The sequence below is a fragment of the Cornus florida genome, unplaced genomic scaffold (genome assembly GCF_030987335.1).
Source record: "Cornus florida cultivar Cherokee Brave unplaced genomic scaffold, ASM3098733v1 CherokeeBrave_3.0.0_Hap2_Chr07, whole genome shotgun sequence".
Classification (NCBI taxonomy): Eukaryota; Viridiplantae; Streptophyta; class Magnoliopsida; order Cornales; family Cornaceae; genus Cornus; species Cornus florida.
This window is the reverse complement of record NW_026775577.1, coordinates 20,258,581-20,330,669: the sequence shown is the minus strand read 5'-3', so window position 1 is coordinate 20,330,669 and position 72,089 is coordinate 20,258,581. Positions and strand designations below refer to the sequence as shown.

General features: G+C 33.9%; 5 protein-coding genes and 1 pseudogene across 5 annotated transcripts in view; all 6 read left to right on the top strand.

Moving 5' to 3' along the window:
* Positions 1–143, top strand: part of LOC132266736 (small ribosomal subunit protein mL103 (rPPR7)-like) — a 2,381-nt gene extending 2,238 nt beyond the window's left edge. Inside the window, exon 1 of the mRNA XM_059767725.1 lies at positions 1–143. This exon is cut by the window's left edge and continues 2,238 nt beyond it. The gene's annotated coding sequence lies outside the window, so the exon portion shown is untranslated.
* Positions 144–17,082: 16,939 nt separating this feature from the next.
* LOC132266735 (small ribosomal subunit protein mL103 (rPPR7)-like) lies at positions 17,083–19,773 on the top strand. The gene has a single exon (XM_059767724.1). The coding sequence runs from the start codon at positions 17,533–17,535 to the stop codon at positions 18,832–18,834; it is 1,302 nt and encodes a 433-aa protein (XP_059623707.1). The 5' UTR covers positions 17,083–17,532; the 3' UTR covers positions 18,835–19,773.
* Positions 19,774–28,505: 8,732 nt separating this feature from the next.
* Positions 28,506–31,035, top strand: LOC132266734 (small ribosomal subunit protein mL103 (rPPR7)-like). Its single transcript, XM_059767723.1, has one exon. The coding sequence runs from the start codon at positions 29,280–29,282 to the stop codon at positions 30,621–30,623; it is 1,344 nt and encodes a 447-aa protein (XP_059623706.1). The 5' UTR covers positions 28,506–29,279; the 3' UTR covers positions 30,624–31,035.
* Positions 31,036–34,331: 3,296 nt separating this feature from the next.
* Positions 34,332–40,916, top strand: LOC132316372 (small ribosomal subunit protein mL103 (rPPR7)-like; annotated as a pseudogene).
* Positions 40,917–65,948: 25,032 nt separating this feature from the next.
* On the top strand, positions 65,949–68,181 carry LOC132266733 (small ribosomal subunit protein mL103 (rPPR7)-like). The gene has a single exon (XM_059767722.1). The coding sequence runs from the start codon at positions 66,582–66,584 to the stop codon at positions 67,866–67,868; it is 1,287 nt and encodes a 428-aa protein (XP_059623705.1). The 5' UTR covers positions 65,949–66,581; the 3' UTR covers positions 67,869–68,181.
* Positions 68,182–69,601: 1,420 nt separating this feature from the next.
* The window catches only part of LOC132266732 (uncharacterized), a 9,971-nt gene continuing 7,483 nt past the window's right edge, over positions 69,602–72,089 (top strand). Inside the window, exon 1 of the mRNA XM_059767721.1 lies at positions 69,602–69,840. Coding sequence (XP_059623704.1) covers positions 69,736–69,840 — 105 coding nt within the window. The 5' untranslated portion in view covers positions 69,602–69,735. The remainder of the gene's footprint in view (positions 69,841–72,089) is intronic.

Here is a 72,089-nt window from a genome sequence, read left to right as displayed (position 1 = left end):
GCTTCCATTGGAGGGTACTTAATGCTTTGAAAGAGGGACAAGACAACTTCTTTGATTTGTTTTCATGTTAGTGTTAGTATTTGACTTTGTTGCATGTAAATTTTGGATTCCCTTTGTGCTTCTTTATCCTTCTTTCTTAGCCATCCTTTGAGTCAAGATTTGTCATGCCAATGCTATTGCTGATATGAATGTTAACAATATCATCCTATACATATAATCTGGCTCAAAAAGACGCCACTGCCTACGTGGGCAATCTTGATCCTCAGGTTTTTCTTCCTTCTTCTTATTCCCTCTTTAACTTCTTTCACAAATCAGAGCTTTTCTCTCAAATGTAATTCTAGGGTTTATGTGCTTGTCTCTGATTCTCAAACTGATGTATTGAGTGGCTTTAGTCGTTGCCAACTTCATGTTTCGTATTTTATGGTTTTCATTACTCATATAAAATGCTTCAAATTATTGAACTTTGGGGATGTTATTATTCATTAAGATTTACTTTCAAAAGTTTGCGTAGGTTGATTTTTGCTTGAACTTTCCAACGGCTTCAATATAGCTCTGACTTAGGCATTTTTACTTTTCTGTAGAAATAAAAATATCAAATTTGTCACTTCGCGTGTTGGCTTCTATTGGGTAGGGCTGTCACTTGTATTGGATATATGAAATGTTCTTCAAAGTACGATGAGGATCTCTTTTGTACTTTTACCTTTCTAACTTTGATACTTGATTCATGACTCAATATACTTTTGTAAAAAAATATTTCTAGGCCGAGAATGAACCAACTTGTATGTATGGATTCCGATTTGTACGTTTGTAAGTTCAGTTTAGACTTAATTCAAGATCATGACGAGGTCAAAAAGTTAAATTTGAGTTGACTAATTATTTTTAAAAATAACAACTCAACTTGCCTCAACTCATTTGACAAAAAAAGCCAACCTCAATTTTATTATCTTGTTCGAATCTAGTTTGAATTCATGTTCAATAACCTTAACTCATATAAGTAAAAATCTGTATTCATGAATGCATATCACTTTACTAAATTTAGTGTTTATAAGTTGAGTTTAACCATGTTCAAACAAAAAAAAAAAAAATCCAATTTGTTTTCTATAAGAACTTAAGTAAAATTAAATTATGTACGGGCACATAATTTGTTTACTAATTGTGTGGGACTGGTCAAATTAAATTCACTAAAATAACTCACAGATTGAAAGGGAGGCGACAATTCTTCCACATCCACAGTCCCACACAAGCACTGCCGGTGCCTGCAAATACGTCGCCACACAGCCGCCGCCGCCACCATAAATAGCAAAAATACCCCTATATAATATTATGACAAAACTCATACATCCAAATCAATCTCCGTTTCTCACCCTCCTCTCTCTATATCTATTCAGACAAAAAATGAAGATAAATGGATCAATTAGTACGTGTCAAAGACAAAACTCATACATCCAAATAATCTCTGTTTCTCACCCTCCTCTCTCTATATCTATTCAGACAAAAAATGAAGATAAATGGATCAATTAGTACGTGTCAAAGTCTAAAAACAAAACATTAAGATTTAACATATTTTAAGTGGGTCTCAATGTAATTTGTCTGAGTCAAATCAGAATTGACGGATAAGTTGATTAATGTAAACTAGTGCATTTAAACCCTAATACATTTTCTACACGTGAAGTGCAAAAAAAACTCATCTGTTTTTTAAAATGTGCAAATAACACTCATGATGTTTAAAAACTATCCCTGTAATTTCAAAATTAAAAATTGTGCAAATAACTCCCACAATGGATATTTGCAAGTCATGTGACAAAAAATGGGTCTTTTATACCAACAATGCCTTTTTGGAGTACCCAAACTACCATTTACTCATTTTCCCCCCATTTCTATATATATAATATATATATATATAATAATTTTATTTAATTAATTTTCTTTCTATAAATTCTCTCCATATAATACACATATTTTCTATGTATAATACTCATTATATTCATATTTCTATCTCCTATTTCTATTATATCCCCTATTTCTATATATAATAATCATATTTCTATATTTTATTTATTTTTCTCTGTCTTCTTTGTATTTGTATATTTTATTTATTTTCTTCACTCTCGACGAATGGTTAAGCGAGAGAATGCAGCTGATACCGAGATTTTGGTTCAATGGAAAGGCACACCATCAGAAGATGCTACATGGGAGCCGTACTACAAATTCATTCAGTGATATCCTGATTTTCCCCTTGCGGACAAGGCGAAACAGAGGAGGGAGGAATGATATGGGTTATTAATTTGTTAATTACATAAGTATTTTGGTTGATTGTTTGTATATATGTTAGTTGTCAGTTGTGGTGTTGGAATTAGTAGGTCAGTTGTAGTTATGGTGAGTAAAAGTAGGAGGTAGTGGGAGAGTGGGCATGAATAACCTGCTTTGTAAATATATATATATATATATATCTATCAGTTTGCTACTTTAATAAGATTATTCAGAATTCTACAAACCTAGTTTCAGGAGGAGATTCTATGATACCCCCGGATCTCCGGATGCGGGTTAGCCAGGCCCACGCCCGATTATCCGAGGATATCAAACTAATTAGCAATAATCGAACACAGAATACAATTAAAACCAAAAGAGATAAATAAAATTTGTTGAAATGAAAACTAAAATGACAATCCAATAATTGAAACCTCTGAAAAAATATTTCCATTGATAAATAAAACTATTCTGTTACAACTGATCCTCCACGAATACAAATCGTTCTCCAAATTATACAACTCGGGAATCCATTAATGGACCCCTAAAATATCCCACTGAACTCAAATGACTGGAAATAAAACCAAAGCCTAAAACATGAAACAAAATCCTACGGCATTGGTGAAGTGAATGACTGTATCTGCTCAGCACGATCCAGCTCTAAGACTGGAACTAACGAACACCTGTAAAAATAAGAGTGGGTCAAGCCCACATACAAATTCTTCTCTAACTGCAATCCAAACAGTAACCCGATACGCAGATACACCCTAAATATCTCAACAATAGCTATCTAGTCCATACATATATATATATATCCACACTAAGGGACATTCACTGGACTACCATAGGGGTCTCAACCTGAATAGAAGGTAACATGCGAAAACGCACCCAAATGTGGGCATGAGTACCTAGACCTAACAGGGTACACCTCAACATACTATAGCCAGTTACGCATCCACTGCATATACGCACCTTAACCAACTAGTCCGAGACTCAAGCTAATCTCGTGGTACCATAAAAATATATTTAAAATCCATTCATATCCATCCATAGGAAATCCATTAAATCGTTCAGCTTATTCAACCGCACAGACTTATATAAGAGATCCAATAAGTCGTTCACCTTATTTAACTGCACAGACTTAAATATAAGGAGAATTATGTTTTTATAATTCGTACCCTTATTCCAAAATAGGTAGGACTGAGTATTTTGAATCAGTCTGTCCCTAGTATGTCACTGTCCCATACCGGTGCGTACAATCCACAAAATCCATATAATTGATAGAACAGGTAAAGTTGTTCACCAATTAAAATCCATAAGGTAGGAATTAGTGTTTTGAGCTAAACCATACCTAGTATGTCACCGTCCCATACCGGTGCGTACAATCCTCCATATCCATATAAATTACAACATATAAATAATAAGCAAATAATTTACAGTCCAAAACCAAATATCTATATTATTGCAGAAAAGTGATTAAAGTTTCAGCAATTTAAATCTAAGATCTAAACCATGTAATTGCAAGAAATGGTTTAATAGTTCAACAACCAGCATCCAGAGCATGCATAGATCAGTTTTAATAAATTAACAACTCTATCATGCATTTAAATAAGTTTTATAATCATGTTATAGTCCAAACAATTGCTAAATTAATTTAAGCAATTTAGTTCTTTCCATCCGGTAACAGCGTACTAAGTTCTATACTCATATTCTGTTTTATCCTTTAACACGGAGCCATACACTATGCCCCAAGTCCAATTTGTTAATTAAAAGACTTTACCATGTGTTTAAAACTTAATTTGGAATCATGATATTGCACCTTAAATTGTCAAATTAAAACTAAACAATAAATCTCCTTCCAGCCGTTAACCGTACGCACAGTTGTTAAAATAGCGTACTGTTAATTCCATTCACTTAGAGGTCAACCTTACTCAGTATAAACATTTAATAACCTCCAAAACCAATCTTCTAATCCTTCTGTGAAACCCCATAATCAACAGAAGTAATCCCATGCTCCAAAGTACCAATAATTCGTAAAAAAAAAATTTCAAAACAAGTGTACTATTGAAGAGAGCCTGCTCTAACATTTAAAGAGCATGCTATTTTGAGTCTGGAGCCGGCTCTAAGAGTCTTAGAGCCGGCTCTTCAAGTGTGGGAGCCGGCTCCCACATCTATGGAGCCAGCTCTCACCTCTTTTGAGAGCCTTCGTCCCCGTTTTGCTCCGTTTCAGCTTCTCTGCTCCTTCACCGGCTTATTCCTATCACTCTGTTGGTTTTTAAAACTGATCTTAGGAGTCTAATTTACAACCAATAGCATCCCATCAGATTGTTAAAACAGTAGGAATTTAATACGACAACAAAACAACTATTGACTTAACATGTTTTTATGCTCAAAAACTGAATACAATCTTGCAACTACAGTTCCATTCCAAACCCCTTTGCTCCTCATCAATATTGAACCTAAGGTCTTGTATCATCCTATTAACATCCCCATGGTTCGTTTATAGAAGATGAAAGCAAGTACAGTAACAAAAATCACAAAAGAAATTAACACGCTTTAAGGAACAAAACTGGAAGCAGACATGCACAAATTGTAAGCAGATTTGATTTTAATACAAACAGATTATCAATATAGCATATACTAAACATGTAAGTTTCAGTTACTGATTTATTAAATTCTAGAGACTACCTAGGTGCACAGAACACGAGCCAAAGAGAAGGAGAAAGAAGAGAACTTACCTCTGTGGTTTTTGAATAAAAACCCTGTCGCCTTCTTCCTAGGTTTTCTGATGACGTCCGTTCTCTGTCAACTCTACCTCCTACTGCTCAACCTTCCTCCTCCTAGGGCCGACCTTCAAGCCACGGCGAAAACCCTCTCTGAAGTTGCTCTATTTTTTCCTCACAACCTCTCTCTGTTTTTATTCTAAAACTTTCTATATTTTCACTATTTGTGAATAGGGTTTATGCTTACAACCCTAAGCAGACTTATAACAGTGTATATATAGGCATATAAAAACCTACGTCTACTTATATTTAGAGATGGAAACCCAACTAAACCCTAGTGGGCCAAATACACGATCCATAAACCTGAGATCCTAATTTAACATTAAAATTAAATACCTTAATAATTTAACCTAATGAACTCATTCAATAATCAAAACTAATTTAATTAAATAAAAACAAAAATCCAATTAATACAAATAAGCAGACCAAACAAAAATAATCAGGTAATACAATCCACATAAAGAAAAACAATTAATCAATTAAACATAAACGCATATCCACATAATCACATAAAATACTTAAAATAAATAATAAAATCCCAATTATATCATTTTTAATTTTAGGGGTATTACAAATTCCCCTTGAAGTGGATCAACTGTCTCTTTTCTCTCTAAATTTCCAATACAGTTTGCTAGAAAAATTGTGAACATAACAATATTCATCGCCAATGTGCTGGCGAGAAGCAACGGAGGAAGCGGTAGAGGAAAGACCCATGTTTTTTGCTTGTGTATAATGTGTAGGAAGTAGGTTGAGATTACATCGATCGTATATGTGTGTTGGTTGTGTGTTTGGGAAGTAGGGGTTCTATTTGTGCTTAATTACCCAATATGATGCCATTTGGAGTTGTTTTGTTTTTTGTTTTTTTTGTTTTTTTTTTTTTTTTTTGGGTAATTTCTGTTGGACATAATAAATACTTTAACAATAATTAGCCCATTATGATTCAACTTTGATGCATAAAAACACCATGAGTTATATAATTTAGAAGTGGTACATATCTTACCTTGATCCATTATGAGTAAGAGATTTTGAACCTTAGTTATTGATGTTGACTAAACTTTAAACTGAGCCAAAAGTTAGGTTCCGTCTATTCTGAATAACCAATGTAAAATTATAAGATCTTCAAACCACTTCTCTCTCTATAGTTAATGGGTACTAATTGTGGTGTTTCATTTCACAAATCACGTCATAAGAGAGTATGGTTTGGGACCTTTATATATAACATTAGTCTTAGTCTTCCCATCAAAGACTTTAAAATTTACATAAAAAAACCCAAGAGTTACAAGGGATTTCATTAACTGTTCATTAATTGTTCATTAAGTGAGAACAATAATTTCAAGAGTTACTAAAGTATCACTAAACTCTTCATTAAGTGACCACTAACTCCAATTCCATTAGTGAAGTATTAATCACTTAGTTTATTAAAGAGTATATATGTAACTCAAATAATGTTAGAAGTATATCCATCTTTACACTTTTGGTTTTTTATATAGGTGCACTTAATATTGGATCACCTTCCAATTAATATCTGAAAACCCTCTTTATGGAAGTATCTAATATATCGTATGTATAATAATGTAAATGCCAGATTAAAGAGATAAATTTCTAATAATCTCCCACTTGGCCTACATAATTATACCATTTACTAGATTATTCACATAATATGGCCATCACACCTTTCCAAAGAAGAGGTTGCACCATCTTCATTAGATTCTGTTCAATGAAACTACTAATGCCAAAGTATTGTAGTTATTGAATCACTCATCGATTCAATACCATTCAATAGTTATAGCATTAATACCTTTATCAACATGAATCGGTGAGATTTAAGTAATACTGATGATATTAGCAAGGTAATGGTGATTAGTGTCAATTCATCATTAACGGTCCACTATTGCTTTTATATTTAAACGTGCACGAAAGTTGAAAGCAATACAACATAATCATGATAATGTCATAAATATAATGTGATCACACTAAAAACGTCAAGACACTTTTAACCCAAACAAAAAAGACTTTTCACCTAGCCCATGTGCGCAACATGATCCTTAAAGAGCTTAGGTGAGAGACCTTTTGTCAATGGGTCTGCTAACATGAGTGTAGTACTGATATATTTAATTAAGACAATTTGATTCAAAACCCTTTATTTCACAGCAAGATACTTGATATCAATATGTTTCGATCCTCCAGTAGTTTTGTTATTCTTAGAGAATCGAATAGCAGCAACATTATCACAGTAAATTTTTAAGGGTTTTGTAATCGAATCAACAATACTATAATACAGATCTTACTCCCACTGATCTTAAGGTATATACATGAATCCACTAGATTCTCCTTAAAACCAAAGTTGGTTAAAACTTCATGGAACTTAAGATACCATTGTCGAGAAGCCTGTTTTAGACCATAGATGGACTTTTTAAGCCTACACACCTTGTGGGTCTTGCCTTTATCCTGAAAACCTTCAGGTCGGTCCTTATAGACCACTTCATGAAAGTCACCATTTAAGAAGGTTGTTTTGACATCCATCTGATGTAGCTCTAGATTATAATGTGCTACTAATGCCATGACTATTCGAAGGGAGTCTTTATTGGAAATAGGAGAAAATGTTTCCTTATAATCAATCCCTTCTTTTTGAGTGTATCCTTTAGCAACTAATCTGGCCTTGTATCTTTCAATATTGCCTTTGGAAACACGTTTGGTTCTGAAAATCCATTTGCAACCAACAATTTTGGATCCTTCAGGTAATTCTACAAGATCCCAGACTTCATTATCCTTCATGGATTTCAACTCTTCATTTATGGCATTAAGCCATAGAGTTGATTTATCGTTACTTATGGCGTGAGCATAAGAAATGGGATCATTTTCCAAACCAATATCATAAATATCACACTCATTTAAATAAATTTCATAGTCATTCGATATAATAGGCCTTCTTTCTCTTTGGGATCTGCGTAAAGGTACTTCTATAATTGGAGTAGATTCCTTAATGTGGGAAGTTTATTTAACACCACAATTTTTCATAAATCTAACTAAAATCATAAGTAGTTAGATATAAAATCAATAGATTTACCATATCATCATAAGAAACCAATAATGCAATTGTAATTCTTTCGTTGGGCAGAACTAAAATATATTATTAGTATATTTTCAAAAAAAAAAATCAAATGTAATATATTAAAATCATTATTACATTTGTCACCATAACTGAGGTTGACAAAGATGTAATGCATATCATATTCTTAATAGAATTATATCACCTTTGGGCAGAAAAACTTGAATATGCTTTACATTATTCATAACATTCATTTAACCATAGTGATCCACCGTTGGGCTGATCATAACTATATATGGTTTAATTATTTCACAATGTCCAACTATTCATAGTATTGAACCTCCGTTGGGCTTATCAATACTACTTCAAAATTGAACACTTCATAATGTGAACCAAAAAATAATTTCATAATATATGATCATCAATATTGAGTATTGTAACAACCCACTCTACTACATGGTATGATATTGTCCGCTTTGGGCCTAAGCCCTCACGGTTTTGCTCTTGGGCTTTACCCCAAAAGGCCTCATACCAATTAGAGGTGACACACTTACATATAAGTACTTCACCTTTCCTCTACCCAGGCGATGTGGGACTGTGCACCCGTAGCTCGCCAGTGTGGTAGCCTGACAGTGTCTCTCGCACCTGCCCACGGCACACCCGCCCACAGGGTCATCACAATCCACCCCCCTTGGAGGCCCGACGTCCCCAGCTGGAAGTGTGGCCAACGAGGACGTTGGGCCCCAAAGGGGGGGTGATTGTGATGACCCTGTGGGCGGGTGTGCCGTGGGCGGGTGCGAGAGACACTGTCAGGCTACCACACTGGCGAGCTACGGGTGCACAGTCCCACATCGCCTGGGTAGAGGAAAGGTGAAGTACTTATATGTAAGTGTGTCACCTCCAATTGGTATGAGGCCTTTTGGGGTGAAGCCCAAGAGCAAAACCGTGAGGGCTTAGGCCCAAAGCGGACAATATCATACCATGTGGTAGAGTGGGTTGTTACAAATGGTATCAGAGCACTCCAGGTTCAAGTGTCCTTAGGAGTATCTTTCGTTATGTGATTTCCGCGTTGCGTTTCTTAAAACTTAGAGCCCGTATTTGGATTCGTTGTACTCTATTTACGGTTTGTTAGGAGAAACTGATGTCAATTGTATTTTGTAGTCATAGAATGGTTGGCACTAGGAAAAGGATGGGTTCAAGGCGAAAGCGATAAAGACCCAAAGGAGTAAAGGAGTACGTTATCGATTTCGTTGCCAGAAGGCAGAGTTAGGGATCGATGGTTTAGGTTCGTTTGGCGTTACTTTAAAAGTATAAGCCAAGGAATGATTTAGGTGTACGTGATAGGTCATCGCATATCGGGGCTAACACGACTTCAGTTGATCTCAAAAAGGAGACAAGCGAGGAGTAGGAGCCGAAGATGATCCTAATGGAGGAGATTTATGTGCATTCAGTAGAGAGGGTACTAAATCTTGAAGATGGATGATCGCGCGAGGTGATCTGAATTGCTAAGTAGTATAGCGAATGTTATTAGTAGAATTAGGGTTGATCAATCTACAAATAATTAAGCTTTCTTATCATCTCTAAAAGAGGTATATAAGAAGTATTGTTCAGGAGTTTGGGGATCGGATGTGTTCTTATCAGAACGAAATACATTATTTTTAAATCACATACAAAAAGGCATATGGATTATGTTGTGACGTTCTAATTCACTTTATAAAGCCAAGTTAGATAGTTTACATTCCGTGTATAATGAGGATGAGGGTTAAGCCCTTAGTATTTGCTTAGACTAACAAATGTTGCTTTTAAGCTATGTTTTAAAGGATATGTTTCGAGGTTGAATGATTATTTACAAAACTATAAAAGGAAATTTTGAAACAATCTAGTAAGGTTGATTTCAAAGGAGACTTTCTTTTCTAGAAAGAACGATGTCCTAAGTAGGAGTATATTTTGTTCTGTTGTGTTTATCATACGTGCTTTATGTTATTTTTTTTTTTATTTTTTATTTTTATTTTTATTTTTTTGTTAATTACTCGGGATTTGGTATGTGGTTTAGTTGGGGACATAAGTGTGTGATCAATCAATTATTGTTTTAATAACATGGAGTCATAGCGCTATTTACGCTAAATTTGTGAGCATACGGTCATAGGATTTGGTAGATACACATAAATCTAACCAATCTATTGGACCTGGACATGTGTCATTATGGTGTGTTTTAGGATGGGATAATTAAACCATCACTATGAGTCAAACAATCTAGAACAATTAATTTGATATACTTTACGTTAGGTGTGGATTCGTATCATATTACAACGCCATGATATTGGTGATTGTTAATGTTTCGGTATGCGTGAGGTAGTGGTAAATAAAGATCACTAAAACGCCATGATGATATATCAGAGGTGCTGGATTTACTGAACATCTTCTTGAAAATTTTAGAAGTTGTTACCAAGTCGGAAGGAGGATTTAGTACTGGATTAAGTACTTATTGGAATGACACCGAGTGAGGATAGGAGACTGAATAAATATTCAGCACTAAATTCTTAATCAAGAATTTATTCAAGAGGGTGTGTCATTAGGAGGAATTTACCGGTGTTGCACATGGAAGAGGAAGCTAAGTATTTTTATTTCCATAAATAATATGGAATTATTTTTTTAGTCACAATTTGCAACAAATAGTTGTTGCAAGGAAATTGATGACTTATGTGGAGGATGGAAAGATTTCATATTCTTTTGAAGTTAGACAAAGAAGTTGGATTGACACTAACTTGTCTTAAAGAAGCAGGGTGTGTCAAAGATAAGATGGTAAGACCAAACACCTATATAAAGATGAGATGCATGGTATATATGGAAAGGTCGTAGTTTGTTGACTTTTGTTGAGTTAAAGTCATAGTTGACTATTGATAAATGGAATTACCGATTGACTTTCAATATCGGTAAGTTTATCACAGATCAGTAGTGGATAGATTTAGTTGTAGAATTCGCTTTTGAAGATGCTCCAATTTAAATAATGGGTACAGACGAAAACTGGTGGTACTGGATTAACAGTACTTTCTGCAGACAAATTGGATGGAGGATGCAAAGACTGAGTTTCACAACTCTTAGTTCTTTATTCACCCTAGTAGAAACATGATGCTTTACAGTATGAAGCAGATGTTTGGAGGACAGGCAGGAAGAGGAATATAGTGTTTTTTCTCTAAGTCTAATATTTATTAAATAGTAGAGATGGACCATCAGAGATCACTGGATTCTTGCAGCTATTTTCTATACTGAAGTGGAAATGACAGAGCATTTTCACGGATTTAGTTGAGGGATTGCTGATTTGATGCAAGGGTCAGGATTCTAGATGGGATATTGGTTGACTGATAAAATTAAATCAGTTTCATTTTATCTATTTTGATCGAGCTGGTAAGATATCAGTTCATACGAATATAACGGATCACGAGACGGTTTAGATAGATAGAAGTGGTAATTCACACTTTATATCAAGTTCCGTCTGGTGGAAGCAATTATGGAAGTGGATGCTCTTAACAAATGATAGAATATTTAAATCTTTCGATTAGTTGTTGAGTTATTAGATGCATTTATAGCAGGTGTAATAATAACACTTGTTATTACTACGGTAGTTGAAGAGTTCAATTTTGAATATCGGAGCTAACCCTCGAGAAGGTGTTACCTTACTCAGATGGAGTTTAAGGTACTGGAGGAGGAGTTAGTAGTTGCTATAAATAGTGATATGACGGTCGAGCGACTGAGATGGAAATTTATAATTTTTTTTTGGTACACCCAGACGGTTAGAAGGTACATCACGACATCAAATATCGGTTTTGGTGAACAGGTACGGATAGGGACGTGTCTATAATTGCCCTAAGTGTAAAACCTGCTACAAAGGTGGAAAGTTGATCATTAGATATCATAGGAATCTTTAGCCACTTCCTATACCAAATATGGAAGTTGAACTAAACAGGAGTGATAGTCGGTGGGAATGATCGACATTGATTTGGAATTTCAATTTTCCATATGGAATCCGAGTGGTGGATTGAGAAAGATTGCTTGAGGACATAAATTTGAGTGATGCTTATTTTAGAACTTCATAGTAGTTTTATAGTTCAGTGATAGTGGTGTTATAGCATGTGGATGTCCATATTAGTGGATGCAAAGTGCTATTTCGAAGGAGCTTTATGAAGATTTTAGAGTAGCAGCTCTACTTCATAAATATAGACGGGGGAATTAATCGAGAGATTAAATTAGACCATAAAGGATATGTTTGAGGCGTATATCCTAGATTTTCATGGACTGTTGGAAGAATTTACTTCACTTGTCGGAATTTTATCTGTGATATTGTTGGCACAAGGAGGTTAGTGTGACAACTTTGGAGGTTTTGTATCTTTCACAATGCATACCTCTCATTTGTTGGTTGGAAATGGAAGTAAGGGTTGTACAATTAGACCTTGACTTCATTTAAAAATATGTCGGAAATAGATACTTCCCTTTATATTGAACTGCGCGCGGTTGGGAAGCAACAGTAGGATGTTGTAAATAGTTGAACTCGTATACTAGAGTTTTTCTATCAGGGAGTAGTTTGCTCGTTCTGTTTTCTATGTAGGAAGAAAGACGATTTTTGGAGAAATGTCAATTTTACTTATTACATTGACTTTTACACGATTGTGTTTCGCAATTGAGGCAGTCACCTCTGAATTAGCGTTACCAAATTATTAGTGCTGGGTGCATAGGAGTTTGTGCGTATATTCTATGGCACTTGGAGGTATGTAGATCATTCCCTTGTCGACATAGGAGGATTACGTTGTTATTTGATACGACCTACACATTGTATGATTATTGTGTTTCTTAAAATATAGGAACTCTGTATACCACTTAGTATATTAGAGTTAAGTGGAGCCCTTATAGTGAGGTTGTGTCTATTTGGGAATATGATGATGTTTTTCGCTCACAGTTTCCAAGCATAATAGAAGAAAGTAAGGGCGAATTCCGAGGACGGAATTCCTTTTATTAGGGGGGAAGAATGTAATACCCCTAATTTTAAAAGGATAGTCTCGGTATTTATTTATTTATTTTTATTATATTTTTTTTATTTGTTTAATTGATTATTTGACTAATTGTTTATGTGTTTAATTGAATTAAGTGTTACTTGATTAATTGGCTACTTATCTATGTGTTATTTGTATTTTGTCTAGGTGTTATTTGTATTATTTGTTTAATTAGATTGTGTGCTTAAATGATGTATTTGATTAATGTTAATTAATTGTAAATTAAATGTTTTCATTTCTTTTATTATTTTATTTTATTTTTCTTTTATGGTTATGGTTAGTGGTAATTGGCCAACCAATTGGATCCCATGGACTGCTTGGATAGGAGGTTGGATGGGTATGGATAATTATCCATGGATAGTTGTATATGTATATATATAGATATATATGTATATACATATATATAAAAAGGAAAGTAATTTATTAATATTATAGTAACTTTAGTATTAATAAATAATCTGATGTATATATTTTATATATTTATATAATAAGGATATACATATATTTTATACGTAACATGTTTTAAGTTACCTTTTTAATATTATGGTAACTTTAGTATAAATAAATAATCTGATGTATATATTTTATTTATTTAATGAGAATACAGATAGATTATATACTTAACATGTTTTAAGTTACCTTTTAATATTATGGTAACTTTAGTATTACTAAATAATCTAATGTATATATTTTATTTAATTAATAAGGATATACATAGATTATATACGTAACATATTTTAAGTTACCTTTTTAATATTTTCATTTTTATTTTTTTTTTATTAAGTTGACTTGGATTGGGAAAAGGAATAGGGTTATTATTTAGCCTATAAATACACAACTATAGGTTGAAAAAGGAGTGAAAATATATCACGTAATATATTCTAGAGAGAGAGTTAGAGAGAGAAGGAGAAAGAGGGAGGAAGGAGGAGAAAACCCTTTAGAGAGAAGATCAAGGAAGAAGAAGTTTAACTTTTAATCCGAAAGTTTAAGGCAAGTTCTTCTTCTATCTCTTTCCCTTTGATTCGTGTTTCTGTACATGCCTAGGAAATTCCAGGATTTACTAAACACATAAAATTAAATAATTATGCATGTTTAATTGGATTAAAGTATAGGTTTTTGTGAAATTGGGTCATATCTGTTCTTGTGTTATAAATTAAAAAAATGCATGATTTTGATTTGATTTCTGGTGTGAATTTTTATATGTTTGAATTATGTATTTTTCATATATGTGGAATGATGGAACGTAGAAACATGCCTAGGATTCCTGAACATTAAATAGGGACTAGGTTTGGGTTTAAATAAATTTAAATACACTCAATCATAACGATGCTTGCTATTTAAATGTTTACACAAACGAATGGATTTAATCTTTTAAAATGCTTTAGCAATTGAGAATAAATGTGTAGGATGAATTGGATATGGAGAATGCTTATTTGACGATATAATAAAATATCATCATGTATAAGATTCAGTTTGTGTAGGACATATGATATATGAGCTTAAATAAATAATAAGTCATTCATATTCTGTGATAACTTGATATCATGTTATCATAGTTATTTCTGGAATGTTTGATGTATTTCTTTAATTATTACATCAATTGTTGGATTGTGTGGTTTAATGCACCGGTATGGGACGGTGGCATTCTAGGGACGGATTAACTTATCAGTTAAGTCCTACCTATTTTATATAAGGGAATGGATTAACTAAAATGTTAAGTCCTACTTATATTCAAGTCAGGTCAGCTGAACAAGTTGAATGACTTATAGAGGATTAATTTATTATATAAGGGAATTGATTAACTAAAATATTAAGTCCTACTTATATTCAAGTCAGGTCAGCTGAACAAGTTGAATGACTTATGGAGGATTAATTTATACTGGATAGGATGGTCACTAGATTTTATATATATAAGTATGGTGCCATGATATGAGCTTGAGTCTCAGGATCAGTGGTTAGGGTGCGTATATCGCCAGGGATGTGTAGCTAGATATAGTGTAGTTGTGTACCCTGGTAGGTCTAGGTACTCATGCCCACTATATGTGCGTTTTGCATGTTGCCTACTATTCAGGTTGAGACAACCCTATAGTCTAGTGAGGTTCCTTTAGTGTGTATATATATATATACGGACTACTAGTTACTGTTGGATTGACTAGGATGTATACGTGTACCGGATCTCTGCTTGGACTGTAGTAGAGTAGAACTTGTTTGTGGGCCTGACCCACCATTGTTTTTCAGGTGTTCGTCACGAGTAGAGGTTGTTCGTGCTGAGCGGGGATCAATCTACTTCATTCTTCCGATGCTACATAGGAGTTCCTTTATGATTCAGTTTCTTGTTTTAGAATATTGTCATTTGTTTAGTTTGGATTTTCTAGGGGTCCATACAGTATGGATTCTCGAGTTGTATTTTGGAGGATCAGTTTTATCAGAAGAGTTTATTAATTAATGGAAATATATTATGAGGTTTATTATTAGATTATCATTTTAGTTTCTTGTCAGCATTTTATTTATTCTTCTTTATTCTTTTGTACTCTGTGTTCGTTTATTATCAATTTGTTTTGATATCCTCGGGTATTCGGGCGTGGGCCTGGCCAACCCACATTCGGAAATTCGGGGGTATCACAAGTATTAATTGGGTTATACATAATCAAGCATCAAAATAATCTGTAAAGATACTTAAGAAATTCATATAAGTTTCATGCATCAAAATTGAGAACCATGTCTCTGATACCACTTGTTAGACATAATAAATACTTTAACAATAATTAGCCCATTAGGATCCAACTTTAATGCACAAAAACACCATGAGTTATAAAATTTAGAAGTGGTACATATCTTACTTTGATCCATTATGAGTAAGAGATTTTGAACTTTAGTTATTGATGTTGACTAAACTTTAAACTGAGCAAAAAGTTAGGTTCCGTCTATTCTGAATAACCAATGTAAAATTATAAGATCTTCAAACCACTTCTCTCTCTATAGTTAATGGGTACTAATTGTGGTGTTTCATTTCACAAACCACGTCATAAGAGAGTATGGTTTGGGACCTTTATATATAACATTAGTTTTAGTCTTCCCATCAAAGACTTTAAAGTTTACATAAGAAAATCAAGAGTTACAAGAGACTTCATTAACTCTTTATTAACTTTAACTCTTCATTACTTATTCATTAAGTGAGAACAATAACTTCAAGAGTTACTAAATTATCACTTAACTCTTCATTAAGTGACTACTAACTCCAATTCCATTAGTGAAGTATTAATCACTTAGTTTATCAAAGAGGATATATGTAACTCAAATCACGTTAGAAGTGTATCTATCTTTACACTTTTGGTTTTTCATATAGGTGCACTTAATATTGGATCACCTTCCAATTAATATCTTAAAACCCTCTTCATGGAAGTATCTAATATATCATATGTATAATAATGTAAAGGCCACATTAAATAGATAAATTTCTAACAATTTCAACTTCTAGCAAATTTTTAATGAGATCATTCGGAATATCTGGCTAGACGAATGGTTAAGCGAGGGAATGCAGCTGATACCAAGAAAAATTGTGAACATAACAATATTCACCACCAACGTGCTGGCGAGAAGTAACGGAGGAAGCGGTAGAGGAAAGACCCATGTGTTTATGCAGGTGTATAATGTGTACGAAGTAGGTTGAGAGATTGCTTCAATCGTATGTGTGTGTTGGTTGTGTGTTTGGGAAATAGGGGTTCTATTTGTGCTTAATTACCCAATATGATGCCATTTGGAGTTGTTTTGTTTTGTTTTGTTTTTTTTTTTTTTTTTTTTTTTTTTTTTTTTTTGGGTAATTTCAACTTCTAGCAAATTTTTAATGAGATTATTCGGAATTTCTGGCTAGACGAATGGTTAAGCGAAGGAATGCAGTTGATATCGAGAAAAGTTATGAACATAACAATATTCACCGTCAACGTGTTGGCAAGAAGCAACGGAGGAAGCGGTAGAGGAAAGACCCATGTGATTGTGCAGGTGTATAATGTGTACGAAGAAGGTTGAGAGATTACTTCAATGGTATGTGTGTTGGTTGTGTTTGGGAAGTAGGGGTTCTATTTGTGCTTAATTATCTAATATGATGCGGTATGGAGTTGTTTTGTTTTGTTTTTTCTTTTTTTTTTTTTGTTTTTGGGTAATTTCAACTTCTAGCAAATTTTTAATATAAATATTTGGTGGCATTTTAGTATATTTTATCCATCATTTAACAAGAATTTTTACTTGGACAATTTTAAAATTACGAGTTTTTGAAATTAGAGATTTTTTTTTTTTTTTTTTTTTTTTTTTTTTCACCCATTATTCTACCCACCGACACAGCTGTTTTCATTTCACTTTCATCCCAAAAAACCTGAAAACCAGTCCAAACCTAAAACCCAAAACCCTATAAATGTCTTCTTCGCTCGCTATTCGCCACGTCCGCCACCTCTCAACAACTGCGGCCGCTGCCACTGACGCAGCCACTGCAACTGACGCCGCCGCAATCTCCATCTCCAAGGCCATAGCAAAACTCAAAACCGAATTCGACCCAGACAAAGCCCTCGAGATCTATTCCTCTGTCTCCCGCCACTACACCTCTCCTCTCTCCACTCGCTTCATTCAGGAATTCACCGTTAAGCGCCTTGCAAAGTCTCACCGATTCTCCGACATCGAAACCCTAATCGAGTCCCACAAAAATGACCCCAAAATCACCCAAGAACCCTACCTCTCCACCCTCATTCGATCGTACGGCATTGCCGGCATGTTCGATCACTCCCTCAAAACATACAACCAAATGGAGGAACTGGGCACACCCAGAACTACGACCTCATTCAATGCTCTTCTTGCGGCGTGTAACCAATCGAAGCTATTCGATCAAGTACCCCAACTGTTCGAGGAAATGCCTCAAAAGTTCGGATTTTCACCTGATAAAGTCTCTTATGGTATATTGGTCAAGTCTTACTGCCATTCGGGTTCGACTGATTTGGCAATTTCGAGAATGAAAGAAATGGAAGAGAAAGGAATCGAAATTACAGCAATCACGTTCACAACAATATTGCATTCTCTGTATAAGGAGGGGAAGAGTGATGAGGCTGAGAGAATTTGGAATGAGATGATGGAAAGAGGGTGTTCGCCTGATATCGCGGCATACAATGTTCGGATAATGCATGTCCACGGTGGAGAGCCGGAGACTGTGAAGGGTTTGATTGAGGATATAAGCAATGCAGGGTTAAAACCAGACACCATTACTTACAATTATTTGATGACTTGTTATTATAAGCACGGGAAGTTGGAAGAAGCTGAGAAGGTTTACCAAGGAATGAAGGGAAATGGGTGTCATCGGAATGTTTCGACCTTTAGGATTTTGATATATTATTTGTGCAAGAATGGGAATCATGAGAAGGGGTATGAGGTGTTTAAGGACAGTGTGAAGTTTCATAAGGTTCCCGATTTCAATACGTTGAAGCCTTTAGTGCAAGGGTTGGTGAAGAAATCTAAAAGGAAGGAGGCCGAAGATTTGATTCGGACTATGAAGAAGAAGTTCCCTTCTAACCGTTTGAATGCTTGGAAGAGACTCGTGGAGGATCTCGGTTTGGCTGCTGCTGATTCTTCTGGTGAAAACCAAGAGGAAGGAGGCAAAAGGGTTGGTGAAGAAACCGCAAAGGAAGAAGGCCGAAGGGTTGATTCAGAGTACGAAGGGGTTCCCTTCTAACCTTGTGGTTGCTTGGAAGAGACAGTAGGAGGATCTTGGTTTGGCAGCTGCTGATTCTTCTGGTGAAAACCAGTCCTTCTGCAACTAGAGTGATTCACTTTGCCTGAATTTTGTGTTTGAGGGATGATGTGATACCGTGAAATTCATTCCAGAGCTTCCATTGGAGGGTACTTAATGCTTTGAAAGAGGGACAAGACAACTTCTTTGATTTGTTTTCATGTTAGTGTTAGTATTTTACTTTGTTGCATGTAAATTTTGGATTCCCTTTGTGCTTCTTTATCCTTCTTTCTTAGCTATCCTTTGAGTCAAGATTTGTCATGCCAATGCTATTGCTGATATGAATGTTAACAATATCATCCTATACATATAATCTGGCTCAAAAAGACGCCACTGCCTACGTGGGCAATCTCGATCCTCAGGTTTTTCTTCCTTCTTCCTATTCCCTCTTTAACTTCTTTCACAAATCAGAGCTTTTCTCTCAAATGTAATTCTAGGGTTTATGTGCTTGTCTCTGATTCTCAAACTGATGGATTGAGTGGCTTTAGTCGTTGCCAACTTCATGTTTCGTATTTTATGGTTTTCATTACTCATGTAAAATGCTTCAAATTATTGAACTTTGGGGATGTTATTATTCATTAAGATTTACTTTCAAAAGTTTGCGTAGGTTGATTTTTGCTTGAACTTTCCAACGGCTTCAATATAGCTCTGATTTGGGCATTTTTACTTTTCTGTAGAAATAAAAATATCAAATTTGTCACTTCGCGTGTTGGCTTCAATTGGGTAGGGCTGTCACTTGTATTGGATATTTGAAATGTTCTTCAAAGTACGATGAGGATCTCTTTTGTACTTTTACCTTTCTAACTTTGATACTTGATTCATGACTCAATATACTTTTGTAAAAAAATATTTCTAGGCCGAGAATGAACCAACTTGTATGTATGGATTCCGATTTGTACGTTTGTAAGCTCAGTTTAGACTTAATTCAAGATCATGACGAGGTCAAAAAGTTAAATTTGAGTTGACTAATTATTTTTAAAAATAACAACTCAACTTGCCTCAACTCATTGGACAAAAAAAGCCAACCTCAATTTTATTATCTTGTTCGAATCTAGTTTGAATTCATGTTCAATAACCTTAACTCATATAAGTAAAAATCTGTATTCATGAATGCATATCACTTTACTAAATTTAGTGTTTATAAGTTGAGTTTAACCATGTTAAAAAAAAAAAAAAAAAAAAATTCCAATTTGTTTACTATAAGAACTTAAGTAAAATTAAATTATGTGCGGGCACATAATTTGTTTACTAATTGTGTGGGACTGGTCAAATTAAATTCACTAAAATAACTCACAGATTGAAAGGGAGGCGACGATCCTTCCACATCCACAGTCCCACACAAGCACTGCCGGTGCCTGCAAACACGTCGCCACACAGCCGCCGCCGCCGCCATAAATAACAAAAATACCCCTATATGATATTATGACAAAACTCATACATCCAAATCAATCTCCCTTTCTCACCCTCCTCTCTCTATATCTATTCAGACAAAAAATGAAGATAAATGGATCAATTAGTACGTGTCATAGACAAAACTCATACATCCAAATAATCTCTGTTTCTCACCCTCCTCTCTCTATATCTATTTAGACAAAAAATGAAGATAAATGGATCAATTAGTACGTGTCAAAGTCTAAAAACAAAACATTTAGATTTAACATATTTTGAGTGGGTCTCAATGTAATTTGTCTGAGTCAAATCAAAATTGACGGATAAGTTGATTAATGTAAACTAGTGCATTTAAACCATAATACATTTTCTACAGGTGAAGTGCAAAAAAAACTCATCTGTTTTTTTAAATGTGCAAATAACACTCATGATGTTTAAAAACTATCCCTGTAATTTCAAAATTAAAAATTGTGCAAATAACTCCCACAATTGATATTTGCAAGTCATGTGACAAAAAAGGGGTCTTTTATACCAACAATGCCTTTTTGGAGTACCCAAACTACCATTTACTCATTTTCTCCCCCATTTCTATATATATAATATATATATAATAATTTTATTTAATTAATTTTCTTTCTATAAATACTCTCCATATAATACACATATTTTCTATGTATAATACTCATTATATTCATATTTCTCTCTCCTATTTCTATTATATCCCCTATTTCTATATATAATATTCATATTTCTATTTTTTATTTATTTTTCTCTATCTTCTTTGTATTTGTATATTTTATTTATTTTCTTCACTCTCGACGAATGGTTAAGCGAGAGAATGTAGCTGATACCAAGATTTTGGTTCAATGGAAAGGCACACCATCAGAAGATGCTACATGGGAGCCGTACTACAAATTCATTCAGTGATATCCTGATTTTCCCCTTGCGGACAAGGCGAAACAGAGGAGGGAGGAATGATATGGGTTATTAATTTGTTAATTACATAAGTATTTTGGTTGATCGTTTGTATATATGTTAGTTGTCAGTTGTGGTGTTGGAATTAGTAGGTCAGTTGTAGTTATGGTGAGTAAAAGTAGGAGGTAGTGGGAGAGTGGGCATGAATAACCTGCTTTGTAAATATATATATATATATATATATATATATATCTATCAGTTTACTACTTTAATAAGATTATTCAGAATTCTACAAACCTAGTTTCAGGAGGAGATTCTATGATACCCCCGGATCTCCGGATGCGGGTTGGCCAGGCCCACACCCGATTACCCGAGGATATCAAACCAATTAACAATAATCGAACACAGAATACAATTAAAACCAAAAGAGATAAATAAAATTTGTTGAAATGAAAACTAAAATGACAATCCAATAATTGAAACCTCTGAAAAAATATTTCCATTGATAAATAAAACTATTCTGTTACAACTGATCCTCCACGAATACAAATCGTTCTCCAAATTATACAACTCGGGAATCCATTAATGGACCCCTAAAATATCCCACTGAACTCAAATGACTGGAAATAAAACCAAAGCCTAAAACATGAAACAAAATCCTACGGCATTGGTGAAGTGAATGACTGTATCTGCTCAGCACGATCCAGCTCTAAGACTGGAACTAACGAACACCTGTAAAAATAAGATTGGGTCAGGCCCACATACAAATTCTTCTCTAACTGCAATCCAAACAGTAACCCGATACGCAGATACACCCTAAATATCTCAACAATAGCTATCTAGTCCATACATATATATATATATATCCACACTAAGGGACATTCACTGGACTACCATAGGGGTCTCCACCTGAATAGAAGGTAACATGCGAAAACGCACACAAAGGTGGGCATGAGTACCTAGACCTAACAGGGTACACCTCAACATACTATTGCCAGCTACGCATCCACTGCATATACGCACCCTAACCAACTAGTCCGAGACTCAAGCTAATCTCGTGGTACCATAAAAATATATTTAAAATCCATTCATATCCATCCATAGGAAATCCATTAAATTGTTCAGCTTATTCAACCGCACAGACTTATATAAGAGATCCAATAAGTCGTTCACCTTATTTAACCGCACAGACTTAAATATAAGGAGAATTATGTTTTTATAATTCGTACCCTTATTCCAAAATAGGTAGGACTGAGTATTTTGAATCAGTCTGTCCCTAGTATGTCACCGTCCCATATCGGTGCGTACAATCCACAAAATCCATATAATTGATAGAACAGGTAAAGTTGTTCACCAATTAAAATCCATAAGGTAGGAATTAGTGTTTTGAGCTAAACCATACATAGTATGTCACCGTCCCATACCGGTGCATACAATCCTCCATATCCATATAAATTACAACATATAAATAATAAGCAAGTAATTTATAGTCCAAAACCAAATATCTATATTATTGCAGAAAAGTGATTAAAGTTTCAGTAATTTAAATCTAAGATCTAAACCATGTAATTGCAAGAAATGGTTTAATAGTTCAACAACCAGCATCCAGAGCATGCATAGATCAGTTTTAATAAATTAACAACTCTATCATGTATTTAAATAAGTTTTATAATCATGTTATAGTCCAAACAATTGCTAAATTAATTTAAGCAATTTAGTTCTTTCCATCCGGTAACAACGTACTAAGTTCTATACTCATATTCTGTTTTATCCTTTAACACGGAGCCATACACTATGCCCCAAGTCCAATTTGTTAATTAAAAGACTTCACCATGTGTTTAAAACTTAATTTGGAATCATGATATAGCACCTTAAATTGTCAAATTAAAACTAAACAATAAATCTCCTTCCAGCCGTTAACCGTACGCACAGTTGTTAAAATAACGCACTGTTAATTCCATTCACTTAGAGGTCAACCTTACTCAGTATAAACCTTTAACAACATCCAAAACCAATCTTCTAATCCTTCTGTGAAACCCCATAATCAACAGAAGTAATCCCATGCTCCAAAGTACCAATAGTTCGTAAAAAAAAAAATTCAAAACAAGTGTACTATTGAAGAGAGCCTACTCTAACATTTAAAGAGCAGGCTCTTTTGAGTCTGGAGCCGACTCTAAGAGTCTTAGAGCCGGGTCTTCAAGTGTGGGAGCCGGCTCCCACATCTATGGAGCCAGCTCTCACCTCTTTTGAGAGCCTTCGTCCCCGTTCTGCTCCGTTTCAGCTTCTCTGCTCCTTCACTGGCTTATTCCTATCACTCTGTTGGTTCTTAAAATTGATCTTAGGAGTCTAATTTACAACCAGTAGCATCCCATCAGATTGTTAAAACAGTAGGAATTTAATACGACAACAAAACAACTATTGACTTAACATGTTTTTATGCTCAAAAACTGAATACAATCTTGCAGCTACAGTTCCATTCCAAACCCCTTTGCTCCTCATCAATACTGAACCTAAGGTCTTGTATCATCCTATTAACATTCCCATGGTTCGTTTATAGAAGATGAAAGCAAGTACAGTAACAAAAATCACAAAAGAAATTAACATGCTTTAAGGAACAAAACTGGAAGCAGACATGCACAAATTGTAAGCAGATTTGATTTTAATACAAACAGATCATCAATATAGCATATACTAAACACGTAAGTTTTAGTTACTGATTTATTAAATTCTAGAGACTACCTAGGTGCACAGAACACGAGCCAAAGAGAAGGAGAAAGAAAAGAACTTACCTCTGTGGTTTTTGAATAAAAACCCTGTCGCCTTCTTCCTAGGTTTTCTGATGACGTCCGTTCTCTGTCAACTCTACCTCCTACTGCTCAACCTTCCTCCTCCTAGGGCCGACCTTCAAGCCACGGCCAAAACCCTCTCTGAAGTTGCTCTATTTTTTCCTCACAACCTCTCTCTGTTTTCACTCTAAAACTCTCTATATTTTCACTATTTGTGAATAGGGTTTATGCTTACAACCCTAAGCAGACTTATAACAGTGTATATATAGGCATATAAAAACCTACGTCTACTTATATTTAGAGATGGAAACCCAACTAAACCCTAGTGGGCCAAATACACGATCCATAAACCTGAGATCCTAATTTAACATTAAAATTAAATACCTTAATAATTTAACCTAATGAACTCATTCAATAATCAAAACTAATTTAATTAAATAAAAACAAAAATCCAATTAATACAAATAAGCAGACTAAACAAAAATAATCAGGTAATACAATCCACATAAGGAAAAATAATTAATCAATTAAACATAAACGCATATCCACATAATCACATAAAATACTTAAAATAAATAATAAAATCCCAATTATATCATTTTTAATTTTAGGGGTATTACAGATTCCCCTCGAAGTGGATCAACTGTCTCTTTTCTCTCTAAATTTCCAATACAGTTTGCTAGAAAAATTGTGAACATAACAATATTCATCGCCAACGTGCTGGCGAGAAGCAACGGAGGAAGCGGTAGAGGAAAGACCCTTGTTTTTTGCTGGAGTATAATGTGTAGGAAGTAGGTTGAGATTACATCGATCGTATATGTGTGTTGGTTATGTGTTTGGGAAGTAGGGGTTCTATTTGTGCTTAATTACCCAATATGATGCCATTTGGAGTTGTTTTGTTTTTTGTTTTTTTTTGTTTTTTGGATAATTTCTGCTGGACATAATAAATACTTTAATAATAATTAGCCCATTATGATTCAACTTTGATGCATAAAAATACCATGAGTTATAAAATTTAGAAGTGGTACATATCTTACCTTGATCCATTATGAGTAAGAGATTTTGAACTTTAGTTATTGATGTTGACTAAATTTCAAACTGAGCCAAAAGTTAGGTTCTGTCTATTCTGAATAACCAATGTAAAATTATAAGATCTTCAAACCACTTCTCTCTCTATAGTTAATGGGTACTAATTGTGGTGTTTCATTTCACAAAACACGTCATAAGAGAGTATGGTTTGGGACCTTTATATATAACATTAGTCTTAGTCTTCCCATCAAAGACTTTAAAATTTACATAAAAAAAACCCAAGAGTTACAAGGGATTTCATTAACTGTTCATTAATTGTTCATTAAGTGAGAACAATAATTTCAAGAGTTACTAAAGTATCACTAAACTCTTCATTAAGTGACCACTAACTCCAATTCCATTAGTGAAGTATTAATCACTTAGTTTATCAAAGAGTATATATGTAACTCAAATAATGTTAGAAGTATTTCCATCTTTACACTTTTGGTTTTTATATAGGTGCACTTAATATTGGATCACCTTCCAATTAATATCTGAAAACCCTCTTCATGGAAGTATCTAATATATCATATGTATAATAATGTAAATGCCAGATTAAAGAGATAAATTTCTAATAATCTCCCACTTGGCCTACATAATTATACCATTTATTAGATTATTCACATAATATGGCCATTACACCTTTCCAAAGAAGAGGTTGCACCATCTTCATTAGATTTTGTTCAATGAAACTACTAATGCCAAAGTATTGTAGTTATTGAATCACTCATCGATTCAATACCATTCAATAGTTATAGCATTAATACCTTCATCAACATGAATCGGTGAGATTTAAGTAATACTGATGATATTAGCAAGGTAATGGTGATTAGTGCCAATTCATCATTAACGGTCCACTATTGCTTTTATATTTAAACGTGCATGAAAGTTGAAAGCAACACAACATAATCATGATATTGTCATAAATATAATGTGATCACACTAAAAACGTCAATACACTTTTAACCCAAACAAAAAAGACTTTTCACATAGCCCATGTACGCAACATGATCCTTAAAGAGCTTAGGTGAGAGACCTTTTGTCAATGGGTCTGCTAACATGAGTGTAGTACTGATATATTTAATTAAGACAATTTGATTCAAAACCCTTTATTTCACAGCAAGATACTTGATATCAATATGTTTCGATCCTCCAGTAGTTTTGTTATTCTTAGAGAATCGAATAACAGCAACATTATCACAGTAAATTTTTAAGGGTTTTGTAATCGAATCAACAATACTATAATACAGATCTTACTCCCACTGATCTTAAGGAATATACATGAATCCACTAGATTCTCCTTAAAACCAAAGTTAGTTAAAACTTCATGAAACTTAAGATACCATTGTCGAGAAGCCTGTTTTAGACCATAGATGGACTTTTTAAGCCTACACACCTTGTGGGTCTTGCCTTTATCCTGAAAACCTTCAGGTCGGTCCTTATAGGCCACTTCATGAAAGTCACCATTGAAGAAGGTTGTTTTGACATCCATCTGATGTAGCTCTAGATCATAATGAGCTACTAATGCCATGACTATTTGAAGGGAGTCGTTATTGGAAATAGGAGAAAATGTTTCCTTATAATCAATCCCTTCTTTTTGAGTGTATCCTTTAGCAACTAATCTGGCCTTGTATCTTTCAATATTGCCTTTGGAAACACGTTTGGTTCTGAAAATCCATTTGCAACCAACAATTTTGGATCCTTCAGGTAATTCTACAAGATCCCAGACTTCATTATCCTTCATGGATTTCAACTCTTCATTTATGGCATTAAGCCATAGAGTTGATTTATCGTTACTTATGGCGTGAGCATAAGAAATGTGATCATTTTCCAAGCCAATATCATAAATATCACACTCATTTAAATAAATTTCATAGTCATTCGATATAATAGGCATTCTTTCTCTTTGGGATCTGCGTGAAGGTACTTCTGTAATTGGAGTAGATTCCTTAATGTGGGAAGTTTATTTAACACCACAATTTTTCATAAATCTAACTAAAATCATAAGTAGTTAGATATAAAATCAATAGATTTACCATATCATCATAAGAAACCAATAATGCAATTGTAATTCTTTCGTTGGGCAGAACTACAATATATTATTAGTATATTTAAAAAAAAAAAATCAAATGTAATATATTAAAATCATTATTACATATGTCACCATAACTGAGGTTGACAAAGATGTAATGCATATCATATTCTTAATAGAATTATATCACCTTTGGGCAGAAAAACTTGAATATGCTTTACATTATTCATAACATTCATTTAACCATAGTGATCCACCGTTGGGTTGATCATAACTATATATGGTTTAATTATTTCACAATGTCCAACTATTCATAGTATTGAACCTCCGTTGGGCTTATCAATACTACTTCAAAATTGAACACTTCATAATGTGAACCAAAAAATAATTTCATAATATATGATCATCAATATTGAGTATTAATTGGGTTATACATAATCAAGCATCAAAAGAATCTGTAAAGATACTTAAGAAATTCATATAAGTTTCATGCATCAAAATTGAGAACCATGTCTCTGATACGACTTGTTAGACATAATAAATACTTTAACAATAATTAGCCCATTAGGATCCAACTTTGATGCACAAAAACACCATGAGTTATAAATTTTAGAAGTGGTACATATCTTACTTTGATCCATTATGAGTAAGAAATTTTGAACCTTAGTTATTGATGTTGACTAAACTTCAAACTGAGCCAAAAGTTAGGTTCCGTCTATTCTGAATAACCAATGTAAAATTATAAGATCTTCAAACCACTTCTCTCTCTATAGTTAATGGGTACTAATTGTGGTGTTTCATTTCACAAACCACGTCATAAGAGAGTATGGTTTGGGACCTTTATATATAACATTAGTCTTAGTCTTCCCATCAAAGGCTTTAAAGTTTACATAAGAAAATCAAGAGTTACAAGAGACTTCATTAACTCTTTATTAACTTTAACTCTTCATTAATTATTCATTAAGTGAGAACAATAACTTCAAGAGTTACTAAAGTATCACTTAACTCTTCATTAAGTGACCACTAACTCCAATTCCATTAGTGAAGTATTAATCACTTAGTTTATCAAGAGGATATATGTAACTCAAATCACGTTAGAAGTGTATCTATCTTTACACTTTTGGTTTTTCATATAGGTGCACTTAATATTGGATCACCTTCCAATTAATATCTTAAAACCATCTTCATGGAAGTATCTAATATATCATATGTATAATAATGTAAAGGCCACATTAAATAGAAAAATTTCTAACAATTTCCACTTCTAGCAAATTTTTAATGAGATCATTCGGAATATCTGGCTAGACAAATGGTTAAGCGAGGGAGTGCAGCTGATACCAAGAAAAATTGTGAACATAACAATATTCACCACCAACGTGCTGGCGAGAAGTAACGGAGGAAGTGGTAGAGGAAAGACCCATGTGTTTATGCAGGTGTATAATGTGTACGAAGTAGGTTGAGAGATTGCTTCAATCGTATGTGTGTGTTGGTTGTGTGTTTGGGAAATAGGGGTTCTATTTGTGCTTAATTACCCAATATGATGCCATTTGGAGTTGTTTTGTTTTATTTTGTTTTGTTTTTTTTTTTTTTGGGTAATTTCAACTTCGAGCAAATTTGTAATGAGATTATTCGGAATTTCTGGCTAGACGAATGGTTAAGCGAATAAATGCAGTTGATATCGAGAAAAGTTGTGAACATAACAATAATCACCGTCAACGTGTTGGCAAGAAGCAACGGAGGAAGCAGTAGAGGAAAGACCCATGTGATTGTGCAGGTGTATAATGTGTACGAAGAAGGTTGAGAGATTGCTTCAATGGTATGTGTGTTGGTTGTGTTTGGGAAGTAGGGGTTCTATTTATGCTTAATTATCTAATATGATGCGGTATGGAGTTGTTATGTTTTGTTTTGTTTTGTTTTTTCTTTTTTTTTTTATGTTTTTGGGTAATTTCAACTTCTAGCAAATTTTTAATATAAATATTTGGTGGCATTTTAGTATATTTTATCCATCCTTTAACAAGAATTTTTACTTGGACAATTTTAAAATTACGAGTTTTTGAAATTAGAGATATTTTTTTTTTTTTTTTTTTTTTTTTACACTTTTCACCCATTATTCTACCCACCGACACAGCTGTTTTCATTTCGCTTTCATCCCAAAAAACCTGAAAACCAGTCCAAACCTAAAACCCAGAACCCTATAAATGTCTTCTTCGCTCGCTATTAGCCACGTCCGCCACCTCTCAACAACTGCGGCCGCTGCAACTGACGCCGCCACTGCAACTGACGCCGCCGCAATCTCCATCTCCAAGGCCATAGCAAAACTCAAAACCGAATTCGACCCAGACAAAGCCCTCGAGATCTATTCCTCTGTCTCCCGCCACTACACCTCTCCTCTCTCCACTCGCTTCATTCAGGAATTCACCGTTAAGCGCCTTGCGAAGTCTCACCGATTCTCCGACATCGAAACCCTAATCGAGTCCCACAAAAATGACCCCAAAATCACCCAAGAACCCTACCTCTCCACCCTCATTCGATCGTACGGCATTGCGGGCATGTTCGATCACTCCCTCAAAACATACAACCAAATGGAGGAACTGGGCACACCCAGAACTACGACCTCATTCAATGCTCTTCTTGCGGCGTGTAACCAATCGAAGCTATTCGATCAAGTACCCCAACTGTTCGAGGAAATGCCTCAAAAGTTCGGATTTTCACCTGATAAAGTCTCTTATGGTATATTGGTCAAGTCTTACTGCCATTCGGGTTCGACTGATTTGGCAATTTCGAGAATGAAAGAAATGGAAGAGAAAGGAATCGAAATTACAGCAATCACGTTCACAACAATATTGCATTCTCTGTATAAGGAGGGGAAGAGTGATGAGGCTGAGAGAATTTGGAATGAGATGATGGAAAAAGGGTGTTCGCCTGATATCGCGGCATACAATGTTCGGATAATGCATGTCCACGGTGGAGAGCCGGAGACTGTGAAGGGTTTGATTGAGGGTATAAGCAATGCAGGGTTAAAACCAGACACCATTACTTACAATTATTTGATGACTTGTTATTATAAGCATGGGAAGTTGGAAGAAGCTGAGAAGGTTTACCAAGGAATGAAGGGAAATGGGTGTCATCCGAATGTTTCGACCTTTAGGATTTTGATATATTATTTGTGCAAGAATGGGAATCATGAGAAGGGGTATGAGGTGTTTAAGGACAGTGTGAAGTTTCATAAGGTTCCCGATTTCAATACGTTGAAGCCTTTAGTGCAAGGGTTGGTGAAGAAATCTAAAAGGAAGGAGGCCGAAGATTTGATTCGGACTATGAAGAAGAAGTTCCCCTCTAACCTTTTGAATGCTTGGAAGAGACTCGTGGAGGATCTCGGTTTGGCAGCTGCTGATTCTTCTGGTGAAAACCAAGAGGAAGGAGGCAAAAGGGTTGGTGATTTGGTGGAAGGGTCGGTGAAGAAACCGAAAAGGAAGAAGGCCGAAGGGTTGATTCAGAGTACGAAGGGGTTCCCTTCTAACCTTGTGGATGCTTGGAAGTGACAGTAGGAGGATCTTGGTTTGGCAGCTGCTGATTCTTCTGGTGAAAACCAGTCCTTTTGCAACTAGAGTGATTCACTTTGCCTGAATTTTGAGTTTGAGGGATGATGTGATACCGTGAAATTCATTCCAGAGCTTCCATTGAAGGGTACTTAATGCTTTGAAAGAGGGACAAGACAACAGCTTTGATTTGTTTTCATGTTAGTGTTAGTATTTGACTTGTTGCATGTAAATTTTGGTTTCCCTTTGTGCTTCTTTATCCTTCTTTCTTAGCTATCCTTTCTGAGTCAAGATTTGTCATGCCACTGCTATTGTCGATATGAATGTTAACAATATCATCCGATAGATATAATCTGGCCCAAAAAGTAACTCTTGTTCTATATTTTCTATAATATGTCTTCTACTTTTTGCGTGATTTGTTGGAAAACATCTTTCAGTTTTCACTACTCTTGTTAATTGCGTGTGCTTAATGCCATCACAATGTTTATAGCACAGAATGGGCTCAAATGGGTGGCACTGGAAAGACTTGGTAGCAACAATGTTCCTATGCAGGGCAGGACATGAGCCAATTTAGTTTTCTTGTGAGCTCCTACTAATTTAAAGTTTGCATTTTTGGAGATTGTTTGGCTACAATGATTAGGGATGGCAATGGGGCGAATTTGGGATGGATTTGGCTAAATACTACATTGTTCAGTTGGAAAATCATCAATACCAAATCCGCCCTTACTCTAGAATTGGTCTTTAATTTGTATACCATCCCATCTTCTTGAGGCTGACGGAGTTCCTACTCATCCCAGCTTCCTCCATTTAATTTATTATATTAATGGAGGTGAGTTGCCAATTAATTGAAATTTGTAGCATAAAATAAAAATCTATGCCATCCTCATTGAGATGTAAAAATATTAAATAATAACCAAATAAACAACTCTAACATTAAAATGAAAAAAATATATATGGCTTTGAACCCGAGACCATACTTCATTTAGGCCTTACTAAATCTTATGGGGAGACTAAATTTGTACCATATTGCCCCTGATAAAAGTAGTATATATTGGTATAGTGTTACCAATCTATTTGCAATAGGTCTACTGCATTGGTAAGGTGAATGAATTATATAATTAGATGATTGGGATAAAACATTATGAAGTGTCAATTTTCCCACTTTTGTTTTTTTTTTTTGCGAAAAATATAATGATTGCAAAATTTTATTTTATTTTTTTCAAAAACGCTCAATCCACAATTATCTCAAATAATACTACTCACTCCATTTTTTATAAGAAACTTTTAGTTTTCTTTATTAAAAAAAAAAGTGTAATAATGCCAATATGGAATCTTGTTTTTTTTAAATTGAAATGTTTTTCAAATAAATGTTTTATTTTCCCTACAATGTTTTAAAACGAATTGTTAGAAATAATTATCAGAAATATATTGCTTCAAGGGCATGTTTTAATAACTAGAAGAAAGAAGAAAGGAAAATAAATAATATTAGTTCTTAGTTATGGGACAAAAAGAAAATCAAAGAAAAGGAATGATAATTTTAACATTTATTCTTGTTTAGTTTTTTTTTTTTTTTTTTCTTCGTATATATATATATTTTATTATATAATTTTAATAAAATATATAGAGATACTTTTGCAACCTAAACAGGAGGAAGATCATTTCCGTCCCTGCCCCGACTTGGAAGTGCAGCTGCTTCCTCTCTATCTACTAAGACGTGAAGTAGAGAGAGACAGGAGAGAGAAAGAGAGGAAGGCGATGACGACTCGAATAGCTCCGGGCGTCGGAGCGAACCTGCTTGGACAACACTCGGCGGAGAGGAATCAAGACGCCACCGCCTACGTCGGCAATCTCGATCCTCAGGTTTTTCTTCCTTCTTCTTATTCGCTCTCTAACTTCTTTCACAAATCAGAGCTTCTCTCTCAAATGTAATTCTAGGGTTTTTTTGCTTGTCTCTGATTCTCAAACTGATGGATTGAGTGGCTTTAGTCGTTGCCAACTTCATGTTTCGTATTTTATGGTTTTCATTACTCATATAAAATGCTTCAAATTATTGCACTATGGGAATGTTATTATTATTTCTAGGCCGAGAATGAACCAACTTGTATGTGTGGTTCCGCTTTATACGTTTGTAAGTTCAATTTAGAATTAAATCAAGATCATGACGAGGTCAAAAAGTTAAATTAGAGTTTGACTAATTATTTTAAAAAATTCAAACTCAACTTGTCTCGACTCATTTGACAAAAAAAGTCAAACTCGATTTTATTATCGTGTTTGAAATAACCTTAACTCATCATATAAGTAAAAATCTATATTCACGCATATCAGTTTACTAAATTTAGTGTTTATAAGTTGAGTTTAACCGTGTTAAAAAATAATAATAATAATAAAAAAATAAATCAATTTGTTTACTATAAGAACTTAAGTAAAATTAAATTATGTGGGGGCACGTCCCCTTCAATTTGTTTACTAATTGTGTGGGACGGGTCAAATTAAATTCACTAAAATGACTCACACATTGAAGGGGAGGCGACAATCCTTCCACATCCACAATCCCACACAAGCACAGCCGATGCTTGCGAACACATCGCCGCACCACCACTGCCACCACCACTATCACCACCATATATATATCTTTTTTGTCTAAATAGATACACAGAGAGGAGGGTGAGAAACAGAGATCGATTTGGATGTATGAGTTTTGCCATAATTTTATATAGGGGTATTTTTGTTATTTAAGTTCATATATATATATTTTTTTGGTATTAAATTATATTAAAAAAATTAAGATAAATGGATCAATTAGTACGTGTCAAAGTCTAAAAACAAAATATTAAGATTTAACTTATTTTGAGGCAATGTAATTTGCCGAGTCAAATCAGAACGGATAAATTGATTAATTGCAGTCTTATATAAATTGATTAATTGCAGTCTTATCTGACTCGAGACTAAATAGGCTAGAGAAAAAGTAAAACCCTAGTGCATTTATAACCCTAATACATTTTCTACAGGTGAAGTGCAAAAAAAACTCATGTGATTTTTAAAGTATGCAAATAACACTTATGATGTTTAAAAACTATCCTGTAATTTTCAAAATTAAAAATTGTGCAAATAACTCGCAAAATTGATATTTGCAAGTCACCTGACAAAAAATGGGTCTTTAATACCAACAATGCCTTTTTGGAGTACCCAAACTACCATTTTCTCCCTCATTTCTATATATATAATAATTTTATTTAATTAATTTTCTTTCTACAAATACTCTATATATAATACACATAGTTTTTTATATATAATACTTATTATATTCATATTTCTCTCTCCTATTTCTATTATATTCCCCATTTCTATATATAATATTCATATTTCCATATTTTATTTATTTTTCTATCTCTCCTTTGTATTTGTATTTTTTATTTATTTTCTTCACTCTCGATATCATATAATTTTTCTTTTTCATATTTTTATTCTTTATTTATTCTCTATCTTTAAAGGTTCTTTCTCTCTCTATATAACAGTTACGGAACAAAAAAGCACGATGTACACCTCTGTCGCGGCCCGTGTTCGTGAGGTTGAGGTAGTGCATGAACCCTATTAGTGTTTAATTATCCAGAATGATGTGTTTAGAATATATATATATATATATATATTTTTTTTTGGGTAGTTTCAACTTCTACCAAATTCTTAATATTAATGTATATATTTGGTGGCATTTTAGTATATTTATCTATCCTTTAATAAGAATCTTTATTTGCACAATTTTAAAATTACACATTTTTTAAACCAACTTTTGATCAGGTTTTTTTTTTTTTTTTTAGTGCACTTTCACCCATTATTCTACACACCGACACAGCTGTTTTCATTTCATTTTCATCCCCAAAAACCTGAAAACCAGTCCAAACTAAAACCCAAAACCCTATAAATGTCTTCTTCGCTTGCTACTCGCCACGTCCGCCACCTCTCAACAATTGCGGCCGCTGCCACTGCCGTCGCTGCTACAATTGACGCTACCGCACTCACCATCTCCAAGGCCAAAGGAAAACTCAAAAGCGAAAAGGACCAAGACAAAGCCCTCGAGATCTATTCCTTTGTCTCCGGCCATTACAACCCTCCTATCTCTGCCCTCTTCACTCAGGATTTCATCAAGCGCCTTGCGAAGTCTCACCGATTCTCCAACATCGAAACCCTAATTGAGTCCCACAAAAATCCAAAATCACCCAAGAACCCTACCACTCCAACCTCATTCGATCGTGCGGCTTTGCCGGCATGTTCGATCACTCCCTCAAAACATACAACCAAATGGAGGAACTGGGCACACCCAGAACTGCGATCTCATTCAATGCTCTTTTTGTGGCGTGTAACCAATCGAAGTTGTTATGAAAATAAGGATTGAGTAGGAGTTTATGAGAACAAGAGAAAAAATAAATAACAAGAAAAAATAAAATAGTGCATACACAAACGAGACAATGATTTAAGTAGTTCGGCTGTGCCTACGTCCACGGGGAAAAGAAAGATCAATATTTCATTATAGAAATAAAGAGATATAAGGCTAAGTGGCTCACACCCAAAACCCAATTACACCCAAGACTCTCACACACTTTGCTTTGCTTTTATAAGTAAATTCACACTTAATTTTAGGATGCTTTAGATGCATGAGATACATGGGTATTTATAGCCAAAGGATACCAATTTATGCTTGCTGAGCAAGCTTATATCTTGCTGATCACACATGGGCCGGGCTGCTTGGAGACCACGCACAGCTTCTTGATCAATCTACTTGGCTGCGAAGCATTTTTGATGAAATGGGTGATGAAAGTTGATGACGTAATGGGTGAGCTATTGCATGGTGAGTTGGTAGTATTTGAGCCACAGCTTTCAACAAATCTCCACCTTGGCGAAAATTCAAATGAGCCACTGTATCTCTGCAAAACGAACTGTCTTCTTCATAAAGCCCCTAAAGGCAATTTCAACATTTGAGAATATCAACCAAGTCCAAGGAATGTTTGAACTTGAGAGTATTGCTTGGACTTGAGAGCCAGAATAGACTTTGTTATCATATCTGCCAGATTTTCAGCTGTGCTAATTTTTTTCAATGTAGTAATTCCTTCTGATATGATATCCCAAATAAAATGATATCTGACATCAATGTTTTTGGTTCTCTCATGATACATTTGATTTTTGATCAAATATATTGCACTTTGACTGTCACATTAAATAACAGTTGAGCTCTATTGCAAACCCAAAACACTAACCAAACTTCTCAACCAAATGGCTTCCTTCACTACTTCAGTGGCTGCCATATATTCTGCTTCTGTAGTAGAGAGAGCAACTATAGATTACAAAGTTGCTTTCCAACTAACTGCACAACCTAAGAGAGTAAAGACGTATCCTGTCAGAGATTTTCTTCTGTCTAGATCACTAGCGTAGTCGGAGTCCACAAAACCAACAACATTGCCAAAATCATCACTGCTCTTCTAATAAACTAAGCCAATATCTGCAGTACCTTTCAAATACCGAAGAATTCACTTCACGGCTAGCCAATGTTCTTTTCCTGGATTTTCCATATATCTGCTAACTACACTGACTGCATGTGAAATATCAGGGCGAGTACAAACCATTACATACATCAAGCACCAACTGCACTGGCATAAGGAACACGTGGCATATGCTCCTTTTCCTCTTCGGACTGCGGTGATAAAGCTGAAGAAAGACGAAAATGAGCAGCAAGTGGTGTGCTCACAGGCTTGGAACTCTGCATGTTGAACCGCTCAAGCACTTTCTCAATATAACTCTTCTGTGACAAACTCAACCTGCCAGCTTGGCGATCCCTCTGAATTTCCATGCCCAAAATCTTCTTCGCTGCACCAAGATCTTTTATCTCAAATTCAGTATTCAATTGAGATTTTAACTTGTTAATTTCTGACATGTCTTTTGCAGCAATAAGCATGTCGTCGACATATAGCAACAAATATACAAAAGAATCATCTGAGAGCTTCCGGTAGTAGACACAATTGTCATAGCTATTTCTCAAGTAGCCATATCCAACCATAAAAGTGTCGAACCTCTTGTACTACTGCCTTGGAGATTGCTTCAATTCATACAAGGATTTCTTCAACAAACAAACGTGATCTTCCTTTCCCCGAACAATGAACCTCTCTGGCTGATGCATATAAATTTCTTCTTCAAGTTCACCATGTAGAAAAACTGTTTTGACATCAAGTTGCTCAAGCTTTAAGTCAAATAGAGCAACCATGACAAGCAACATGCGGATAGAGGTGTGTTTCACAACTGGTGAGAATACTTCATTGAAGTCCACACCTTCTTTCTGACTATAGCCCTTTGCCACCAAACGTGCTTTGTACCTTGCATCTTCAACACCTGGAGTTCCTTCCTTTTTCTTGAAGACCTATTTGTAACCAATAATCTTCTAGCCTTTAGAAGGTTTCACCAACTCCCATATCTGATTCTTATGAAGAGATTCAATCTCCTCAGTCATAGCAACAGTCCACTTGGCAAATTCATTTCCTGTAACAGCTTCTTGGTAGGTGGAAGGCTCTTTATCTTCAATATTTTCTTCTACAGACAAAGCATAAGCAACTAAATCTGCATAAGCATACCTCTTAGGAGGTTTAATTTGCCTTTTCTGTTTCCCTGTAGTAATACTGTACTGTTGTTCATCTGGTACTTGATCATCCTGCACCTCTTCAATATTGGGCTGAACTTGGAGTGTTGACTTGTTTCTCTGGAGCTTCAAAGTCAAGCTCTACCTGTTGCTTAACACCCTGAGATTCACTTGTAACAAAAGACTCCTTTCTCGGGTGAAGTAAAACAAACTTATCAAAAGTAACATCTTTACTTAATAAACTTAGGTGACTTTGGATCAGGACACCATAACTTGTATCCCTTCACCCCGGATGCATAGCCAATAAAAATACATTTCTTGACTCTAAGCTCAAGTTTTCCTTCATCAACATGAGCATAAGCAGGACATCCAAAAACTCTTAAATTAGAATAATCAGCAGGAGTACCAGACCATACCTCTTCAGGTGTTTTGCACTCAATAGCAGTCGATGGTGACCTGTTCACCAAATAGCAATCTGTGTTGATTGCTTTAGCCGAAAATCCCTTAGACAACCTAGTATTAAAAAGCATACAACGAGCTCTTTCCAAGAGATTTCTATTCATGCGTTCTGCTACACCATTTTGTTATGGAGTCTTTCGAACTTTATAGTGTCTGACAATGCTTTCATTACTGCAGAACTCGTCAAACTCTCCTAAGCAAAATTCTAAGCCGTTATCTGTTCTGAGACGCTTGATCTTCTTTCCGGTCTGCTTTTCAATCATGGCCTTCCACTGCTTAAACTTAAGGAACACTTAATATTTTTGCTACAAGATATAGATCCAGACTTTCCTAGAGAAATCGTCAATGAAAGTCAACATATATCGAGAACCATCAAGAGAGGGAACTCTGAAAGGATCCCAAAGATTTGAATGAATGAAATCAATAGTGCATTTGGTCCTATGAACAGCTATATTGAACTTAAGTCTTTTCTACTTGCCAAAGACACAATGCTCCCAAAAGTCCAGCTTTCCCGCCTTCTGTCCACCTAGCGTTTGCTCAATTTTATCAAACCCCTCTCACTCATATGCCCTAAACGCATATGCCATAGATGGGTAGTTTCTGAATCTTGGTCAACTGAAGAAGATACTGAAGCAGCGCCTGTCACAGTACTGCCCTGCAAAAAATAGAGGCATTTTCTCTGTTTTCCCTTAAGCATACTAAGAGCACCTTTAGAAACTCTCAAAATTTCACCTTCAGCTGAAAACTTGTAACCATTAGAGTCAAGAGTACCAAGAGAAATTAAATTCTTTTTCAAATCTGGAACATGCCGAACATCAGTTAAAGTTTTAACAATACCATCATGCATTTTAATTTGGATTGTGCCTATTCCAACAGTCTTACAGGGATTGTTGTTCCCCATTAAGATAGTACCACCATCAACAGAACGGTTAGAAGAAAACCAGTCCCTATTGGGACACATATGATAGGAACAACTATAATCAAGAACCCATTCACTACTGGAGTGACAATCACTGACAGAAACTGAAAGAACATTTTCGACATCCGAGGAACTTTCCTTAGTAACCCCAACAATATCAGAAGAATTACTAGTGGATTTATCCTTAGACTCATTTTTATCCTTTTTATCTTTCTTCTTATTTTTCAATTTTGGACAATTCCACTTAATATGCCCTTTTTGGTGACAATAATAACATTCAGTATCTTTATAAGACCTAGATTTAGATCTCGATTTGCCCCTACTACTAGAACCCTTTTTCTCACTTCTTTCCCTCACAACCAGACCCTCGACCTGTTCATCTCCATTATTCCCAGACACCTTTCTTTCTTAACTCTTGAAAGTTCAGTAAGGATTTAACGTTCTCCATACTAATGGTGTCTTTTCCATAGAGCAATGTGGCAACAAAATGCTCATAAGAAGGAGGCAACTAGGATAACAAAATAAGGGCTTGATCTTCTTCATCAATTTTAATATCAGTATTTTTCAAATCCATAATAATAGAATTGAAATTATCAACATGTTCCTTGAGAGGCATACCTTTCTTCATACGAAGGGTGTAGAGTCTCTGTTTCAGGTAAAGTCTGTTGGTGAGAGAGATTTCGTCATGTACAGACTCTCCAATTTCAGCCACAACTTTGCCACTGTGTCTTCATCAATAACTTCATGCATCACCTCATCAGCTAGATTCAGGAGAATCGCACTGCGCTCCTTTTTGTCGACCTCATCCTTGTCTTCATTCGACATAGTTTCTGGTAACTTGTCCTTTCCGAACAATACCTTCTTTAGACCTTGCTGAGTTAGCAGGATCTGCATCTTGATGCTCCAAAGACTGAAGCTAATCTTGTCATCAAATTTCTCAATCTCGTATCTGATCGACATCTCAAAAAACTCCCCAAAAAAAATTTCACGGTGAATAGTACCGTATTTGTGAACAATATGTGGACACAATACATGAACTGAGCTCTGATACCAGTTTGTTATGAAAATAAGGATCGAGTAGGAGTTTATGAGAACAAGAGAAAAAATAATAACAAGAAAAAATAAAATAACGCACACACAAACGAGACAAGGATTTACATGGTTCGGTTGTGCCTACGTCCACAGGGAGAAGATAGATCAATATTTCACTATAAAAATAAAGAGATACAAGGCTAAATGGCTCACACCCAAAACCTAATTACACTCAAGACTCTCACACACTTTGCTTTGCTTTTATGAGCAAATTCACACTCAATTTTGGGATGCCTTAGATGCATGAGATACATGGGTATTTATAGCCAAAGGATACCAATTTATGCTTGCTGAGCAAGCATATATCTTGCTGATCACACATGGGCCGGGCTGCTTGGAGACCACGCATAGCTTCTTGATCAATCTACTTGGCTGCCAAGCATTTATGATGAAATAGGTGATGAAAGTTGATGATGTAATGGGTGAGCTATTGCATGGCGAGTTGGCAGTATTTGAGCCACAGCTTTCAATAGAAGCTATTCGATCAAAAACCCCAGCTGTTCGCGGAAATGCCTCAGAAGTTCAGATTTTCACCTGATAAATTCTCTTACTGTACATTGGTTCAGTCTTACTGCGATTCGGGTTCAACTGGTTTGGCAATTACGAGAATGAAAGAAATGGAAATGAGAGAATTTGGAATGAGATGGTGGAAAAAGGGTGTTCGCCTGATGTGGCGGCATACAATGTTCGGATAATGCATCTCCACGGTGGAGAGCCGGAGACTGTAAAGGGTTTTATTGAGGACATAAGCAATGTAGGGTTGAAACCAAACATCATTACTTACAATTATTTGATGACTTGTTATTGTAAGCATGGGAAGTTGGAAGAAGCTGAGAAGGTTTACCAAGGATTAAAGGGAAATTAGTGTCATCCGAATGTTGCGACTTTTAGGACTTTGATATATTTTTTGTGCAGGAATGTGCAATATGTGAAGGGGTATAGGGTGTTTAAGGACAGTGTGACGTCTAATAAGTTTCAGGATTTCAATACGTTGAAGCCTTTGGTGGAAGGGTTGGTGAAGAATTCAAAAAGGAAGGACGCGAAAAGGTTGATTCGGACTATAAAGAAGTAGTTCCCTTCTAACCTTTTGAATACTTGGAAGAGACTTGAGGAGGATCTCGGTTTGGCAGCTGCTGATTCTTCTGGTGAAAACCAAGAGGAAAAGGGGTTCCCTTCTAACCTTGTGAATGCTTGGAAGAGACACTAGGAGGATCTTGGTTTGGCAGCTGCTGATTCTTCTGGTGAAAACCAGTCCTTCTGCAACTAGAGTGATTCACTTTGCCTGAATTTTGAGTTTCAAGGATGATGTGATATTGTGAAATTCATTCCAGAGCTTCCATTGAAGGGTACTTAATGTTTTGAAAGAGGGACAAGACAACAACTTTGATTTATTTTCATGTTAGTGTTAGTATTTGACTTGTTGCATGTAAATTTTGGATTCCCTTTGTGCTTCTTTATCCTTCTTTCTTAGCTATCCTTTGTGAGTCCAGATTTGTCATGCCAATGCTACTGTTGATATGAATGTTAACAATATCATCCGACAGATATAATCTGGCTCAAAAAGTAACTCTTGTTCTATATTTTCTATAATATGTCTACTAGTTTTTGCATGATTTGTTGGAAAACATCTTTTAGTTTTCACTACTCTGGTTAATTGCGTAGGGTGTGTGCTTAATGCCATCACAATGTTTATAGCACAGAATGGGTGGCACTAGAAAGAGGCATGGTTTAGTGTGCGGGGATGATTAACAATGTTCCTATGCAGGGCAGGACATGAGCCAATTTAGTTTTCTTATGAGCTCTTACTAATTTAAAGTTTGCATTTTTGGAGATTTGTTTGGCTACAATGATGCTATTAGGGATTGTAACGGGGCGGGCTAAATCTTATTTTGTCCCGTTAACTCTGCCATAATACAACAAATTAAACTATGGTATATTAATGGAGGTGAGTTGTCTATTAATTGAAAAAATATAAAATAATAAATAAACAAACAACGTTGAGAATGAAAAATGTATATATACATATATATATATATATATATAGCTTTGAATGCTAGATGGGTTTTAGAGGCCTACTAAATCCTTTGGGAAGCTAAATTTGTGCCGGGCTATTGCCCATTTGGTAATTGATTAATTTTATTGGCGTGATAAAAGTAGTATATATTAGCATTATCAATCTATTTGCAATAGGTCTGCTACATTGGTAAGGTGAATGAATTATATAATTAGATTTAGATGACATGGATAAAACATTATGAAGTGTCAATTTTCCCACTTTTGTACTCCACTGGTTTTTTTTCATGAAAAATTTAATGATTCAAATTTTTATTTTATTTTTTTCAAAAACGCTCAATCCACAATTATCTCAAATAATACTACTCAGTCCATTTTTTATAAGAAACTTTTAGTTTTCTTTATTAAAGAAAAAGTGTAATAATGCCAATATGGAATCTTGTTTTTTTTATTTTTTAAATTGAAATGTTTTCTCAAATAAATGCTTTTATTTTCCCTACAATGTTTTAAAACGAATTGTTAGAAATAATGATCAGAAATATATTGCATTAAGGGCATGTTTTAATAACTAGAAGAAAAAAAGAAAGGAAAAGAAATAATATTAGTTCTTAGTTATGCGAGAAAAAGAAAATCAATGAAAATGAATGATAATTTTAACATTTATTCTTGTTTAGATAATTAAAAAGAGAAAAGAAAAGATACCAAAAAAAAAAACCCTTATGAAATTCATTTCTATCTTTTTTTTTCCATTTTTCTTCCGCCGATAACAAATATTTGCATTTGTCCTTGAAGTTAGGGCCATACATTTTTCTTTTTCATTATAATCCATTTTTTTGGGGATATGGTGTGAATATTTGATTGTTATAATTTGAGGATTGATAACATTCACGGTAATAAGAATGATTTCTTCCACGACCATATTCATTGTCATTTCGACTACCATGACACCCACGTCCACGAAACGAGGCAACGTATGTTTTAGGGATCGGTGTCGATCCAGTTGGATGGGACTGATGGTTTCTTAACAAAAGCTCGTTATTTTGCTCAGTCACAAATAAACATGATAGTAGCTCTGAATATTTTTTAAATTTACACTCTCGATATTGTTGCTGTAAAAGCACATTTGAGGTGTGAAATGTAGTGTATGTTTTTTCCAACAGGAGTTCATTAGTGATAGTATCACTACATAATTTCAGTGTAGAGCTGATTTTAAATAGAGCAAAATTGTATTCAGCCATTATTTTGAAATCTTGCAACCGTAATTGCTGCTAATCGGCTATTAAATCATTAAATAATAAGGGCGATAAAATCGACCATTAAATAATAAAGGCGGTAAAGTTGACCATATTGTGAGCACATATATCACTTAAGTGGACAAATTAATTAATGAATAATAATAAATAAATAAAATTTTCTTATCCATTAGAGTGAGAATACAATTTTTTTCAGTAAAATAAGTAAAACCGATAATCTATCAAAACTAATATCTCAAGATAAATATATAGAGTTGAGATAGAAAGAGGGAAAAATAGTTTTTTTTTCAAGTCTCAATTGGTTAAAGCATCTTGCTGATAATGTGTTGTAACAGAAATAATATCAAAGTATAAAAATTAAAAGTTGAAAGAACAATAAGTGAGAGAGAGGAGAGAGAGAATGGCTATAGTTGCACTGAGAGAGAGAGAGAGAGAGAGTGAATGGCTATAGTTGCACTTCTTCATTACCGAATGATACACATGCATATATACAAACATCCATCCGAATGAGTTAGTGTACAATTACAATTTGTACTATAAATGTCTGCAGCCTTTGATTTCCTCGTTCACCATCCATTGCATCACTTACACCAATCAAACTTGTTTCCTTCGTGGATTAAGTTTTGGTGTCATTATTGCTATTGCAAATTGCATGCCTCCAATTTGCATATATAATATTATAATTGTGGGCCTCATTATTATATAGTATGTTTTTTGGAATTTTACTTTTTTCTTTGTTTTTAAATTTAAATGACAAATTAGTCATTTCAGTGATTTCACACTCTTGGTTGGCAAACAAATGGTTTTTTATTTATTTTTATTATTATTATTATATTTTTTCCTGACAAGAAGGTGCCAACAGGCTAATACATGAACATCAAGAAACAACCAACATCATAACAACAAATGATGTTGACAAACATCATTTTTTGTGTAAATGATGCCCTAGCCTTATTAGCATAATTTTAATAGTTCAAGGAGTTTTTTATTTATTTATTTTATTTATTTATTTGTATGAAATGTTCTTCAAATTACGATAAGGATTTTTACCTTTCTAACTTTGATACTTGATTTATGACTCAATATACTTTTGTAAAACAATATTTCGATGGCCAAGAATGAACCAACTTGTATATATGGTTTCGCTTTGTAGGTTTGTAAGTTTAGTTTAGACTTAATTCAAGATCATGACAAGGTCGAAAAGTTAAATTTGAGTTCGACTTGTTATTTTAAAAAATTCGAACTCAACTTGACTCAGTTCATTTGTCAAAAAAAAAAACGAACACCGATTTTATTATCGTATTTGAGTCTAGTTTGAATTCATGTTCGAAATAACTTTAACTTGTTCGTCAAATTATATAAATAAAAATCTATATTCATGAACATATATTACTTTACTAAATTTAGTGTTTATAAGTTGAGTTTAACTATGTTAAAATATATATATATATATATATATATATATATATATATATCAATTTGTTTACTATAAGAACTTAAGTAAAATTAAATTATGTGGGGGCAGGTCCCTTTCAATTTGTTTACTAATTGTGAGGGACTGGTCAAATTAAATTCACTAAAATGACTCACACGGAGGCGACGATCCTTTCACATTCACAATCCCACACAAGCATTGCCGGTGGCAGCGAACACGTCGCCACACCATCACCACCACCATATATATATATATATATATATATATATATATATATATATATGTATATCTGTTTCTTTTTTTTTGGTCTTAAATAGATATAGAGGGAGGAGGATGAGAAACAGAGATTGATTTGGATGTATGAGTTTTGTCTTTATAATTTTTTTTTGTATTAAATTATATATTTTTTAAAAAAAATGAAGATAAATAGATCAATTAGTATGTGTCAAAGTCCGAAAAAAAAATTTGGACTACAAGTTAATGTTAAAAACAAAATACTGAGATTTAACTTATTCTAAGGGGTCTCAATGTAATTTGCCGAGTCAAATCAGATCTGACAGATAAGTTAATTAATTGCTGTCCTACCTGACTTGAGATGAAATACGTGAGAGAAAAAGTCGGGAATTTTTGCATATAAGTGAGTATAACTAAAGTATTTTACTATATCATGAACGTAGTTTAGATATTTACATATTCATGAGCCATTTCTAGTTAAACCCTTTTTATAAGTTGAAATTATATTTTCACCCCTAAAATTTAGTTTATGCACAACCTAACCAAAGAACATCTTTTAAAAATTCTAAATTTGTGCCAAATAGCACTTAGAAACTGTTATATGTCTCTAGAATTAGGAAATACAACACATAGCATACAACGACGAATAGAAGAACTTAGATCTAAAATTATTCTTATACAGAATATTTTAGAAGTTAGACAACAAAGGTTTTAATTTTATGAATAGAATAGAGTTTAATAACTTAGATAATTCTATAAAATGATTAGGAGAAAATTAAGATTATATTAAAACCCAAATAGAACAGAATTCTAGTCCAAATAATTTAGATAACAAAATAATATTAGTCGTTATTACAGACATAAATAATGATATTAAAAATATTCTCGAAAATCAAAAAATAATTATAAAAAAATGAAAATCTCTAAAAGCAAATATCCAAAGGTTATTACAATAGTTTTATGAGCACTAGTAACCCTAATTATTTAGCAGCTTTATCAGAACTCTATAAAATAGACAATGACCCTATAGGATTCACAAGCTATAAGATAAACGTACAGTTAACCAATATTAATATTCAACAGAATAACTTTTTAACCCAGTTATGTAATACCTCTAATTTTAAAAGGATAGTTTCGGTATTTATTTATTTGTTTTAATTAAATTTTTAATTGTTTAATTGATTATTTGGCTATTTGTTTATGTGTAAATTACATAATTTGTTTATATGTTAGTTGAATTATTTATTTATATGTCAATTGAATTATTTGTTTACGTGTTATTTGAATTATTTGTGTAAATTAATTTGTATGCCATGATTTGTATTTGTTTATATTTTTATTTGTTAGGATTAAATGAATTTGTTGTTTTTATTTTATATTTATTGTTTAAAAATGATGGATAAGGATAGTAGTAGTGGACCACCCCAATGGGTCGCATGAACTACTTGGATATGAGATGTAATGGGTACGGATAACTACCTATGGATTGGTGTACATATATATATGGGTATATATGTATATTAGGATATTATATTTATTAGTATTTGTAAATAATTAATATTAATAAATATACTTAGTTTATATATATATATATATATATATATATATATATATATATATACAAACTAGAGATTATATATATGTATTATTATTTTCCTTTTATTTATTTTCCTTTTATCAGACTTGGAATGGAATTAGGATTAGGGTTAATTTTCTTTAGCCTATATATACGTAAGTATAAGTCTGTAGGAGGCTTAAAAATTATATTACGTGATTTTTATTTTAGAGAAAGAAAGTTACAGAGAGGTTAGAGAGAGAGTGAAAAACCGAGAGAGGAGAAGAAAGAAAGAGTAGGTACAGCCAAAGGAGAAGACCGGACTAAGGAGAGAAGGAAAGAGGGGTTGTGCATGGACTAGCACGGAGCAACAGAGAGGTTTGACGGTAACGCAAGAGTCGCCAAAAAAATCAGAGAAAAAGAAGGTTGAGGTTTTCAATTCGGAAACCTTAGGAGGCAAGTTTTGCTCTTACTCTTTCCCTTAGGTCTGTGTTTCTGTACATGCCTAATTTAATTCCACGGTATTTAATTAAATTAAATGAGCATGTTTGATTATTAAAAATCAGAATTTACAGTGTATGATAATATATAATGGAGGTGGTGTAGATTTGCATGATATGATGATTTGATACATGTTGTGTGTTTTGAATTGATATATTAATGTTTAAATACGGTATAGTCAATGTTGGGACACTCTGGGATGTAGAGTTACTGCTTAGGAACTGTAACACTGGAGGTTAGATAGAGCAAAGGTCGCCGGAGTCGGAGAAGATGATCAACTGCGGGGTTTCGGCCAACCGGTTTGGTGTTTCGGTCGACCAAAGTGGCTCAGTAGTGAAAAGTGGAGGTTGTATTTCAGCCGACTGGATTGGGTATTTCGGTCGACCGAAATAGTTGTGCCGGCTGACCGGTTTGGTACTTTGGTCGATCGGTTTGGTACTGAGTCTAGATTTTTGAGATGTTGTATACTGTTCATATTTTTATAATTGTTGGAATCAATTTTAATAATTTAAATCGATTAATTAGATTCATGGAGGAATAGAAAAGTATGATTAAATAATGATATGCTAATAATAGGAACAACATGGACTTTAATTAATGTATATGTTGGGAAGATCACAGAATGCATAATATACCTATTTATGCTAAGGAGGTGGGTAATTAGGAAGTTAAATAACCTATGTGTTGTTTGAATTGGGTGAATGGATTAATTTAATTGCTTTAACAATTAAAATTAAAGTTTAAATAGTTTTTAAACAATGTTTATGAACCTTTATAATGTTTATCTGAGATGTAGGTTACTAACTTGGAAGGTAAGTTAGCTACATACTATTTAAACTATTGTATTTGCCTAAAATGCAGTATTTACCTGTATGATGTGTATTATATTATCTCTAGGTTAATTGATCTACTATTTTAGCTGTTGCATCATTTATTGGACTGTGTGGTTCAATGCACCGGTATGGGACGGTGGCATTCTAGGGACGGATTAACTTATCAGTTAAGTCCTACCTACTTTTATGTAAAGAGATGGTTAACCAAAAGAATGATAATTCATACCTATATTTAAGTCAGGTCAACTGAACAAGTTAAATGACTTATAGATGATTACTTATAATTGGATAAGATGGATTATATATATGATTATGATGCCATGATATGAGCTTTAGTCTCAGGATCATGGTTAGGGTACGTATATGCTAGGGATGTGTAGTTAGATATAGTGTAGTTGTGTACCTTGGTAGGTCTAGGTATTCATGCCCACTATATGTGCTATTTGCATGTTGCCTTCTATTCAGGTTGAGACAACTCTATAGTCTGGTGATGTTCCTTTTAATGTGTATCTATATATATACAGACTACTAGTTATTATTGGATTGACTAGGATGTATACGTGTATCAGATATCTGCTTGGACAGTATTAGAGTAGAACTTGTTTGTGGGCCTGACCCACTCTTATTTTTCAGGTATTCATCAAAAGTAAAGGTTGTTCGTGCTGAGCAGGGATCAGTCTACTTCACTCTTCTGGAATATCTACATAGGAGTTTCCTTTATGTTTCAGTGTTCTAATATAGACAGTTATTGCTGTCACTTGTTTAGTTGGGATTTTCTAAGGGTCCACATAGTATGGATTCCCGAATTGTATTAGTTTGGAGGATTGGTTGTATCGGAATAATTTATTATTTAAAGAAATTTTATTCTGAGAATTTATTATTGGATTATCATTTTAGTTTCTTTTCAGCATTTTATTTATTCTTATTTATCATATTTATATTCTGTATTCGATTATTACTGATTTGTTTTGATATCTCTGAGTATTCGGGTGTGGGCCTGGCCAACCCGCATTCGAAAATCCGGGGGTATCATAGTTGGTATCAGAGCACTCGAGATTCAAATGTCCTTAAAAGTGTCTTTCGTTATGTGACTTCCGCGTTATGTCTCTTAAAACTTAGAGCCCATATTAGGATTTGTTGTACTCTATTTACGGTTTGTTAGGAGGAGCTGATGTCAATTATATTCTATAGTCACAGAATGGTTGGCACTAGGAAGAGAATGGGGTCCAAGGTGAAAGCAATAAAGACCCAAAAGATGTGTAGGAGTACGTTATCCCTAATTCTGCCAGAAGGGACCGAAGGTTTAGTTCTGGTTAGCGCTACTTTAAAGTATGAGCCAAAGAAGGATTTAAGTGTACGTGATAGGTCACCGTATATCGAGGCCTACACGATTTCAATTATTCTCAAAAAGGAGAAAAGCGAAGAGGAGGAGCCCAGAGGATCCTAATGGAGGAGATTTCAGAGTATCCAAGAAAGAGGGTACTAAATCTTGAATATGAATGATCATGCGAGGGTGATCTTTTTTACGAGTAGTATAGTGAATGCTATTAGTAGAATTGGTGTTGATCAATCTACATATAGTTAAACTTTCTTATCATATCTAAAAGAGAGATATATATATAAGAAGTTCTCTTCAGGAGTTTGGGGATTTGATGGAGTTCTTATCAGAACGAAAAGTATGATTTTTATATCACATTCAGAAGAGCATTTAAATTATGTTGTGTCATTCTATTTGCTTTATAAAGCCACGTTAGACAGTTTACATTCCGCGTATATGGAGGATAAGGGTTAAGCCCTTAATATTTGTTTAGGCAAACATATGTTACTTTTAAGCTATGTTTTAAAGGTTATGTTTTAAAGTTGGATAATTACCTACGAAACTATAAAAGGAAATTATGTGAAACAATCTTGTAAGGTTAATTTTAGAGGAGATTTTCCTTAAAAAGAAGGATGTCTTAAGTAGGAGTATAGTTTGTGTTATTGTGTATGTCATACGTGTTTTTATTTTCGTTAATTATTCAGAATTTGGAGTGTGGTTTTGTTGAGGACACAAGTATGTGATCTGCCAACTACTATTTTAATAACATGGAGTAATAATGCTATTTTACGCTAGGATTCTGAGCATGTGGTTATAGGATTTGGTAGATATACATAATTCTAGCCAATCTATTAGATCTGGACATGCATCATTATGGTATGTTGTTTGGGATGTGATAGTTGAACCATCACTACAAGTCAAATAATCTACTATGATTAGTTTGATATAATTTATGCTAGATATAGATCCATATCATATTACAACACCATGAGAATGATAGTTGTTATTATTTTGGTATTCATGAGATTGTGGTAAATAAAGATCACTGTAACGCCACGATGGTTTATCAGAGGTGTCAGAGTTGCAGAACATCTTTTTAGAAATTCCAGAGGTTGTTACCAAGTCGGAAAGAGGATTTAGTACTGGTTTAGGTAGTTATTGGAATGAAGCCAAGTAAGGACAGTAGACTAAATAAATCTTCACCAGTCTATTCTTAAACAAGAATTTATTCACGAGGGCGTGTCATTAGGAAGAGTGGCTGGTGTTGCACATAAAGAAGGAAACAAAGTCTTTTCACTTGCATAAATAATATGAATTTTTTTTTTAGGTCACATTTTGCAACAATTAGTTGTTGATAGGAAATTAATAACTTAAAGGATGGATGAAAAAGTTCCATATTCTTGTAGAAGTCTAATTGACACTTGTCTTCATTAGAGAAACAGGGTGTGTCAAAGACATGATGGTGAGAACGATCGCCTATATAACAATAAGAGGTACACAGTGTGTATAGGAAAGGTTGTAGTTAGTTAACTTATGATGAATAGTGTTACCGGTTAACTTTCATTATTGGTAAGTTTATCACGGATCAATGTGCAAGGATTCAGTTGTAGAGTTAGTTTTGAAGATGCTCCAATTTAAACAATGGGTGCAGGCAAGAGCTGGTGGTACCAAACTAACGGTACTTTCTGTAGATAAATTAGAAGGAAGAAACAAGGACTGAGGTTCATAACTCTTAGTTCTTTATTCATCCAGGTAGAGATACAGTGCATCTTGATATGAAACAGATGTTTGGAGGACCGACAGAATGAGGGACATAAATATTTTGTCTCTAGGTCTAATATTTATTAGATAGTCGGATTTGACCATTAGAGATCACCAGATCCTTATAGCCATTTCCTATACTGAAGTGGACATGAGAGAGCACTTTCCACATAATTAGTGGAGAAATAGCTGACTTTGCACAAGTATCACGATTCTGGTTGGGATATTGGTTGATGGATAAATTAAATCAGCTTATTTCTTGTCTATTTTGAACTGGTAGAATATCAGTTCATACGAATAGTACGGATAATGAGACGACTTAGATGGATAGAAGTGGTGATTCACACTTTACATTAAGTTCCATCTGGTGGAAGCAAATGTGGAAAGGGATGCTCTCAACAACCGATATGGTATTAAATCTTTCGGTTCATAGTTGAGTTGTCAGTTGAATTTATAGAATGTGTAATAACAACACATGCTATAACTAAGGTAATTAAGAAGGTTAACTTAAAATATCAGGGCTGACCCTAGAGGAGGTGGTACCTTACTCAAATAAGAGCTTAAAGTACTGAATGAGAATTAGTATGTTCTGTGAATGATGTCGAAGTGACTGAGATGTCAAATTCTTGAATTTTTTATGGTGCACTCAGATGGTTATAAGGTACATCAAGCATCCAATGTCGACTTTAATGAACAAAAATGGATAGGGACATGTACATCCCTGTCTCTAAGTGGAACACCTGTTAGAAAGGTGGAAAATTGATAATCGAATATCATTGGAGATTTTTTTGCCACTTCCTATATCAAAATGGGAGTAGGACTATCAGGAGTGGATCATATGTAGTTATTGAAGCGAGATTCTGCATGATCCAGAATGACATTGTTTCCTGCAAAGAGAAGCAATGAACCTTGACAATACCGGTGTGGTACCTGCCAAGAGCTCTCCGACGTTCAAGTTAGTCACCGGAGCTCTGAAATAATATCAAGATTTAATATATTAATTATCTCATACCTTTCAAGTCAATTATTTACCTTCTTATAGGAGATGGTAACTATCGTTACATGTAACTGTCAGAGAGATTTTTTATGATTCCACAGAGATTTTGGGGAAGATAAATCCCTTACCCTTATCTCATTTCTTATTTGAATTTGAGTTGCTCATTATCCACATTAAAACTGCCTATTATTTTTATCCTTATTAGTTGCCTCCCATTCTCGTGCTTGCTTGTTAAGCATCGAGAATATCAAAGTGTTTTTTGACTGACCTCTCTTTGGTAAAAATCAATCTCTTTTTAGGTTAACCCTTGTTGGGTGACCTTTTTTTAGTTGCTCTCTTACCGTTTAATAAGGAAGCAGATTTGCCCGAACTTCATGAGCTGAGGGAGTAGGCTTTCTTAAGCTTCATGAGCTTACCTTTTAAAAGGAGAAGTATATTTTACGAGCTTCACTCAGCTCGCCCTTTAAAGGGAAGTATAATTTACGAGCTTCACTCAGCTCATCTTTTAAAAAGGGAAGTATATTTTACGAGCTTCACTCAGCTCGCCCTTTAATAAGGGAATAATCTTTCTTGAGTTTCTTGAGCTCAATCTTTAATAAGGGAGGTTGATTATAGAGCTTCATGATCTCATCCCTGTAATAAAAGAGGTTGATTTTATTAAGATTTGTGAGATTCTCCCTTTAATAAGAGAGGTTGATTTTACTAAGTTTTGTGAGCTTCTCCCTTTAATGAGAGAGTTTGATTTTACTAAGCTTCATGAGCTTCTCCCTTTAATAAGAGATGTTGATTTTATTAAGCTTCATGAGCTTCTCCCTTTGATAAGAGAGATTGATTTTACTAAGCTTCGTGAGCTTGTCCTTTTAACGAGGGCAGTTGATTTTACTAAAAATAGAACCATGCTTTTAAATTAAATCTTCTGTGAATTTTTTTTTTAATGTATGCAAATACAAATATACACTTTGTGGGGGAGCCTAAGAATTGTACTCACAAGATGGTGTTTGGGAGTCATCCCCAGCTAGTTATTAGAAAGTAGATGCAAATAGTTTTGTATTTTGATACAACCATATGACTATATTGAATCCATCCACGGGCATAGAGCTAGAGAGGATTATAAGAGACTAATTGACAACTTCAAAGTTTTTATGTGGCTGTACTGAGAACACAAAATTCTTTTTCTTCTTTCCGTAATGAATAAAAAACAAACAATTTGATATAGTATGGTGATGCAAAAGTGTCATACTTTAAGTTATAACTTTCATAGCTTCAGACACATTACTCGCATATATACACATGCATAAAGAGAGAGAGAGAGATAAGAAAATGTTGGTTTGGAAGTGAACTTGAGTCCAAATCAAATAATTATCTAGTTTGATTTTTCTAAGAAGGAGGGTAACAAGCGCTTCTACTTGTTTTCAATAAAACAGAACTCAAGTTAGCATGTGCCCCCATTCACTTCAAGAAGGAATACACCTTCTTCTTTTTTCTTTTTCTTTTTTTTGAGTAAATATCAGGACAGAGTATAATGGTTTCATAATTCATCAAGTATTAATCCATATAATATAATTAGGTAATTGAGGCATAGACATGTACAAAATGGATAAATAATTAATTTTATCATGTATCTAGTCAAACATGACATGAAGTTATACAAAAATTGAATTAAATTTTTAAATACTTAGTATCAAACTTGTGTTTGAAACATTTAATTAAAGAATGTGATAAGACATATTAAATAAAACACATTCAAATAATCTAAAAAGTTCCAGCAGAGTTACTACAAATATAATATAGTAGGCAGATGTACTTATTTCTATTAAGATTGAATTGTGTTTACCATCCCAACTGCCTTTTCGATTTGAGATTGTGATAGTGAAACGGAGAAAAGGTAGTGCTTCCATTTATACATCTCTTTTAGGATGGTTTCCTGCCCTGAACCAGCATGAGTTGGTTTGAGTTGTGCCCCTTTGAGTAGTATTACTCGGGATTGGGTTTCCCAAGCACGTTTTCTATTTCACGTAAAAAATACGAGTATTTGCTAAGGATGTCTGAATCGGCGAAGACATTTTGCTACCATTTACGCGTGTTATTTGAGAAGTCTCTCGATCAACATTAGGGTTGAAATCGGCAACGTTCTCGTTTGCACGTGAGAAGTGGTGCACGTTAGAAGTGGTAAGAGTGATGGAAAACTATTTATTCTGTTATCTGTAGTTATCCCTATTCCCGTGTTTGTGCAAAAGTCAGATCATATCAAAATTATAATTTTCAGAAAACTCATCATTTCCCACAAACGGCGCCAATTGTTGAAGCGAGATTTTGCACAATCCAGAATGACATCGTTTCATGCAAAGAGAAGTAATGAACCTTGACAACACCGGTGTGGTGCCTGCCAAGAGCTCTCCGACGTTCAAGTTAGTCATCGGGGCTCTGAAATAATAGCAAGATTTAATATATTAATTATCTCATAGCTTTTAAGTCGATTATTTACCTTCTTATAGGAGATAGTAACTGTCGTCACATATGGTAACTGTCAGATAGATTTTTTATGATTCCACAGAGATTTTGGGGAGGATAAATACCTTACCCTTATCTCATTTCTCATTTGAATTTGAGTTATTCATTATCCACATTCAAACTGCCTATTATTTTTATCCTTATCAGTAGGAATTATCGACATTACATTGAAATTTTGATTCCATATGGGTTAAGAGTGGTGGATTGAGCAAGTTCGCTTATGGACATTAATTCGAGTTGTGTTCACTTTAAGAGCTTCATAACAGTCCAACATTGCACTGATGGTGGTGTTATAGCATGTGGATATCCATTACAGTGGATAAAAAATGTTATTTCTAAGGAATTTTCTGAAGGTTTTGGAGCAACAGCTTTGCTTCATATCTCTAGATGGAGGAATTAATCGAGAAATTTGAATTAGATCGTGGAGGATATGTTTGAGGCATATATCCTAGGCTTGTGTGGACAATTGCAAGCAATTATTTCGCTTTTCAGAATTTTGTTTGTGGTGATGTTGGCACAAGGAGGTTGGTGTGACAGCGTTTGACGTTATGTATATTATATATTGCAGACCTCTCATTTGTTGGTTTGAAATGGAAGTAAGGGTGGTACAATCAGACCTTGACTTCATTTAAAGATGCGTCGGAGAAAAATACTCTCATTTGAAATGGTTTGCACGCGGTTTGGAGGCGGGAATAGATTTACGTTAATAGTCGAACTCGTATGCTAGAGTTTTATATTAGGAAGTGGCATATTCGTGATGTCTTCCATATAGGAAACAAGTCGATTTTGGTAGATGGTCAATTTTTATTTAATTTATTGACTTTTCGTAGATTTGGTTTATCAATTAAGGCAGTAGCTTATACATTAGCGTTACCAAATCATTAGCACTAAGTGCGTAGATGTTTTGTGCATCTATGTTATTGAACTTGGAGGAATATGGATTGGTACCATTATATAAATACTGGGTAAGATTAAGTGGTTGTTAGATACAACCTCTTTGTAAAACGGTTATTGTGTTTCTTACGTATAGGAACTAGGTATACTATTTGATATATTGGAGTTAAGTGGAGCCATCGTAATGAGGTGGAGTTCACTTGGAATGGGAGGATGTAATTTGCTTACAGTTTTCAAAAATAATAGAAGAAAGTAAGGGCGAATTCCGAGGACGGAATTCCTTTTGTTAGGGGGGAAAATGTAATACCCCTAATTTTAAAAGGATGGTTTCGGTATTTATTTATTTGTTTTAATTAAATTTTTAATTGTTTAATTGATTATTTGGCTATTTGTTTATGTGTTAATTACATAATTTGTTTATGTGTTAGTTGAATTATTTGTTTATGTGTTAATTGAATTATCTGTTTACGTGTTATTTGAATTATTTGTGGAGATTAATTTGTATGTGATGATTTGTATTTGTTATGATTAAATAAATTTGTTGTTTTTATTTTATTTTTATTGTTTAAAAGGGATGGATATGTAAAGTAGTAATGGACCACCACAACGGGTTACATGGACTATTTGGATAGGAGATGTAATGGGTACGGATAACTACTTATAGATTGGTGTACATATATATGGGTATATATGTATATTAGGATATTATATTTATTAGTATTTGTAATAATTAATATTAATAAATATAGTTAGTTTATATATATATATATATAGATATAAATTGATTATATATATAACTATACATCACGTACAAACTAGAGATTATATATATGTATTATTATTTTCCTTTTATTTATTTTCCTTTTATCAGACTTGGAATGGAATTAGGATTAGGGTTAATTTTCTTTAGCCTATATATACATAAGTATAAGTCTGTAGGAGGCTTCAAAATTATATTACGTGATTTTTATTTTAGAGAAAGAAAGTTACAGAGAGGTTAGAAGAGAGTGAAAAACCGAGAGAGGAGAAGAGAGAAAGAGTAGGTACGGTCAAAGGAGAAGGCCGGACCAAGGAGAAAAGGAAGGACGGGTTGTGTGTGGACTAGCACGGAGCAACAAAGAGGTTTGACGGTAACGCAAGAGTCGCCGAAATAATCAGAGAAAAAGGAAGTTGAGGTTTTTAATCCGAAAACCTTAAGAGGCAAGTTTTGCTCTTACTCTTTTCCTTAGGTCTGTGTTTCTGTACATGCCTAGTTTAATTCCAGGGTATTTAATTAAATTAAATGAACTTGTTTGATTATTAAAAATCAGAATTTACAGTGTATGATAGTATATAATGAAGGTGGTGAGAATTTGCATGATATGATGATTTGATACATGTTGTGTGTTTTAAATTGATATATTAATGTTTAAATATGGTATAGTCAATGTTGGGACACTCTGGGACGTAGAGTTACTGCTTATGACCTGTAACAATAGAGGTTAGATGAAGCAAATTGGTGTTTTTTTGGTCAACCAATTTGGTGTTTTAGTCTACCGAAGTGGCTCGGCAATGAGAAGTGGAGGTTGTACTTCAGCTGACCGGATTGGGTATTTTGGTCGACTGAAATAGCTATACCGGCCAACCGGTTTGGTACTTCGGCCAACCGGTTTGGTACTGAGTCTAGATTTTTGAGATGTTGTATACTGTTCATATTTTTATAATTATTGGAATCTATTTTAATAATTTAATTGATTAATTAGATTCATGGAGGAATAGAAAAGCATGATTAAATAATGATATGCTAATGATAGGAACAACATGGACTTTAATTGATGTATATGTTGGGAAGATCACAGAATGCATAATATACCAATATATGCTAAGGAGGTGGGTAATTCGTAAGTTAAATAACCTATATGTTGTTTGAATTGGGTGCAAGGATTAATTTAATTGCTTTAACAATTAAAATTAAAGTTTAAATGGTTTTTAAACAATGTTTATGAACCTTTATAATGTTTATCTGAGTAGGTTAATTACCTTGAAGCTAAGTTAACTACATGCTATTTAAACTGTTATATTTGCCTAAAATGCAATATTTACATGTATGATGTGTATCATATTATCTCTGGGTTAATTGATGTACTATTTTAGTTGTTACATCATTTATTGGACTGTGTGGTTTAATGCACCAGTATGGGACGGTGGCATTCTACGGACGGATTAACTTATTAGTTAAGTCCTACCTATTTTTATGTAAAATGACAGATTAACCAAAAGAATGTTAAGTCCTACCTATATTTAAGTTAGGTCAACTGAACAAGTTGAATGACTTATAGAGGATTACTTATAGTTGGATATGATGGATTTTATATATATGATTATGATGCCATGATATGAGCTTGAGTCTCAGGATCATGGTTAGGGTACGTGCATTACTAGGGTTGTGTAGCTAGATATAGTGTAATTGTGTACCCTGGTAGGTCTAGGTATTCATGCCCACTATATGTGCATTTCGCATGTTACCTTCTATTCAGGTTGAGACAACCCCTATAATCTGGTGAGGTTCATTTTAATGTGTATCTATATATATACGGACTACTGGTTATTGTTGGATTGACTAGGATGTATACGTGTATCGGATTTCTGCTTGGACAGTAGTAGAGTAGAACTTGTTTGTGGGCCTAACCCATCATTATTTTCTTGGTGTTCGTCAGGAGTAAAGGTTGTTCGTGCCGAGCAGGGATCAGTCTATTTCACTCTTCTGGAATATCTACATAGGAGTTTCATTTATGTTTCAGTGTTATGATGTAGACAATTATTGCTGTCACTTGTTCAGTTGGGATTTTCTGTGTCCACATAGTATGAATTCCCGAGTTGTATTAGTTTGGAGGATTGGTTGTATCGGAATAAGTTATTATTTAATGAAATTTTATTCTGAGGATTTATTATTGAATTATCATTTTAGTTTCTTTTCAGCATTTTTTTTATTCTTATTTATCATATTTGTATTTTGTGTTCGATTATTACCGATTTGTTTTGATATCTTCGGGTATTCGGGCATGGGCCTGACCAACCCGCATTCGAAAATCCGGGGGTATCACAAGTTATTACTTCAGTTATTTGAAAAGGTTGATAAACTTGGAGAAAAATTAGAAGTTTTGCAAGAAAGTATTCCTAGAGAATTCTCTAAAGAAATAATTGAACTTGCTGATAAAATAAAGGACTTAAAGTCATCAACTAATCCTAGCTTTCTCAACTACAACCACCACTAAGCATGTAAATCTTTTACAACCACATAGAGGATGTCCATTATCCTTAGAAAAGCCGAAGAAATAATTTAGGTAGAAGATCTATATGATAATGAGCACGATGCTAAAAAATATATAGAAAAAGGAATGAAGAAAATATCTAATAAAGTTAACATTTATTCCAATAATTTATTAGATTTGCAGAGCAAGATATATAATCATCTTAGCCAAAGAAAGATCAGTGTAGTAAACAACCAAGTAATTTTAGATCTCATAACACCATAAGCTTGTCTTGAATTAGAAAAAAGTAATTTAGAACTTATGCATCTAGGTGTAATAATGATCGAATTAGTAGGATTAAATAGATCAGAAGTAGGAACCAGAGCACTCGCTTACATTTACGACGATCGATGGAATAACCATCAACAAACACAGATAGCTAGCACTGAAATAGATTTACCGGCTACTGTGGCCATTGTAGGATGTATCCCTAATTATACAATGTCTACTAGAGAATTCAGTAAACATATTAAAATAGCTATATCTACAAAAGGATATAATATGACATGACAATATGAAAATCTATTAGTTAACACTTTATTTATGGGAAAAGTAATTAATCAGTATAATTTAAAGTTTAAAGCCTAATTTAGTGAAATAGTTAAACCTTTTAGTAGTAAATATGTCCAGATGATAGAAGTTAGAAAAGTAAGCAGTGTAACCCATGAAAAAACAGAATGAAAATTACCAAAGCTTACTACAACAACCAAAAAGATTCCCGAAAATAACATGATATATGTTAAACATTCTGGAGAAGCTAGTATAAGATTTAGTAATTATAAAAGACAATATAACTTATTAGATGATACTCAAGAAGACGTTTTGATTACTTTAATAGAAATAGAATCCCCTGAAGAGATAAATGTATTTTATGACGGACTAGAGGATGAAATTCTAGATAAAATAATATATGATTTTGATAATTTAGAATTAGAAGGCCTTAAAGACAAATATCCAGAACCTAAGTATCGACTTATCGAAAGTATTTACCTAAGACAAGGGAATAATGATGATATTAAAAGAAATATTTTAACTGTAGGGTTTGAATCCTTTTACTCCAACCACGAATTAAACACCTTAAAAGAATAATTAAATGTTGTAGAACATAGAGATGGAAAGGAACCAGAAGGATCAACCTCTCATACTCAACCTACGGGATCAGTAGACCAAGAAATGCATAATACTAGTAGTAGTAATACAAATGATAACTATAGCACTGGACAAAGATTACAACCCTCATTAGAAACGTATGTAGAAAACAGAAACATACCAGATATGTATACCTGGACACCAAATCGTAGAAGATATGAAAACATTCCAGCTCAAGACTCAAGAACTATTTTAGACATATTAAGACATGGCCCACAAGATTGGGCAAAGAGTAATAAAAAATTGGGAACAAGACTGTATTAGAACATGTATTTTAACCCGATTCAATAACAAAACACAAGCCCTAACTTATTGTGAAACCCTCTAAAGAAGAACAATCTATGACTGGTGGCAATCTTACAAAGTTAGTTATGCTAATAATTACGCCCTCCTAAAAGAAACTTTTACAATCAAAATGTTTACTAGCTTAATAAAAAAGGTTTTAATAGGAGAAGATAGACTATTAGAAGAAACCCAATTAAAGCAAAACGAAGCTTTACGTAATGTAGAATTATTATAGATTTGTGACTTTAGATATATAAAAGACTATACTAATAAGTTTTTCGAATATTTCGTCGCCACAGGAAAAACCGAAGACGTAACTTTACTAGATAGATATCTTGAGAAATTACCAGGAAGTATTTGAACTAAGATTTGGGAAAAATGGTTAGAAAATCCTCATAAGGACCAATTAACCATTGGTGATAGGGTTAACCACGTTTATAGCATGTTAAAGGCAGAATGTAAACTATGAAAATAGTCTAAACAGATTAAGAGACAATTCTATTTCGCGTGTAGACAATTCGACTTTCCACCATAATACGGTTGCATGCCCAGAAAACCTATAAATGGACAAACCTAATAAGTACAATTTACGAAAAAATAGAACCTACAAAAATAATAGAAACAAAAACCTTATTCAAAAAATTTTCAAAATAACCCCAGACCTTTTAAAAAACGTCCTTGGTACAAAAAACAAAAAATAAACAAGGATAAAAATGATAGTAAAGATACTAAAGATGGTAAAGTTAACACACTACCCATAAGAGAAAGAAATTACAAATGTTTTATTTGTGGAGACCCAACTCATATAAGACCAAATTGCCCTTATAGATATAAGCAAAACCCAATTAAAAGAATTCAAGAGAAAATTAATATACTCGAAGATATTGAAGAACAGATAGAAGAGCTATACAAAATAGAAAGTGTTTATGATTCCGATGATGATAATGAAAGTATATATAATATCGAAAACATAGATAACGAACTCGATCACGATGAAGAGCTTGAACAAAGACTTCATTCTACGGAAGATTTCATTTATACCATAAGCAATCCATCATGTCAATATGATTTAGTTAAATTTCATTTCTTATCTTATAACTGTAAACAATGTAACTCCTATATTTAAAAAGGTCATTACTATAGAGACCATTGTAAAACCCTGTTATGTAATAACCGTTATTCTAAATATGAAAGTAAGCTAGAAGATACAATAGTAGAATCCATAAATTCAATATATAAACCCTCTAGTTTAATCCAATTCCCGGTAACATTAGAATATAAAGAAAAATTAGTTCAAACCTCAGCAATGTTAGATACTGGAGCATCTAAAAGCATAATACCAAAACACTTAATACCAGAAAAAGTCTTAGTAAAATTAAACTATAAAGTTAATACGAGCTAGTATAATATTGAGAAACTCCCAATAACTCATTGTGTTCAAAATATTCCTATATTAATTAATAATGAAAAGTTTGTTTTACCACAAACTTATGTAGTTAATAATATTCCTAGTACTTATGATTTTATTTTAGGATTAAATTTTATAAATTCGCTCACTGGAGGATTTATGTATACTCTTATGGGTTTACATTTCTTTTAAAAAGGAACCTTTATTCCTTCTAGAGATCCGTATACTCCTCACAAAGAAAAAGGAGCTATTACGTATATCAATACTTTACCTATAACAGATGACACTACAAAAAATCTATCTATAGCAGATGAGACTACAGAGAATCTATTTGATGTAACTGAGTTTATCGAAGATGTCTATGAAGCATTGATGTTTCTTAACCATTTAGATGAACTAAAGATTTTCCTTAATAATAAAGCTATACTAAAAAACCTAAATTAAATATAGATAACCTATTAAGATTAGCAGAAACTACTAAAATTTTGGGAGAAATCCCCAGAAATACTAGTATAAAAATAAAATCGAAGCAAAATTAAATGTAATAAATCCCTTTATAACTATAAAAACTCAAGATAATCCTTGTACCCTAGACGATCAGGAAGAATTTCAAAACCAAATTAAAGAACTTCTATTACTAAAAGTAATATGAAGGAGTAATAGTAGACATAGGAGTCCAGCTTTTATGATCAGGAACCATGCAGAGTTAAAAAGAGGAAAAGCTCATATGGTCATAAATTATAAAAGATTAAACAACAGTACATATGACAACAGTTATAAAATTCCAATCAAGATGTGTTAATTAATAGAATATAAAATAAAAAATGGTTTTCTAAATTTGACTGCAAGTTTGGATTTTGGAAAATCCGTATGGCAGACGAATCCATTAAATGGACTGCATTTACATGTCCTGAAGGACATTATGAATGGTTTATTATATCTTTTGGTTTAAAAAATGCACCTCAAGAATTTCAACGCAAAATGGACACCATCTTTAATAAACATTCAAAATTCTATTGTGTCTATATAGATGATATTATTGTCTTCAGTCAAATCAAGGAAGAACATAGGAAACATGTTGAACTAATATTAAATGAATATATAACTTAAGGACTCATTATAAGTAGCAAAAAGATGATTTTAGAAAAACAAAAAATAAAATTTCTAAGCTTATATATAAAAGGAGGCAAAATAGAGCTACAATCACATATAGTTGAGAAGATTTTAAGCTTTCCTGACAAATTAGAAAAAAACCAAGTTATTACAAGCATTCCTAGGATTGTTAAACTATAGTCGTAAATTTATTCCAAAATTAGGACAATTAGTAAGGCCATTATAGTCTAAATTAGGAAAAAATCGTCAAAAATATTTTAATACACAAGACATAGAACTTGTTAAGAAAATAAAGACTTTAGTCTCTCAACTAAAACCATTACAACTACCCCTTGAAAACAGTTACAAAGTAATTCAAATAGATGCATCAGCACAAGGATGGGCATGTTTACCTTTTCAAAGACCTACAAAAGAATCTTCTCGAGACGAAGAACAAATTTGTCACCATGCAAGTAGAACATTTAATAAAGCGTAATCTATATTACCCATCAACAGATCTAGAAATCTTAGGAGTAGTAAATTCTATTGAAAAATTTCAAATTTTCCTTAATAAAGAATTTCTTATAAGAATTGACTGTGATAATATAGTTAAGTTTGCAAATAAAGCTAAGTAACAGCGAATGTCTGCAAAAAAATGGATTTCCTTTATAGACTGTATCACTGGAAGAGGTTTTAAATCTATATTTGAACATGTCAAAGGAAAAGATAATTATTTAGTAGATATGTTATCTCGTTTACCACTTGATTGTTAATGAATGGAGCAAAGTAGCAACAATAGCTATAGCCTTATACCAGGCACCACTAATCCTCTTTTAATTATCCAAAACCCAGCTCAACAGTTCCGCGCTAGACATAATCTTTTTCCAGACCAAAAACTTATTTTAGATAATATTTGGTTCTCTAGAAATAATCTCGATAGAACATTCGTCAGAAATTTAAATACTTTAAGTGAATATTTTATAAAATCTAATAAAGCCTATCATATTCTTTAGCAAGAACACGAGGCACTCATATCTCATTATAAAAAGCTAAATTTAGCATATCAAAATGCTACAGAAAACCCCACAGCTGTACTAACCATGTCTTAACAAAGGTCTGAAGAAGATGAAAATTTTCAAAAGGTTCAATTTCTACAGGTACAGACTAAGCATGCCAATCTGTTACCCATCTTCTCATCAATTTATAGAGAAATCCTTAAACAGCAAGTCGAGCTCTTCGCTGAAGACATAAAAGATCTTATCCTTGAAGAAGCAACGTCTGATGGATTCAAAGAATGGGTTGATATACAAAATTAAAGGAACCCAATATATATAATTATTATTTCTTAAGACTCATCCAAACTGGAAACTTCACACCTACCATAGTCCTATTAAAAATAGATCTTGTACATTATGCTCCTATTAACATTACCGGGAAACCTGTTTTTCCACAAGAACCACCAGATGTTACCTAAGCAGGCTTTTAGAATTAGGAATGGTTTACACCATTACGATACCCAAAGACATGCCTTTAGAAATTTTAGAAGCCTTTAACTTTCCTGACCGATTAAACCAAGCCATCATTTTCGAACAAAAACAACCCAATATTACATGCCAGAAAGTCTAATTCTCCTTCAAATTCATAGCACTCCTCCAAAATAGGTCAAAGATGGAGCTATAATTCTCGGACAATATCAAATTTACATTCATTCTGATCCAACAGAAGTTCGAACCCTGACAAGGCATATTGATTTTGTTAATAATTTTCATAATGATATTGCACCAGCCACCTTTAACCATCTGATGTACTATAAAGCATATCGATAGTTTAGTCCAAGCTGTAACTCTGGCTTCAGACTATACGACCATAATGTAAATATGAAAATTTTCATCAAAGCCAGGATTGCTTACGTCATCAGATCTCCCCCAGAGATTTAGATCTCTCCAGAGATAGTTGAAATTATCAATGATGAAAAAGTATTGATTGAATAGATGGAAAAGGCTTATGAAGATGAACAAACCAGCTCGCCCGACAGCTCTGATGAGTATCTGGCCCGCATGCATGCCGGATTAGTATGATCCTCAGAAAGCATTTAAAGAAAAGCAGATTCACAACAGTATTTAGATAAAAGCAAATCCACCGAGAGCAGATTCTCAACAGTATCAAGATAAAAAGCAGATAAGATCCAAAGAAAGCAGACACAAATAGTAAGAGTATCCAGCAATAGTATTTAGCAATAATTCTAGACATCTTATCTCCAAAGCATCTTTCATCTCAACCGTCTATGCAACATCTGCAATTTCAACCGAAGATTCATCTCCCACTTTTCCTATAAAAGGAAACCCTTAGCTCAAGAGAAGCATCTCGAGTCAAAAAAACACCAAGTCTTAGTGCAATCAAGCTCTCTAGCCATCTATTATTTAGCAATAATTCAAGATATCTTATCTCCAAAGTATTTTTCATCTCAATCGTCTATGCAGCATTTGCAATCTCAACAGAAGATTCATCTCCCACTTTTCCTATAAAAGGAAACCCTCAGCTCAAGAGAAACATCTCGAGTAAAAAAACACCAAGTCTTAGTGCAATTAAGCTCACTAGCCATCTAGTTTTTAGTCTTTTGTAATTCCTTTCAAGTGTATTTCAGTGTGCTTTGTATCCATGTATAAACAGTGTGTATCTCTGTATATATTTTCTATGAAATAAAATCATCCAGTTTGCCTTAATTCAGAGTCTCTTTTATCTTATTTAGTCTTTTCTTTTCTTTCAGGCAAAAGACTTCTGTCCACAAAAGATTTAGTATATAGATTTCCTTTAGCCAGACAGTGTGGATCCTAGAATTTTCTTGAATCTAGCCAGTGCAAGCTGCCCTAGTTTTAATTTAATAATTTTTTATGTGAGTTGACTCAAATTGTTGGCTTGTTGGCCCATTCGTGCTGGTGTTCAGGCCTTTTTATAGGGCGTTATCAAAGCGTTATCAGGTTTGGTAGTCATTTCTGCGATTTAATTGTTAAATTTATCTCTATGATTATTGCATGTTTCTAGTTTGGCAAGGTTGAATTTAATTTTGGTATCACAGCCATACTGTTTCGTTAAAAAAAATTTATATCTATAATATTTTATTTAAAGAAGTCTATAAGTTCATATTAATTTACCTCGAGTTTTAAAATCTTTTCATATCTGAAAAATATTTAATGTTTTAAGACTAAAATAGAAAGTAAGTTTCATTTTATATAAATAATTGTGTGGTCCATCAATTAAGTGAAAGTCCATGACTTTGACCTCATGATGGAGTAGTATACACCTAGTAAGTCGATATATTAATAGTTTACCCAAAAAGAAAAACCCTAGTACATTTAAAACCCTAATACATACAGGTGAAGTGCAAAAAAAAAAAAAAAAAAAATTCTTGTGTTTTTAAAAGTGTGCAAATAATACTATGGTGTTCAAAAGCTATCCTTGTAATTTCAAAATTAAAAATTGTGCAAATAACTCCTAAAATTGATATGTGCAAGTCATGTGACAAAAAATGGGTCTTTAATATCAACAATGTCCTTTTGGAGTACCCAAACTACGCTTTACTCATTTTCTTCCTCATTTTTATATATAATATATATAATAATTTTTTTTAATTAATTTTCTTTCTATAAATACTCTATATATAATACACATATTTTCTATATATAATACTAATTATATTCATATTTCTCTCTCCTATTTCTATTATATCTCCCATTTTTATATATAATACTTATATTTCTATATTTTATTTATTTCTTTCACTCCTTTGTATTTGTATTTTTTATTTATTTTCTTCACTCTTAATATAATATAATTTTTATTTTCATTTTTTTATTCTTCATTTTTTTCTCTCTGTGAAGGTTCTTTCTCTCTCTTATAACAGGATACAGAACAAAAAAGCACGATGTCCACCTCTGCCGCGGCCCATGTGTTTGTGCAGATGTGAATAAGGTTGAGAGATTGCTTCGGTCGTATATCGTGAGGCTGTTTTTGTGAAGTAGCGGATGAACCCTATTTGTGCTTAATTACCCAAAATGATGTCGTTTAAATTTTTTTTCCTTTTTTTTTTTTTTTTTTGTGTGAGTAATTTACTTTTTGCAAAACTTTAATACTATTACGTAAAGAATATTTGGTAGCATTTTAGTATATTTATCTATCCCGATTCTTTATTTGCACAATTTTTCAAAATTACGGATTTTTGAAACCAACTTTTGATGATTTTTTTTTTCACCCATTATTCTACACACTGACACAGCTGTTTTCATTTCATTTTCATCCCCCAAAACCTGAAAACCAGTCCAAACCTAAAACCCAAAACCCTATAAATGTCTTCTTCGCTCGCTATTCGCCACGTCCGCCACCTCTCAACAATTGCGGCCTTTGCCGCTGCCACTGACGCCGCATTCTCCATCTTCAAGGCCATAGCAAAACTCAAAACAGAATTCGATCCAGACAAAGCCTTCGAGATCTATTCCTCTGTCTCCGGCCACTACGCCTCTCCTTTCTCCGCCCGCTTCACTCAGAAATTCACCGTTAAGCGCCTTGAGAAGTCTCACCAATTCTCCTACATCGAAAACCTAATCGAGTCCCTCAAAAATAACCCCGAAATCACCCAAGAACCCTACCTCTCTAGCGTCATTCGAGCGTACGGCTCTGCCGGCATGTTCGATCACTCCCTCAAAACATACAATCAAATGGAGGAACTGGGCACACCCAGAACTGCTATCTCATTCAATGCTCTTCTTGCGGCGTGTAACGAATCGAAGCTATTCGATCAAGTACCCCAACTGTTCGAGGAAATGCCTCAAAAGTTCGGATTTTTACCTGATAAATTCTCTTATGATATATTGGTTAAGTCTTACTGCAATTCGGGTTCGACTGATTTGGCAATTTTGAGAATGAAAGAAATGGAAGAGAAAGGAATCGAAATTTGGACAATCACGTTCACGACGATAATGCATGCTCTGTATAAGGAGGGGAAGAGTGATGAGGCTGAGAGAATTTGGAATGAGATGGTGGAAAAAGGGTGTTCGCCTGATGTCGCGGCAGACTATGTTCGGATAATGCATATCGGCGGTGGCATTGTAGGGTTGAAACCAAACACCATTACTTACAATTTTTTGATGGCTTGTTGTTGTAAGCATGGGAAGTTGGAAGTAGCTGAGAAGGTTTACCGAGGATTGAAGGGAAATGGGTGTCATCCGAATGTTTCGACTTTTAGGACTTTGATATATTATTTGTGCAGGAATGGGAATCATGAGAAGGGGTATGAGGTGTTTAAGGACAGTGTGAAGTGTCATAAGTTTCCCGATTTCAATACGTTGAAGCCTTTGGTGCAAGGGTTGGTGAAGAAATCTAAAAGGAAGGAGGCCAAAGATTTGATTCGGACTATGAACCCTTCTAACCTTTTGAATGCTTGGAAGAGACTCGAGGAGGATCTCGGTTTGGCAGCTGCTGATTCTTCTGTTGAAAACCAAGAGGAAGGAGGCAAAGGGTTTGGTGATTTGGTGGAAGGGTTGGTGAAGAAACCGAAAAGGAAGAAGGCCGAAGGGTTGATTCGGAGTACAAAGGGGTTCCCTTCTAACCTTTTGAATGCTTGGAAGAGACACTAGGAGGATCTTGGTTTGGCAGCTGCTGATTCTTCTGGTGAAAACCAGTCCTTCTGCAACTAGAGTGATTCACTTTGCCTGAATTTTGAGTTTCAGGGATGATGTGATACTGTGAAATTCATTCCAGAGCTTCCATTGAATGCTTGGAAGAGACACTAGGAGGATCTTTCGTAGCTATCCTTTATGAGTAAAGATTTGTCAAGCCAATGCTATTGTTGATATGAATGTTAACAATATCATCCGATGGATATAATCTGGCTCAAAAAGTAACTCTTGTTCTATATTTTCTATAATATGTCTACTAGTTTTCGCATGATTTGTTGGAAAACATCTTTCAGTTTTCACTACTCTGGTTAATTGCGTAGGGCGTGTGCTTAATGCCATCACAATGTTTGAATGAGCTCAAATGGGTGGCACTGGAAAGACTTAGGGGACCCGAGGTATAGGGTTTAGTGTGCGGGGATGATAAACAATGTTCCTATGCAGGGCAGCAGGACATGAGCCAATTTAGTTTTCTTATGAGCTCCTACTAATTTAAAGTTTGCATTTTGGAGATTTGTTTGGCTACATACAATAATGCTGTGAGGGATGACAACTAGGCGGGTTTGGAATGGAGTTGACTAAATCCAACATTGTCTAGTTGAAAAATCATCCCTACCAACTCCGCCTGTACTCCGGGATAGATTTTTTTTTAGCATGGCTGATTGCGAGGCTGATGGAGTTCGGACGGCTTCCTCCGTTTAATTTACTACAAATAAAAATCAATGCCATCCTCATTGAGATATAAAAATATAAAATAATAAACAAATAAACAACTCTAACATGAAGATAAATATATATATATATAGCTTTGAACCCAAGACGTGTTTTATTATTATACGGGACCATACTTCATTTAGGGTCTATTAAATCCTATGATAAGGCTAAATTTGTACCATCTGAATTATTGCCCATTTGGTAATTCATTGGCCTTATAAAAGTAGTATATATAGTATTTGTTTTTGAATGGTAAAAGTAGTATATATTGGTATAGCATTATCAATCTATTTGCAATAGGTCTAGCGCATTGGTAAGGTGAATGAATTACTGTATATAATTAGACGATATGGAGAAAACATTATGAAGTGTCAATTTTCCCACTTTTGTTCTCCACTTGTTTTTATCTGTTATCATGAAAAATATAATGATGCAAATTTTTATTTTATTTTTTCAAAAACTCTCACTCCACAATTATCTCAAATAATACTACTCACTCCATTTTTTATAAGAAACTTTTAGTTTTCTTTATTAAAAAAAAAAAAAAAAAGAAAAAAGAAAAAAAAGAAGAAGAAGCGTGTCAATGCCAAAATGAAATCTTGTTTTTTTTTTTTTTTTTGAATTTAAATATTTTTTCAAATAAATGATTTTATTTTCCCTACAATGTTTTAAAACCAATTGTTAGAAATAATGATCAGAAATATATTGCATTAAGGGCATGTTTTAATAACTAGAAAAAAAATAATATTAGTTCTTAGTTATGCTAGAAAAAGAAAATCAAAGTAAAGGAATGATAATTTTAACATTTATTCTTGTTTAGATTTAGATAATTAAAAAGAGAAAAGAATAGATACAATAGGAGAAACTCTTGCACAAAGAAAAAAAAAAAAAAAAAAAAAAAAAAGGAAAAACTTTTACTACTTCATATATATTTTTTATTTTTATTATATAATTTTAATAAAATATATAGAGATACTTTTGCAACCTAAACAGGAGGAAGATCTCTTCCGTCCCTGCCCTCGACTTGGAAGTGCAGCTGCTTCCTCTCTATCTACCAAGACGTGAAGTAGAGAGAGAGAAAGAGAGAGCCAGGAGAGAGAAAGAGAGGAAGGCGATGACGACTCGAATAGCTCCGGGCGTCGGAGCGAACCTGCTTGGACAACACTCGGCGGAGAGGAATCAAGACGCCACCGCCTACGTCGGCAATCTCGATCCTCAGGTTTTTCTTCCTTCTTCTTATTCCCTCTCTAACTTCTCTCACAAATCAGAGTTTCTCTCTCAAATGTAATTCTAGGGTTTATGTGCTTGTCTCTGATTCTCAAACTGATGGGTTGAGTGGCTTTAGTCGTTGCTAACTTCATGTTTCGTATTTTATGGTTTTCATTACTCATATAAAATGCTTCAAATTATTGAACTTTGGGGATGTTATTATTCATTAAGATTTACTTTCAAAAGTTCGCGTAGGTTGATTTTTGCTTGAACTTTCCAACGGCTTCAATATAGCTCTGATTTAGGCATTTTTTACTTTTCTGTAGAAATAAAAATATCAAATTTGTCACTTCGCGTGTTGGCTTCAATTGGGTAGGGCTGCCTCTTGTATTGGATATGAATTGTTCAATAAATCAGATTACTATTGCTTTACAGTATAAGGACCTTCTATCATACATAAGAAAAGTTACTAATGATTTTTATCACAATTATTACCTTCATAAATGAATAATTAAAGTTATCTTTTGCCAATCAGGCAATCACTATATGACGTCCTGTGCTGTAATGGTGAACGTTGAAAATTTGGCCATCTCTTTACTAAATTAACTGAGGCCCTTCATTGTCAGTACTCGGTAGTGACTTAAGTAAATCAGAAAAAATTGAAGCTGAATAGCTTGAGTGCAACACGAGTTATTTGCTTCTTGTAGTAAATATAATTTACCCAATAGCCTTTATGATGGATTAAAACATTCTACCTCACTCATTATGCAAATACCAAAGCAACACTGACATACCCTTGCTGCTTTGTTTCTCCTAGAACAAACACTTCTACTTACCTTGGAAAGGGTACAAATCTACAATTATGAACTTGGTTGGTAGCTGTGGTCATTTGGTGAAGATTATGCATTATATAAAATTATATTGTTGTATTAGTTACTTATTTAAAAAAATATTATTGTTAATGGGGACCACACTAGATAATGACCATTTTAAGTATAAATGAAAGTATCATAAAAATATCTGAACTAGTACATATTAGAGAATAAAAGTTGTAAACAATGTGAAGAAGATGATTTTCTTGAAAAAAACGTATATAATGAAGCAGGAAATTACTATGTACTGATAAACAAAAGGGGTCTACTCTATGGAGTCAGTAATTCATTTTCAGACTATGCGTGTACCAAAGGAGGATCTCCAAAATTAAATATTGATGTCAATGTTGCTTAGGCTGCTTCATACAGTGTTATGTGAGTTGTTGTGATGACTGCCGACCAGTACACTGTAAGATAACCTAAATTTTGTGCTGCTATTGCCAGCGCAATTTGGCATCTGGGGTGGATTTGTCACTTTCAGAGATATCCACAGTGGGGAATGAAGTCCCAGTTGAACAGATTGTTATGATGTCTAGTAACATATTAGCGGTTAGTTTTGTAGATCTATGCTTATTTGACGTTTTGTTGACCATGATTTTAGTGTACATCCATTCCTAGCAGACCATCAGCTTCATACCTCCAAAGAGAATCTGTGTCTAGCTGATCTGTGTGACAGTTAAGCAACCACTGCTTTAGGAGTTTTGACATCCTCACAGATTGAATGGTCACTGAATCCACTTTAGGGATAGTAGCTTAGATAAAGATGCTCACTTTCAGGTTTCTTGTAAGTCAACACCATTTTTTTCCCTGAAAGAATGATGATCCAATTTGAGCAATGCAATTCTGACACCCTTTCATTTTTGCTTATTTTAAAGTTTCTAGTAAGCCAACACTATTTTTTTGACTGAAAGAATGACAATCCTATTACGAACAATGCAAAATGGGCATAATGGTTTTTTATGTGAGGGTTTGTGACATTTATTGTTAAGTGTTATTCTTGCCAGCCTTTGATTTTTTTATGTGTGAAAGAAAGCAGTGGCTTTCAACTATTACAAGTTACAACGGGTAATTTTGTTTTGAGCACCAATCTTTTGGTTGAAACCATGAAGGTTTTTCTTATTTGATGTCCTAATGTCCGTTGCTTGTGCAAGTTGAGTAGATTTGCGGTAGAAGTTGTATAATTGGATAAAGTTAGTTTTGTACTTACTTAAATTACTTATGTAAAAGCTTGCTTTTGTATAAATTTTCAAACTGTGGGATTACCTAATTATTTTGATAAGTTCCAATGGCCATATGGTTAAGCAAGTTTTTCACCTTGGTGGTCACTTTTATCTATGGTCATATAATGGACCCAAACACCCACCTATCTACTTCTGTTTTGACATTT

Bases quoted from the DNA above. Each gene is read 5' to 3' on its own strand.
- LOC132266735 (XM_059767724.1), top strand. From the start codon at position 17,533: ATGTCTTCTTCGCTCGCTATTCGCCACGTCCGCCACCTCTCAACAACT.
- LOC132266734 (XM_059767723.1), top strand. From the start codon at position 29,280: ATGTCTTCTTCGCTCGCTATTAGCCACGTCCGCCACCTCTCAACAACT.
- LOC132266733 (XM_059767722.1), top strand. From the start codon at position 66,582: ATGTCTTCTTCGCTCGCTATTCGCCACGTCCGCCACCTCTCAACAATT.